The 71,907-nt window shown below is 44.1% G+C and overlaps 2 protein-coding genes across 3 annotated transcripts; both read left to right on the forward strand.

The window, feature by feature from the left end:
- Positions 1 to 4,841: 4,841 nt before the first annotated feature.
- IL20RA (interleukin 20 receptor subunit alpha) lies at positions 4,842 to 52,376 on the forward strand. 2 transcript variants are annotated; one of them, XM_051854298.2, is made up of 7 exons: positions 4,842 to 4,978; positions 32,957 to 33,092; positions 39,467 to 39,645; positions 40,919 to 41,094; positions 41,641 to 41,785; positions 46,785 to 46,924; positions 50,141 to 52,376. In XM_051854298.2, exons 2-7 carry the CDS (start codon positions 33,016 to 33,018, stop codon positions 50,918 to 50,920), a joined length of 1,497 nt encoding a protein of 498 aa, XP_051710258.2. In that variant the 5' UTR covers positions 4,842 to 4,978; positions 32,957 to 33,015; the 3' UTR covers positions 50,921 to 52,376. The 2 variants fall into 2 exon arrangements, with proteins under 2 accessions (XP_051710258.2, XP_008261791.3); XM_008263569.4 differs by having other exon boundaries at positions 4,926 to 5,245.
- On the forward strand, positions 26,379 to 28,132 carry LOC100349506 (non-selective voltage-gated ion channel VDAC1-like). The gene is given in 2 exon segments (XM_051854302.2): positions 26,379 to 27,195; positions 27,198 to 28,132. Coding segments are annotated over 2 exon segments (849 nt in total). The 5' UTR covers positions 26,379 to 26,471; the 3' UTR covers positions 27,323 to 28,132.
- Positions 52,377 to 71,907: the final 19,531 nt, after the last annotated feature.

Genomic DNA, 71,907 nt, shown 5'->3' on the forward strand with positions numbered 1-71,907 from the left:
CATATGTAGGAGATTCTTTTAAACAAATTATAAAATAAAAAGACAATCTAATTGAGGGGGAAAATCAAGAAATTTGAGTAGATTCATCACAAAAGAATATTTCCAATGCCTACTAAGTTTATGAAGAAATTCTTTCCATGTCCGTGATGGTCAGAAAAACTCAAATGAGAACCACAATGGATACTATTAGTTACCCTCTCAAACGGCTAAAAGCATGAAACCTGAAGCAGCAAGCATTGGCCAGAATGTGGAAGAACTTTCCTTCTTCACAGCTGACGGGCATGTAAACTGGTACAACGACTTGTGAAAACTTGCTGGCCATTATTGACTTAAGTTGAAATCACGTGTAGTCCATGCCCAGCAATTTGTTACTAGGCAAAATGCATTTGGCAGAACTGTATGTTCCTGGGCAAGAGACAGGTACAAGCACATTCAAAGCACCACAACTGGTAATAGCCCAATGTTGGTGTCATCAAAGACTGTCATACTAAGAGACCTTCACTGCAATCACTACAGCCATTGGCAATAACAGGCCTGACTGTAGAAGCACGATGCTGAGAGAAAGAAGCCAGAAACAGAATAATACACAAAGAATGATTTGGGGGACAGGATCAGGGGTGCCAAAGCGGCTTCTGTAGATCTAGCATCATTCTATATCTTGGACTTGGATGGTACTTATCAATGCATTCACTTTATAACAACTCATTGAGCCATAACATCTCCCTTTGTGCATTGTTCTGCATGTGTGTTACATTTCACAGCTGCATTTTTTTAAGTGCATGAACCCGGTGAGTGATTGGCCTAGCAGTTAAGGCATAAGGATGCTGGTGCTCCTGTCAGAGTGTCTGGGTTTCAGTCCCAGCTCTGACTCCTGACTCCAGCTTCCTGCTAATGTAGACCCTGGGAGGCAGCAGGGCTTCCTGTCACTCTTATGAGAAACCTGGATTGAGATCTCGACTCCTGGTTTTGTCCTCAAACCCTACCCAAGGCCACTGAAAGCATTTGAGGAACGAACCAGTGGATGGGAATTATCTCTATATGTCTGTCTCTCTGCCTCTCAAATAGGTCATTTTTCAAAAAGACAAACAAATCTTTTGCAAAAATTCATGAAGTGCTTCTCAAAAAATTTTTGAAAGAGCTACAGGAAGATTTGGTGAGATAGGATTCCTTAGGATTGTAAATATTACACAGCATTAGGATTTAAGAAGATGGCAATAATGTAAATGTTGCTAGTGACCCTCAAATATCCACACAGAATAGTAAAGTAAAAGCACTTTAGAAATCAGATAAGTTCTTTCCTTGATGTTTATTGTCTATCTGGGATTCTCTGCCTTTTTTTTTTTTTTTTCAGGCAGAGTTAGACAGTGAGAGAGAGAGAGACAGAAAGAAAGGTCTTCCTTCCATTGGTTCACCCCCAAATGGCAGCCACAGCCAGCACGCTGCGCCAATCCGAAGCAAGGAGCCAGGTGCTTCTTCCTGGTCTCCCATGCAGGTGCAGGTGCCCAAGCACTTGGGCCATCCTCCACTGCCCTCGCGGGCCACAGCAGAGAGCTGGATTGGAAGAGGAGCAACCGGGACTAGAAACTGGTGCCCACATGGGATGCTGGCACAGCAGGCGGAGGATTAACCAAGTGAGCCACAGCGCCAGCCTCTCTGCTTTTCTAACACACACTCCCCAATCTTTTTCAGAGAACTTTATCTTATCCATTCTCTCCTAACTGCTTCCAAGTCTTCAGGTTGCTTTAGGAGCAGTCACGTGAAAGCAATCCGAACCTGTCCCTGATGATAGCAAAACGGCGCAGTCTTATCTGTGGCACCATCTAAACCCCCGGTGCCATCTTGGGCTCTGGTCCTGTCGCCATCTTGCACAGTAAGCTTCTGTCCTAAGCCTTGCCTGGCTCACTAGATGTCAGGTGACCAAACGGCCCAATCACAAGGCTTTAGCTCCACCCCCCCCACACACTAATGGGATTCATTGCTCCCACTTCTCTACTCTCTGCAAGGGTATAACAGGACTTGGTTCCCATACATATGCTCTCTGTTGACTTTCTTCTCTTTCTCTTTCTCTCTCTCTCTCTCGTCCTTTCTTCTTCACCCTCTCACTCCGGCCTGTCAGATTTCCCCTGTCCATAAGTCCTTTCCCTTAACTCCAGTGTTTGGAGTGTTTTGTGTGGCCTTACATCTGATATACTTGTATGTCCAATGATGTGCATTTGAAAAGCTCCTTTTGCAATGCAGAAGTGACCCCTTTCCATAAATCGGTAAGTGCCTGTTTTCATGGGTGTGCTGTCTTACAGTTCCCACCTCAAATGCATTTGCTTCATTTTCTTAAGTGTAAGAGGCCTGGAAGGAAATCCAGGAAAAGCACAGCCTCTGGAATTCCACTCACTGGGAATCAGATTCCAGTCTGCTGCCCATTCAGTGAGTGGCCTGTCCAAGCCTGGATCCTCACTGGGAAACTTGGAGTACCACGACCAACTTATAGACCTGAAGCAAGACTGAAGGAGGAAGTCAAGATAAAATGCATAGCACATGGGGCTGGCGCTGTGGCACAGCAGGTTAATGCCCTGGCCTGAAACCCTGGCATCCTATATGGGTGTCAGTTCTAGTTCCGGCTGCTCCTCTTCCAATCCAGCTCTCTACTATGGCCTGGGAAAGCAGCAGAAGATGCCCAAGTCCTTGGACCCCTGCACCCGCGTGGGAGATCCAGAAGAAACTCCTGGCTCCTGGCGTCAGATCGGCGCAGCTCTGGCCATTGCAGCCATCTGGGGAGTGAACCAGCGGATGGAAGACCTCTGTCTCTGTGTCTACCTCTCTGTAACTCTCTTTCAAATAAAAATAAAATAAATCTTTAAAAAAAATGCATAGCACAGTGTCTGGCTCGGAGTATGAATTCAGTGGCTTCACATCACTATTTTGTATCACCCCTGGACACCATTTAGGAATTATCTAGAAATGGAAAATTTTGTAATTTTTTTGTACAGCATTAGTGCTCTGGAGTGACAGGTGGGAAGTATTGGTTTATGACCTTTTTGATCAGAAAGCCCAGAAGTAATTCATGCATTGGTCCATCAGGTCCCACAAATTAAAATCTCAATGTGATAAATCCAGGGTGTAACATTGATAAATAGAAGAAAACATCTGTTTGAATGGATTGAATCATTTCAGAAATATTAGAATGAGCTGCTGGAGTTTTTGAGGTGAAACCTCCAATGTTAACAGAGATGGGTAAGAGGTTAGAATTAAAGGTACCGAGGGGCAGGTGTGATGGCACAGCAATTAACCCGTGCTGCCTCCTGCAGTACTGGCCCATGGTTCAGGTTCCAGCTGTTCCACTTCCAATCCAGCCCCTGCCAATGCACCTGGGAAAGCAGCAGCAGATGACCTAAGTGCTTGGGCCCCTGCCACCCACATGGGAGACCTTGGATGGAGTTCCAGGTTCCTGGCCATTTGGGAAATGAACCAGTGGACAGAAAATCTCTCTTTCTCTCTCCATCTCTGTCACTCTGCCTTTTGAATGAATAAAGTAAATCTTTTTTTTTTTAAAAATTAAAGATACTGAGAAAACTCTGAAGTGAATAGCCAGAGAGCTCTCAGGCTGTGCCCAGCCTTCAGAACCACGGGCACCCAGAGGAGACAGGGGAGTGCCGGGAGCTTGGCCTGCCCTCTGGTAAGTACCATGGTACAGGGAGAGAATGAGAGAGGGGGCAGGAGAGGCAGGCACAAAGTGGTCCCTATACCAGAGGTAGCTCGCTCATGGGGGCAGAGAACAGCAAGTCCCAGCTAGGCCCCTGTCCCCACTTCCTAGGTGGAGGGGCAATTTGGTGAAATAACGCAATGTCACCGTTCATGTACAAAAGGATTAGGAGATAAAGGAGGCTCCTCTATGTGTCTGCTTCAGCCCCTAATTAAGGCCACGAATCATTCATACTTGAGCAGAAGTGCACGCAGCTCCGATAATTTAGATATTGAAGAATGACTGACCCCAAGAGTCTTGTAGCAACCATACTCCTACCCACATACTTGTAACCCACAAGACCTAAGATGACCACAGTGGCACTTAACTAACAGTTTCCAGTTTCAAAGTTAAAACAACAGCAGTTCCAGATCGCCCAGATGGGGCCGGGTAACACAGAGGCCTCCTGAAATGTGCCGGAATTCTGTTCTCTCCACACACAGAAGCTGCCCCAGTTGTTGTAACAGGAAAAATCTGCAAGGAGCCGGTTCCACACCTGTCGGCGAAATAAGAAAGTAAAGGGGGAGGGTACTGACCACAGAGAGCAGAACTAAGCGGGATATGACAACAGCGAGCGGAGCCACTGCAAACCACGCCCGCCCTGAGGGCAGAAGGAACTGGCGGCTCCCGCCAACCGGAACATCCGATCCACGCAGGAAGCCCATGGCTCCCTTTCCGGTTTTCGCTAGTCCTCTGACGCCCCCTGTTGGTGAGAACCAAAGGCGCCCACTGACGATTGACGATGGATTGATGGATCCTGTTGAGTCCCGGCCTCAGAGTGGCCCTGCCTGACGTCCCATTTGGAGGGGACTCTGAAAAATCACTTCACATCCCCCTCCTTCCGCACCAAAAGCTTTTTATTTTTCCCAACTACTGAGGACTTTTTCCCCCTAAGATCAAATTCTAGGGTCGTTTCTCTTACCTAGGCATTGACAACAGGCATTTTGGGGGGAAAGAGACGGAATGCATCTCAATTAAATGGCTTCTTCCTCTGTGTTTCAGCCTGGAGTCGGTCCCGGCCCGGAAGGCTGGAGGCCACGGCACACAGGTCCTCACCTGTTCGATGGGACGGCACCTGGCTGCAGGTTGGCAGGTTTGGATGCCATCCAGCACGGTGTGCCTGGCAGTCGGTCTTCTTCCGGCATTGAACTGTGACCATCAGATAAGCCCGGAGACCGCGATCGCTCTGCGAGGCCCCTTCGCAGGCTCCTGGGAGCTCACGGCGGTGCAACCGACCAGCAGGCAGGTGGACGCCCCTCCCCGGCTCGCAGCGCTGAACGCCCGAGCGCCGCGGCCACTGCAGCCGCGGGAAGCTGCGCTCAGGCCGGCGCGCGCGGGGCTCCCCCGGGGGCTCCTGGAGGGGCGCGGGCCCCAGGGCCGGCTTCTGTGGAAGTGACACAGCTGGGCCACCCATGCGCGCCCCCCGGTGCCCCGAGCGCGGCCGCCCGGCCCTGCAGCTGCTGCTGCTGCTGCTGTTGCTGTTCGCGGCGGCGCCGCCGGGAAGCGCAGGTAGGTGGGTCCCGCACCCGGGGCTGGGAGGATCGACGGTGCGGGGTAGGGAGTGTGCAGCGGCCACTCTGATCGATTTGCGGTGGCCGACGGCTGCCTGCGGGGCGCGCTCGCCCGCGCGCCTCGGCCCCGCCACCCGCGCAGATCCCGGAGCCCGCCAACAGTGCGGGGTGAGTCACGCAGGGAGAAGTCCCGGGAAGCGTCTGGAAGGAGGCCGCGCTTTTCCCCTCCAGTTAAGGCCGCGTACAGATCCGTGCCCTGGGAGTCTTCAGAAATCACAGAACTCTTCTCTGGTTTATGGCAAAGGCTGACTTTAAGTTTAAGCGCTACCAGTGAGAATCCACGGAACTACAGTGATTCAGTAAATGGTTTCCTTTTATTTTCTCCTGCATCTCAGGTGCAGGAGAAAAGATTTTTTAAAAAACCAAGAAACCTGGTTCTGCCTCTGCCTCTCCTCCACCCACCCCCCATCCCCCGTATTGGGGAAAGTTCCCGGGATGCTGTTCTTAGCTGATTTACATCAAGCTCTGATGATCCAGCAGTAGTGAGTGCAGCAGCAAAGTTGTCCGTGAAACTGCGGAGTGCTCGCTGTCCGAGAAAAGGCTAAGTTCCGCGGTAGCAGCAGAAGTGAGACACGTGTGCGTGCTGATCTTGGAGGGATTTTTGAACAAGTATTATACACACGAAAAAAGCTTCTCTTCCAAACCCAAAATACATCAGAAATTGTAGCTGCCTGTTCATGTAAGCTGAATGCGAAGAGCCCACAACTGGTGCAGCCAGATATTGAGCCTTCAAGGAACAAATATGGATTGGCTTTCTTATGCATCAAAAAGGAAAGAAAAAGAAAACTTACTCCTTAATTGAAGTAGGGAGTGACAGTAGAAGGTAGCAATATGAGGGTACTTTTTTAAAAAGTTCTAGAGAAAATGGAATAAAAAGACAGGTTAGGCTTTGGTGCCCAAACGGTTGAAAACGGTGCACTATGATGGGGGCTGCGAAAAGTTTGTGGAAAAAGTGCATTGTGGAAAGGGTGATGCATGGATTTTAACTTTTTTTTTTTTTTTTGCACCCAAAGGGACTTATTTTTTTTTTCGTTTCATTTTCCATGAACTTTTTTGAAGCACTATGTAAACTTAACCTCTAAACAAAATTGGCAAAAAAGCGAAAGAAGCTTTTTGAAGCCCTTGGGTCTTCTAAGGAATGCTGGGGAGGCAGGGGAGAAGGCGCCCGTGTCTCCCCTGCTCTGAATTGGCGGAGCATCTGCGGTGTTTGCCCTGCACAGAGTTTTAGGACGGTAGATGAAAGCTTTAGCAGTCACACCAGTGGGTGTTGAATCAGGCTGTGCAATGCCCAAAGATCCAAAGAGAAAGAAAGGAAAGACTCAAGGCTGGCGCCAACATTTTAAGAAAAATCTTGAGGTTTCAGGTGAAGTCTGAAAGGGAATTCAGGACACGCTGTGCACCCAAGGCAGGGCTGACACCGTGTCATTTGCCCTCCGAGCTCTCCAGGGCAGGGTTTTCACCCGGTCGCTTATCGAACTCTGAATTCTCCTGCAGGCCCCTGGGGCCCACCTCGGCCTGCCTGGCCAGCTTTACCTCCCACCCTGGAATTCTTCAGTGCTGGCCTTTTCCCAGTCCCTAGAGCAGGCGGAGCTATTTCCCACCTTGAAGTTCCTGCTGCTAGAATGCCTCCCCTCCCCCTCCATCCCCAGCTAACCCCTGCTCACACCTGCCGTGACCTTCCCCTGTGCCTCCCTCAAGGACTTCCCCAAATCCCCAATGAGGAAAAACTATGGAGCGTATTATGTCTGTGAAAAACTGGGCCTAGCTTGAGTTTTGGAACCTTCGAATGCAGGCTAAATGGTACTACAACCATGGGGTTTATGAGACTTAGTACACCATAATTAACACAGTGGCAGTGTTGGTTGAAATGTCTCTTCTTTGATATAAACACAAAAAGACTGCATATTTTATTTCACTGAGAAGTTATTCCAAGACATACTTTCCTCTCTCTCTCTCTCTCTCTCTCTCTCTCTCTCTCTCCTTTCCTCCCTCCCTCCCTCTTTCTGTCTCTCTCTCTCTGTCTCTCACACACACACACACATACGCACACACACACATGATTCCAGTGACCTAAACTTTCAGGTTTTTTTTTTTTTTTAACTAGAGTCTTGTGCCGCATGCGGATGTTTTGGTCAATGACCACCTGCATATACAAAGATAGTTCTGTAATATTTTAATGGAGCTGAACAATTCCTATCACCTCATATTTTTTGCTGTACCATTGCCACACAAATTCTGTTGTGTTCTGATTGTCGGCAGTCCTCCATACAGTAGTGTGCTGCACAGGTTTGTAGCCTAGGAGCAGTAGGCTAGACCATAGAGCCTAGGTGTGTAGCAGGCTATCCCATCTAGGTTTGTGTAAGTGCCCTCTGTGACATTTGCAAAATGATGAAGTTGCCTAACTTATATAATCAAGCAGATATGATTACATTAAAAATTAGATTCATGAGCTGGAAAACCACATCTCCTGCTCCCTTTCGTGTTCTCATGCCTCTACCTATATACGCTCACCTGTTGATTAGATTATGTAACTGCTCCCATTTTAGAAACAAATAAAAGGTGTGGAGCCATGCTGGGCCCCTGCCTTGTCCCACACCTCTCCCCTCGCCCCTGCTTTCCTGCCCACACCTGCTACACTACCTGTGGTCACTCCTAACTGCATGCTTTGCTCAGTGTGATTCTGGCCTGTGGATTTCTCACACGAGGCTCCCAACCTGGTCTTTGCCTGGTATGGACTCCTCAGCTCACACTTGTAAACTCCTTTCTCTCTTAAATAAAGCCCTCACTTTCCTGTGTACTTCTCTCACTAAATAAATGCTAAACCTTACCACGTCTCCTGTTTTACTTGAGCCGATATGCAGAATTCTTTATCTGAATAGGCGGCAAGGGCCTCAAGATATTAATATCAAAATAATTAATAAAGGTAACCCATATTGTAACAGTGCATTTCTCAGACTAAGTAACACACAACTGTAGTTTTAGACTTACAGGAAAGCTGCAGGAATAATGCGGAGTTTCCATAGCTCACCTTGCTTTCCCCAGTTTCAACATCTTAGATAACTCTCACAATGTTCAGAACTAGGAAATCAACACTGGTATAGTACTATTCCCTCAGCTATAGACCTTGCTGGAATCTCACCCATCTTTCCACGAACACCCTTTTTCTGGTCCGGTGTCCAGCCTGAGATCTCACACTGTGTTTTCCTTGTCCTGTCTTCTTAGTTTTCTTCCCATGGTGACAGTTTCTCAGCATTTCTTTGCTTTCTTGACCTGGACACTTTTGAGGATTCTGGTCATCTTGTCCCTAGAATATCCCTCAGTTGGGACTCACAATTAGAATAAGGTCCTTCATTCTGTGCAAGAACAACACATAATTGATATTGTTTTTCTCTGTACATCATGTCAAATCATGTGTGCTGTCAGCCTGTCTTCTTATTGCTCATGTTACCCCCCATCACTTGGTTTCTGAATATAAAGTTAATATTTTTCACCTTGTGATGAATAAATACCATCTGGAGAGAAACTTTGAGATTATGCAAATATCTTATTTCTCCCCAAGTTTATACCCAGTAATTTTAATATCCATCAGTGGATTTTTAAAAAAATATATTTATTTTATTTATTTTAAAGGCAGAATGACAGGGAGGGAGGGAGTGAGGGAAGGGGAGAGAGAGAGAGAGAGAGATCTTCCATTCACGGGTTCCCTCTACAGATGGTCACCATGGCCAGAGCTGGGCCAGACTGAAGCCAGGAGCCAGGGATTTCATCTATGTCTCCCAGATGGGTGGCAAGGGCCCAAGTACTTGGGCCATCATCTGCTGCTTTCCCAGGTGCACTGGCAGAGAGCTGGATCAGAAGTGGAACAGCCAGGTCTCAAACTGACTGCACAATAATGCTAGACCTCATCAATAGATTTTGACTGCTACAACTATTTTGCCTAAGAGTGATTTTTAAATCTCACTTCTATTTTCCATTCTTTTCTTCTACATTTATTAGTTGAAATTTTTTCCTTCATTTATTCAGTTATTGAAATATATCAATTTAGACTCATATTTATTCTTCAAGTTCTTATCCAATATTATCATTATTTGTTTTCGTACTCAGATTTTTTTCTGCCTTGGTCATTAAAAGTGTCTTCGTTTGGCTCTTGGATCCTTTTAAGAAGCCCTTTATGAAGCTCTTTTTGAGCACTTCACGTCTTTCTAGCACCACAAAATGTTGTAGACTTAGCTTGTATTTTCTGTGCCTTATGCCTGGAATTCACCACTTCCCCCAAGGAACTCTGGTTCCTTCCACTAGAGAACGGTGTTTAGAAACCAAGATCTGGATACGAAGCATGTTCATTGCTACTGGAAAATCATTTTTAGGCTCTCTCGGAAGACAGAACTGGGAAATACAAATGCAGATACTAAGCCAGTTATACACACACATCTATATCCTCTTTTATATCCTATATCTAGATAGATAGGATATAGCTATATCCTATATCTCTGTCTCTCTCTTCATAAATATGTATGTGTATATTTCTCTCTGTAACTGCATATATTCAAGAACATGACTTTATACTGATACCACTGATTTCAATCCGCAGCACAAGATTCACTGCAGCCTTCCTTTTTCTTTATTTGTAACTTCTTTCTTCAATAGTGAAAAACCCAGGTATCGTTATCTACAAATTGAATTATTTGTTTAATTCTAGTATAAAGTAGCACCAGAATTGCTAATCCATGATCCTACAAGAAACATAATTTCCTAATTGGATTACAGCATCCCTGTGTGGTTCTTTGATCTTTAGCTTTATAGCATCCAGTTAAGACATTATTGACCAAACTCACCTAAGTTGGTCCTCTCCTATTCTTGGCCCCTTCTACAGCTTCATTACCCACTGTCACAAGCTAGGGTCATGTGCTACTGTTTGTATTTCAATTTGGGTCATGCTAGCACTGAAGGCAGCCCTCACTTTCCTCTGTGTCTTCCCCGCCAGCCACCTCCCCTGTGATGTGATCCCAGTCCTGTGCCTCTCCTGGTGTTTAAAGTGTGTGTTCAGCATGTGTGTATAACCTCGGGCTGACTCCCCGTATGTAGATCATGCTGAGGTTGTTGGTCTACGGCACTCTCAACATGACATCTGGGAGGTTATCCTCACATGATTCAGCATCAGGTCCTTGCTTTAGAGAATTTGCATTTCCGATGTCTTCGAGGTGCCTCCTTCCTCATCTTTGTTGTCTTGAGGATACAGACCCTGACCTCTCATTCAAACTTAGAATTCCGTATCTCTGCAGTTTCACTGTACAAAGGCGATTTCCTTTCTGTTTGCTTCTCAGAGTATAGAGAATGAAAGCAGGGAGTAATATTTTATCTAGGACTTGTGACGTCTGTCCTGGTGGTCTTTAAGGCTCCTCTTTTCTAGACAGAAAATTGTGTTGATTATAAATATTATCTGTGCAAAATGCATTGGGTTTGGAGGGTAGTGATCACAGCATTGCACTTTGAACTACCAAAGTGGTACTTCAGCTACTTTCTCTTCTGCATGATCAAATGCCAGCTCCACCTGGAGCACAGAGAACAGGCATACCTGGTCCTGTGCGGACTTGCCGGCAAGCTTTCCTTCTACCTCTTGGTTTCAACACGTCTCCTTTTCCTCCAGCCGCCTCTCAGCTGGGTAATCCAGGGTCCCATTCCATGCAGCTGCCTTGGTATTTTGGTGACATGGGATCATTGGGCAACCGCAGGGTTCTAGTACAAGTGTTTGCTTACATTATTTCCTTGTGGAAATGTCCTCCTTCCCAAATTCACGGGCCTTTTTTCACCTACACCAATCCCCTAATCACTCTGGTGACTCGGTGGCCCTTAGAGCATTCATTTTTCTCTTCAGTAACATTGTGTTCATTTTTTAAAGAAATGATTTATTTATTTATTTATTTTATTTGAAAGGCAGAGCAGAGAGAGAGGTCTTCCATCCGTTGGTTCATTCCCCAGATGGCTGCAATGGCTGGAGTGGAGTCGATCCAAAGCCAGGAGCTAGGAGTTTCTTCCAGGTCTCACACGCAGATACAGGGACCCCAGGACTTAGACCATCTTCTACTCTTTTCGCAGGCTGTAGGAGGGAGCTGAGTGGGAAGAGGAGCAGCCGGGACTCAAACTGGCACCCATATGTGATGACAGTATTGCAGGAGGTGGCTTTACATGCTATGCCACAGCACCGGCCCTTCATTGTGTTCATTTTTTTTTTTTTTACTTATTTTTTGACAGGTAGAGTTATAGACAGTGAGAGAGACACAGAGTAAGGTCTTCCTTCCACTGGTTCACTCCCCAAATGGCTGCCACAGCCGGTGCTGCAACGATCCAAAGCCAGGAGCCAGGTGCTTCCTCCTGGTCTCCCATGTGGGTACAAGAGCCCAAGTACTTGGGCCATCCACCACTGCCTTCCCGGGCCACAGCAGAGAGCTGGACTGGAAGAGGAGCAACCAGGACTAGAACCGGCTCCCAAATGGGATGCCAGCGCTGCAGGTGGAGGATTAACCAAGTGAGCCACAGTGCCAACCCATTGTGTTCATTTTCAAGATGAGTTACAAGCAAGCAGTAGACACCTGTGGTATTAGTTTCTGAAGGCCATCACAACAAGATTCCAGAAACTGGGTGGCTTAAGTGACGTCACCTCATCATCTCACTGTGCTGGAGAGGAGATGTCTGAAGCCATGGCATCAGCAGGGTTGGTTTCCTGTGAGACAGCAAGGGAGAACCTGCCACATTCCTGCCTCCTTGCTTCTGGTGGCTGTCCACATGCCTTCATCTTTCCACGGTGTTCTTCCTGGGTCTCATCTCACTTTTTTCCAGAAGATTCTGTGCGTGTTGATCTCTGTCAAAGTTTCTCCCCACCCCCCACATACACACACACTTTTTATTAATAAAGACACCATCAGTGTTAGATTTCTGCCCATGCTAAAGACTTCTTATTAATTTGCTCATCTCTGTAAAAATCCTATTTCCAGTTGCAGTCCTATTCTGAGATACTGGAGATGAAGATTTTAACTCATTGCTTTGGGGTAGAGCAGTTCGACTCCTAACACCTGCCATGCCCTCAGAGATTTGTCGGGGAGTGAGCAGAATCCATCGAGTTGGCCTCCCATGTGGAGAAAAGCCGATTTTTTCAGCCCAGGCAGTTGTTCTTCATCTTCATCAGATCGATGGCCCGTGTCCGTGGAAATGTCAGGGCGGAAAGGCTCTTCTGAGAAAGTTGAAGGCAGAGACGAGATCTTCTCCTGCACTCTTCGTAAGATGAACATAAGGGAGAACTGTCCATGGGTGCTCAGTAAAGACTAATGAGGCTCGCATTTCTTCAGGAGAGGAACTTGCTCTACTTCATCCTCTGCCGCTCTGGGCGGGTGCTTTCATTGCAAACCCTCTGCTTGCTCCAACAAGGACCTGTCCTTGTGTAAGGCACAGCTGTCCATATTGTTTCAACCCAGTGTCCCTCTCCATTTGAAGTTAAAATGTGTGCTTTGTAAAATAACTACTAAATTATCTACTGAGTGCTCAACTTGTTATTTTTAAATGAGTACACAGATTTTAAGTGCAAAATGGTGTATCACACACAATCCATAACAGGAGAATGATATATTCGAGGTAATGAGATTTAACAATACTGGATTACCTTAAAACATGTCTCCACTTCGAGTTTTCAAAACTTTTACATAGGGACAGATGTTTGGCCTAGTGGTTAACACACCCATGTCCCACAAGGGTTCAATTTCTTGATGTAGTTCCTGAATTCCAATTTCTGTGGATGCAGACCCTGGGAAGCAATGGTGATGGCTCAACTAAGTGGATTCCTGACACCCATATAAGAGACCTGGATTGAGTCTGGGTCCTGGCTTCAACCACAGCCTTGCCCACTAGCCCAGGCCATTGTAGGTATTTTGGGAGTGAACCAGCAGCCTGGAGTTCCTTCTGTGTGTGTGTGTGTGTGTGTGTGTGTGTGTCTGCCTTTTCAATAAATAAATTTTTTAAAAGATTTTATTTAATTGAGAGGTAGAGTTACAGACAGTGAGAGAGACAGAGAGAAAGATCTTCCTTCCATTGGTTCACTCCCCAGATAGCCACAATGGCCGGAGCTGTGTCAATCCGAAGCCAGGAGCCAGGTGCTTTTCCTGGTCTCCCATGTGGGTGCAGGGGCCCAAGCACTTGGGCCATCCTCCACTGCTTTCTCAGGCCATGGCAGAGATCTGGATTGGAAGAGAGACAGCCAGGAATAGAACTCGTGCCTATATGGGATGCCCGCACTGCAGGCAGAGAATTAACCTATTGCGCCATGGCACCGGCCCCCAATAAATAAATTTTTAAGTTTAAATATATCCCAAGTTAATATGATTTTTAAGTTAGTATTCCTTAGAGTGCTTTTCCTTCATAGGTTGCCATCCTTTTTATGTAAAATATTTGTAATCCAGTATAAATTCGTCTTTTTACTTCAAATAATAGCAAGAAAATAAAGCTGAATATTTCACTAAGCATAGTCTATCTATAAATTACCAAGCAGTTAATATTCCTTTTCACACACCTTTCTTCTAAAACTAAAAATGAACAAACAAAAAACCAATAGCTACAAAATCCCATGAAAAGGATAATTTGTCCGAGAGTGAGAGTTTTCCAGTGAGTGGGAGTCAGGAGCTCTGGGCCTGTAGACTGACCTCAAGGTCACTGGCAGGCATGGTGGCCAACTTGTCTGTGGGTCTTTGCAATACTGAGCCAAAGTGCCAGCAGTTATTGGAAAGCACAAACACCGCAGCTGTGGTTTCTAATACAGCTTCTTCTACTTCCTTAGTCAATACTGTCATTTAAAGATCCTGTCAGCTTAATGAATGTGAGCAAAGGGCATATCTCAATTGCTCGTCTCCATGTTGTTTGTGCTGTTCTGATGTTGTCAACCCAACAGTGGATTAAATAGTGCCCCACAGAAAGTCATGTCCAGGGGCTGGCATTGTGGTGCAGTGGCTTAAGCTGCCTCTTGGGACATTTGCATTCCACATTGGAGTGCCCATACAAGCTCCAGTGACTGCTTTTCCCGTACAGCTCCCGGCTAATGTGCCTGGAAAGCAGCAAATGATGGTTGAAGTATCTGAGTCCTTGCCACTCCCATGGGAAACCCAGATGGAATTCCTGCCTTCTGGCTTCTGGCTGGCTCAGCTCCAGCTGTTGCTACCACATGAGGAATGAACCTATGGATGGAAGAGCTCTCTCTCGCTCTCTCACTCTGTGTGTGTGTGTGTGTGTGTGTGAGAGAGAGAGAGAGAGAGAGAGAGACTCCACCTTTCAAATAAATAAATAAAATCTTTTACTGAAAAGTCCACCACCCTCCCAACCTCAGCATGTGACCTTATTTGGAAATAGGATCTTCGTAGTGTAATTTGGTTAAGGATCTCAAGATGAAATCATCTTAGAATTAGGATGCTTGTAAGAAGAGGAGGGGACTCAGAAAGGCCGTGAGAAGACAGAGGTACGTAGAGACGGCAGCTCTTGTACCATGAGCCAAAGGCCAAGGAACACCTGAGACCACTAGCAGTTGGGGAAGGCGAGGAAGGATCCCTTTCCTCGACACTTCTGAGCAGTCGCAGCCCTCCTAACTCCCTGATGTCAGACATGCAGCCTGCAGAACTGGGAGAGAATATGTGTCCTGTTGCTTTAAGCTACACACTTAGTGATATTTTGTTATGGCAGCCACAAGAAAGTAATACAGGGGTCTTTAACTCTTCCCCACGGGTCCTATCTTCACAGTTGCTCTGCTTTTATGCAGGACCACTTACGCTTTTTCAAGGCATAATTCAACCCTAACAAGATCCGGCCCTCGTCGTCTTGGTCGCCCTCACAAACATCCCAACATCTCCCTGTCCCTGCAGGGAAGAGTGACTCCTGCGGGCCGTGTGTTCTGAAGGCTGCTGTGTTCTTCCGTCTCCATGGTGCTCAGCTGGGAGGTCTGAGAGCCCACAGTCAACCTCATTTGTCTCAGAATACCCACCAAAATGCCCAGAGGTTGTCTGATTGAAAGCTGATAGGAAATGCAACATTGAATTATTGCTCCAGCGTGCGTCTGCTGAAATGTAAAGAAAGTCCCCGTGGCCAGGACCTCGGAGCAGAAGAAGGGGAGGAATGGCAGCCGGAAGTCAGCAGAGAGGAGACCAGCCCCTTCTCTTCTGCTGCTGCTTTGTGGGCAAGTCCCATATCACACCCCACAGTAGACCCCTGCATGCACATTGCCAGGCCAGCACTTTCCCTCCACCTGCCTAGGAGAGCCTTCTCCAGTCATGCCTTGCCCTCGGGGCTGGCCAGTCCTAGGGACAGTTGCCACTGGATCTGATTCCCCTTATCCCTCTCTGGCTGCTGGGAACAGCCCTGGGTAGTACTTCTCAGATTTGCTTCCGGAGGCTCCCCTCAGAGAGTTTCCCACAGTATTACCTAAGCCTTGTCACAATGCCACAGTCTTTCTCTCCCACTGAACTCATTGCAATTCATACTGAGTGAGTGAGCCCTACACTGGAGTTCTAATGATTCTTTTCCATTGCTTTGATCACAGCCTGGATACAAGATTATATCAAGGACATACAAAATTTTGGGGGACAGGCATTTTGACACAGCAGGTTAAAGGTTAAGCTGTGTTTGAGACTCCTGGGCCCCATATTGGAGTGTGTGGGATCGAGTCTTGCCTCTGCTTCTAATCCAGCTTCCTGCTAATACCTCCTGGGAGGAAACAGACAATGGCATAAGTACTCAAGCTCCTGCCACTCAGATGGGAGACCTGGATGAAGTTCCAGGCTCCTGACTTTAGCCTGGCCCAGCCCTGGCTGTTGCACACATTTGGGGAGTGAACCAGTAGATGGGAGTGCTCTCTCGCTCACTCTCTCTGCCTCTCAAATTTAAAAGAAAGACTCAATACCATCCTTCTGCTTCTTTGCTTCTTTCTCTTCTCTTAAGGAAAATGATGTCATAAGTTGATGTGTAAATTAAATAGACAAACGTAAAAATTGAAGAAAGTTATCTTTCTTCAATTTCTTCCATTGGTTCACTCTCCAGATGGCCACAATGGCCAGAGTGAACCAATGTGATCTTTATGAATGAATGTGGCACCTTAGAAGAGGGTGTTTTTTCATCACATTGATCCTATTTATTTTTTGTTAAATAGCTTTGCTGTTTCTTCTCAACAGAGGCACTGACTGATGTAAGCATTGAAAATTCACACACTGATGACATTCTTCACAGTTCTTTGATGAAAATGGATGGGATAAAATCTTTGTTTTACTTTCTCTATCCCCTTGCTAATCTTTTGTCCACCATTTACATTTTATCTTTTCTATTAATTTTTACTTACAAATGTCCAATATATACTTGTTTTTAAAGCTCCCTTACTTTTTAAATTTATTTTTGCTCATATTTTCATCTTCTTTATTTTATTAAAGTGCTTTTATTTATTTATTTTGAGAAAGAGAGAGAGGATCCAATTATTTTTGCCATCTCCCAGAATCTGCATTAACAAGGAAGGAGCTGGAATTGGGAGCCCAAGGTGGGACTCAAATGCCAAGAAGTCTGGTGTGGTTTGGAGACACATTGTCCCATGCCTTAACCACTAGATCAAATGCCCACCCCTTACATTTTTATTTTATTGACTTTCTTTTTGAAAATTTCAACCCATGGAGATTTTCCTGGAAAATTTACATTGCCTCTGAAGGAAATATAAAGAAGTACTACCTGTAAAACTCATTTAAAGAATAAAATGGAAGATATATATTCATATTTAATAAATATCTGTTGTTTGAGCTTGGAATTTCCAACAGCTGCTCTTTCTAATACTGATCCCAAGTGGTTTGTCTTTGACGCTATTCTTTCTTTGATATTTTCCTTTCTGAAGCATAGCATCAAGTAGTAGAGATACTAACCCACATTCAAATCTACTTTTCCACAGTTATGATAATATTATTACCAACTGAAACACTTTGGAGATCACAAAATGTGAAGAAAATTAGGTCCCTATTCTCAGAGATAATATTTTCTAACAGGTAGGAGGAGGAAGACATTCAAATAAAAGATGACATAAGGCAGTAGAACTGACTTTTCTAACAAACAATGGGGCTGACATATACAAATTTATAATGGCATCTTCTAAGTAAGCATTTTGGGAAGCTATGCACCAAAGTCTCACAACAATGAATTTCTCAAACTCATTTTTCAGAGATGCAAGTAGACCTGGCTCAGAATATCCCACTAAGTGGCAACCCTTCATCTTTGGGGAGAGAATTTCATTTTCAAAATCCTTCAAAAATCACCTTCAACAAATTTACATAACCAAGCTGGAGAATACTATATAGAGCAAAACCAAGGTGTAACAATTTAAAAACAAAAGTGAATTTTTTTGCATTTTTAAAAGGCAATTGCATTTTTTTGCATACTTGAAGGCAATTGTAGCTGAAAAGAAGTATCTCCCAAATGCCATGAGCTGAACAGTATTCTGGAAATAGTCATAAACCCTTCCAAGTAAATTAACTTGAAGATATGTGTTCTTTGGTAGGTAAACTCCAATATATTTACTTTTACAAGAAGTCTTTGTTTTAAAGTCTTCCTACCAAGCACCACAGCATAATACTCAAAACCATGTTTAAGCACATGGATTTACGTATTCAGATGTGACTACCAAGAAATACATGGATTTTTCTGTATGACTTATGCACCACTCACCCACATAAATATCCACTTAGCTGGCAGGATAAGAATATACTGATGGGTTGTGTCCTGGGATCATAAGACATCTGCTCCATGAAAGCTGAGCCGTCTGTGTGTGTCTGTCCTCAACTGTACTCCAGTGTCTCTCATGGTTTCTATTTCTAGCTCTTAGTAGGCTATAGCCTACTAATGATGAGAATATGTACATTTCCACCAGGCAAAGCTTCAGAGAAGCAGAATCACTTGAGTTTGCCTCATTGACTTTCTTTTTATTTTTTTTAACTTTTATTTAATGAATATAAATTTCCAAAGTACAGCTTATGGACCACAATGGCTTCCCCCCCATAACGTCCCTCCCACCCGCAACCCTCCCCTCTCCCACTCCCTCTCCCCTTCCATTCACATCAAGATTCATTCTCGATTCTCTTTATATACAGAAGATCAGTTTAGCATACATTAAGTAAAGATTTCAACAGTTTGCTCCCACACAGAAACATAAAGTGAAAAATAATAGATGATTTTTTAAATGATGCTGAAATCAGATCAGACCTATTGTCATGTTTAATCCCAGTGAGAGTCAAGTTGGGAATTGATAATTTCTTCTTCTTTTTTTTTTTTTTTACAGAAGATCAGTTTAGTATACATTAAGTAAAGATTTCAACAGTTTGCACCCCCATAGAAACACAGAGTGAAATATACTGTTTGAGTACTCGTTATAGCATTAAGTCTCAATGTACAGCACGCTAAGGACAGAGATCCTACATGAGGAGTAAGTGCACCGTGACTCCTGTTGTTGACTTTACAAATTGACACTCTTGTTTATGGCCTCAGTAATCTCCCCATGCTCCAGTCATGAGTTTCCAAGGCTATGGAAGCCCCTTGAGTTCTCCGACTCTTATCTTGTTTAGACAAGGTCATAGTCAAAGTGGAGGTTCTCTCCTCCCTTCAGAGAAAGGTACCTCCTTCTTTGAAGACCTGTTCTTTCCACTGGGATCTCACTCGCAGAGATCTTTCATTTAGGGTTTGTTTGTTTGTTTGTTTGTTTTGCCTGAGTGTTTTGGCTTTCCATGCCTGAAATACTCTCAGCCTCATTGACTTTCTTCTATCCCTCCTTAGAAGCTTGAATCTATGACATGCACGATTTACACTAAGCACATAACCCTTTCTTCCCCAGTGCTATACTGAAGAGCATTTCCTAAAGGCAGTTGTTGGTGAGTAACTTAGAGCCTGTAGCAGTCAGCACCATGGGCTTGAGCATGCACCCGAGCGCTGAGGAACCACAGGCAACTCATTTGCCCTCTAGGCTTCTGCCTGTCCACTTTTAAGATGAGAACAGTAGCTATGGAAGACAAAACTGAGCTAATAATTACTGAGCTTTTTCTTTGTGACAGCACTCTTCTAGGAACTCTCAATAAAGAATCTTACTTAACCATCCCAGCCAGCCTAAGAGGTAAATAGTGTTGTTCTATTTCACAAGGGAGAAATTGAGACACAGGGATTAATTTATTTAGCAGCTCACAACTGGTAGGGCAGGAAGGAGGCTCCAGTGTGACTCAAGAATGGTTGTTCTAGAAGCTCTCCCTGACCTGCCCACATGAGGAATTATAAAGGTCAGATGATACAGTAGGTAGAAGTCCCCTGTGTACATAGACAGTAATATGGCAGAGAAAACTAGGGCAGTACACAAGTATAGCAATGAATAGTCAAGAAATAATGGTGCGGATGGTGGTTAGGGGAAGAAAATTGAGGTCAAAAGAACTAACATTAGCACCAACCCATGCTCTCTCCTTTATAGAAAATGGTTATATTTTACTAAGGGGATGTCAGACAGAAAATGGTTGTATTCTTTCTTTCTCAGGTAAGTAGTTGCTGAATTGTATTTTAAATGCTGTTTAAAAGACTTGCTTTTCAAGGCACTGTTATATAGTTAGGAGGGAGAAGAAGAGAGGGCAACTACTATCTTTCAAGAGAAATGGTTTGCAACCTGAGACAGAAGAAAATATAACTTTCCTTTCAACATGATACAGTTAGAAAAGTATTTGAGATAATCTGTTTGAAAGCACTCATACCTGTCTTGCCCTTCTTTGGTGGTTAGGATGTAGCTATTTACACCTTCTGCTTCTTGAAATTGGTTAATCATTCTCTGATGCTTTCTGTCCATCAAGTCTTTTTAACCACATTCCTACTGTAGGACACTGACTTGGGGTTGGAATTTATTTCTTGCAGCCTATGAAATTGCCTTCCTATTTAGAAATACACTTGTGTATGTAGCAATCACTTGTCATGCCTACTGTTCCTTCATGAAAAAGCAGCCCTAAGTATCTTCTGATCATAATCTCCGGGCTGCAATAGACGCTTACTAAGGGGATGTCAGGCAGTAACCCCTGGGTGGTTCAGGCCGTTCCATCCCGATTCAGTTGCTCTCGTGAAATGAGTTCAGCCCTATCTCCATGATTTAGATCAGCCCCAAGGGGCCCTGATCAGTTCAGCTCAAAAGCATGCATTTGACAGGTGCTGGGCATACAAAGACTTTTAAGACATGGTGCCCAGCCGGCACCGTGGCTCACTAGGCTAATCCTCTGCCTTGCGGCACCGGCACACTGGGTTCTAGTCCCGCTCGGGGCGCCAGATTCTCTCCCGGTTGCCCCTCTTCCAGGCCAGCTCTCTGCTGTGGCCAGGGAGTGCAGTAGAGGATGGCCCAAGTGCTTGGGCCCTGCACCCCGTGGGAGACCAGGAGAAGCACCTGGCTCCTGCCTTCAGATCAGCACGGTGCACCCACCGCAGCGGCCATTGGAGGGTGAACCAACGGCAAAGGAAGAGCTTTCTCTCTGTCTCTCTCTCTCACTGTCCACTCTGCCTGTCAAAAAAAAAAAAGGAAAAGAAAAAGAAAGAGAAAAAAAGAGACATGGTGCCAGTAACTAACAACTCAGAGTCTCACGATTTTTCCACTGTTCTACCTTCAGAAGGACAGAGCAGGCTTGGGCCTCTGGGAACTGTCTCTGGACAGGGGTTGGGCAGGGCTTATTCAATTTTTTTTTTTTTTTTTTGACAGGCAGAGTGGACAGTGAGAGAGAGAGACAGAGAGAGAAAGGTCTTCCTTTGCCGTTGGATCACCCTCCAATGGCCGCCGCTGCAGCCGGCGCACCGCGCTGATCCGATGGCAGGAGCCAGGATCCAGGTGCTTTTCCTGGTCTCCCATGGGGTGCAGGGCCCAAGCACCTGGGCCATCCTCCACTGCACTCCCTGGCCATAGCAGAGAGCTGGCCTGGAAGAGGGGCAACCGGGACAGAATCCGGCGCCCCAACCGGGACTAGAACCCGGTGTGCCGGCGCCGCAAGGTGGAGGATTAGCCTATTGAGCCACGGCGCCGGCTCAGGGCTTATTCAATTTTAAAGCTTCCCTAGGTAGTCATGAGCTTGAGAAATTTGAATAACCCCGAAGTAGAAGCCCCAAGACTTGAATGTAGTTGGTGGTTCAGTCTCCTGCAATCTGGTCGTTCCTCTCACTATCTGATGAATATACTGTGCAATGGGGAAGTCAGAGGCCTTGGCCACCAAAGAGAGAGAAGTAGGCACCCTGAGCAGATTGCAGAACTCCTAGTGAGTTCACCCTGAGACCCTCACCTCCTTTTACTGATGCTCATAGGTACTAATTAGTCATAGGCTTTTCCTGCATTATAACAAAATGGAAATACTTGTCGCTGTCAGGCATAAAGTTAGAACTGCCATACCCTTGAACGGTAGTCTTAGTATGAGCTTTGAAGCCTTTAGAAAAAACATCACATACCATCTTGCTGCCCATGGATTCAAGGTAACTCTTAGAACCAGTGTAGCAGCCACATTTACAAAACTCCACTAATGAAGGGATCTTAAATTTACCCACTTTAAATCTCATTTCTCCATTCTTTTCTATTGGAACAACAGAAGTGTAGACAGAAAATCTCCTTTTTGTACTCCAATATAGATGAGGCTATGTCAGAAGGCTTTCCCGAAGACCAAGTCTATTTGGGGGCTAATGTAATCTCATCCAACTCTTGCTTTATAAAAACTAAAAGGGGGGAATGTTAGTAAAATGGCACAGTCTTAATCCATGGCACAATCTAAACTCTCACACCATCCTAGGCTCTAGCCCCTGCTGCCATTGCTGGAAGCCAGGTGGCCACAGGACCCAACCACCAGTGTCAGCTCCACCCCCATCCTAATGAGATTCTGTGCTCCTACTTCCCTTCTTGCCCCTCCCCACCCCGCAAAGTTTTAAAAGAACCTTTTCCTGAACACGTGGCTCTTTTTCTCTCTGTCTCCTGATCTTTCCCTCCGTCTCTCTGTCTCTCTCTGTCTCTCTCTCTTTCTTTCACTCTCCCTCTTCCTCTCCCTCTCTCTTTTAGGCTCTCCTTCTCCCTCTTTTCCTTCTTTGCCCCTTCCCTCCAGTCTGTCAGGTTTCTCCCAATAAACTCTTTCCCTTAATGAACAAACAAACAAAGACCAGGTCTATTCAGGCTGCTTTAACAGAGTACTATGGACTCAGTGGTTTATAGACAATAAAAATTTCTTTCTTACAGTCCTGGAGGCTGCAAGTCCAAGGTCAGAGGCACCAGTAGATTCAGTGTGTGGCGAGAGCCCACCTCCTGGGTCACAGACAGAACCCTCTCACTGTGTCCTCGTGTGGTGGAGAGGGCTCCAGGGCCTCTTCTTGCACCAACCCCACACATGAGACCTCCTCCTCACAACCTGGTCACCTTCCAGCAGCCCTCACCTCCAAATGCCATCACGTTGGTGTTGGGATTGAACACACTCATTGGAGGTGGGGAATGCAGGGCTATGTGCATTCGTATTATAGCCCCAAGGTATACCAAAAGGAAAACAAACACTCAGAGGGGACACAAATCTAAATGATGTGGCTTACAAGATAGAAGTAACCTGTAGTCACTTTGCAGGTCATTCAGTGGACACCTCTTTGCCAACCCCTCACAGCTTGATTAAGACAGAAGCCATCATCAATTGCTACAACTCCAGGTGGCTCCCTCAAGTCTCCTTCCTCTGCCCAAAGCCCAGACCCTGGTCAGGGAAGCTCAAAGGGAGCCCAGAGTTCCTGCCCTTTCTCTTCTAGATCCTCTTGCAAAGCCAGTCTCCACGCTAAGTCTGCAGTCAGGAAAGCTCCCTTTACCGAAGACTGTACACACCCTCATGGCTTCACAGTCTATCAGGTCAATAAAATAGCCCAAGCCAATCCTCAGTAAATGATGTGCGATTGGAGGAACAAGGAATCTTTCCATTCTAAAAGACACTGTAGGCAAAGAGGACCAAACGGCATAAAATGGGAGATTGCGTTTGAGTACTGAAGGTAATCTGGTGTGGCTGGTGAACATGGTGTATTGGGCAGAACTGCAAAAGGAGGGAACAGGCCAGACAGTGAAGAACCCGTGTGCCAAACCAAGGCTTTGCTGACACAGCGCTTCCAGGCATGTGTGTGCAACAATCCGTTTAGGTTAGGATGTAAAATCTGTAGAGAATCAGTGCCGTGTTCCCAGGTCATAAATCTACTTTAACAAAAATATCTGTTACCTATAAATTGCCACATAACTTCTGAGATCGATGTGGGTGTGACCTATTTTCACTTTGGCACAGATCAGATTACCTTATCAGTACCAGCAGGGTGGAAAAACAGCCTATCTTAATGGAGTTTGCATTCAGCACTGTGTTTATGTTTTTTAGAGTTGAAACAGTATCCAAAAACTTGCAAAGACTTTTAAGAAAAAAAAAAGATGGATTAATTTGAAAGTCAAAGTTTGCAGAGAGAGAAGGAGAGACAGAAAAAAGATATCTTCCATCCACTGGTTCACTCCTAAGATGGCTGCAACAGCCTGGCTCAACCCTGGTGGAAACCAGAACCCAGGAGCTTTATCCTGGTCTCCCACGTGAGTGGCAGGGGCCCAAGGACTTGGGCCATCTTCTACTGCTTTCCCAGGCCATAGCAGAGAGCTCAATTAGAAGTGGAGCAACCTGGGCACAAACAGGCGCCCACACAGGATGCCAACTTTACCTACTATACCACAACACCAGCCCTTGCAAAGACTTTAAAAAAATTATTTATTTGAAAGTCAGAGCTATAGAGGGGCCAGAAAGAGAGAGAGAGAGAAAGCTTAGCACTTCCATCCACTGGTTCACTTCCCAAAGGGCTGCAATGGCCAGGGCTGGGCCAGGCCAAAGCCAGGAGCCAGGAGCTTCAACCAGGTCTTTCACGGGGTGCAAGGGCCCAAGCACTTGGACTGTCTTACACTGCTTTCCCAGGCACACTAGCAGGGAGCTAGATCAGAAGCAGAGCAGCCAGGACTCAAACCAGTGCCCATATGGGAAACTGGTGCTGCTGATGGTGGTTTAACTTGCTACGCCACAGCGCTGGCCCCAAAGACTTTTTTTTTTAAGATTTATTTATTTATTTGAAAGTTAGAAAGGGAGAGATAGAGATGGGGGTGGGGGAGAGAGAGAGAGAGAGAGAGAGAGAGAGAGAGAGAGAGAGAGAGAGAAGGTGCTTCTATTCACTAGTTCACTACCAAGATGATCACAACAGCCTGGCCTAGCCTTGACTGAAGCCAGGTGCCAGAAGCTTCATCCGAGTCTTCCACATGGGTGGCAGGGGCCCATGGATTTGCGCCATTTTCTGCTACATTTCCCAGGCCATTATCAGGGAGTTGAATCAGAAGTGGAACAGCCAGGACATGAACTAGTGCCCATATGAGATGCTGGTGTTGCCAGCCCTGCTATGCCACTATCCCGGACCTTAAAAAGACTTTTCAAACCACAAGAGAATACTAATCATCAGATTGCCTCTCTTTTTTAAATGTGCTATTTCTCTTCCTTTAAAAAGAGGTGTTAATTTGATTTTTTATCACTCCTTTGCATCCTCAAAACAGATACAGGGAAAATTCATTGATAAATCCTCACTTGCTAATTTAGCTTTCACAGTGCTGCTTCTCCTGGTGAGTCTAGGAGGTCCTGCTTCTACTGCGAATCAACAGCTCCAAGCTGCTGGCCCACCTCCACCTGCACAGCCTGCTCCTTGCCCACTTGGCCTCCTTCCCTGAGGCTCCTGCAGTTACTGTCTTCCTAAGATGGCCATTGCTACTCAGGCCGCCACCAACTTTTTCTCTCCCCGCCCACCAGTAGTGAAGGGATCCATTTGAAACATAACTAGACTCCTGGCCCCTGCTACTGGAAAGCCTTCAATATTTCCCACTGGATTTCAAATATAATTTAGACTCCTTCCCAGGGTTAACAGACCCTGGGGGGATCCAGCTCCATTGTCCTCCTCCACTCTCCTCTTCATGGTTTTCCAGCTACACTGATCTTTGAATAGTTCCAAGGACACTCTCTTCTTGAATGGGCCCTTTTCCATCTTGAAGTCTCTGCCCGAAGTACTGACCTCCACCCCCAGCTCACTGGTGCAGTGGGTTAAGCTGCTGCTTGCAATGCCAGCAGCCTGTATCAGAGTGCTGGTTGGAGTCCTGACTGTTCTGCTTCCAATCCAGCACCCTGCTAATGTACATGGGAAAGCAGCAGAAGGTAGCCTAAGTACTTGTCCCCTGCCACCCATGTGGGAGACCCAGATGGAGTTCCAGGCTCCTGGCCTTGGCCTGGTCCAGCCCCAGCTGTTGCAACCATTTGAGGAGTGAACCAGTGGATGGTAGATGAATGCTTGATATCTCTCTCTCTCTCTCTCTCTCTCTCTCTCTCTCTCTCTTTCTCTCTTTCTCTCTTTCTCTCTTTCTCTCTTTTTCTCTCTCTGCCTTTCAGTTATAATCTTTAAACAAACAAAAAGAAGAATTTCTACTTTCATTGCCTAGGATCAGGTATGGGAGGAAATTAAGGAGATATTCTAGCAGGAAGAGAAATGCATCTCCATCCACTAGTTCACTTCCCAAATGCTCGCAACAGCCAGAGCTAGGTCAGGCTGAAGTCAGGAGTCAGGCACTTCATCTAGGTCTGCCATGCAGTGGCAGGGACCCAAGTACTTCATCCATCAACAGCTGCCTCTCAGACATATTAGCAGGAAACTGGATCAAAAGTGGAGGTGAGAGGTTGGCACTGTGGTGCCAGGTTAAAGCCCTGGCCTGAAGCACCAGCATCCCATATGGGCACCGGTTCTTGTTCCGGCTGCTCCTGTTCTGATACAGCTCTCTGCTATGTCCTGGGAAGGCAGTGGAAAATAGCCCAGGTCCTTGGGCCCCTGCACCCACGTGGGAGACCCAGAAGAAGCTCCTGGCTCCTAGCTTCAGATCGGCACAGCTCCGGCCATTGCGGCCATCTGGGGAGTGAACCAGCAGATGGAAGACCTCTCTCTCTAGCTCTGTATTTCAAATAAATAAAATAAATCTTTAAAAAAAAAGAAGCCTCCCGCTCCTCAGCGCCGCAGCCTCCGCCGCAGCCGCCACCGCTCCCGCCGCCACCGCCGCTGAGTAGAAGATGGCTGTACCTCCCACGTATGCCGATCTTGGCAAATCTGCCAGGGATGTCTTCACCAAGGGCTACGGATTTGGCTTAATAAAGCTTGATTTGAAAACAAAGTCCGAGAATGGATTGGAATTTACAAGCTCAGGCTCAGCCAACACTGAGACCACCAAAGTGACGGGCAGTCTGGAAACCAAGTACAGGTGGACCGAGTATGGGCTGACGTTTACGGAGAAATGGAACACCGACAACACGCTGGGCACCGAGATCACCGTGGAAGACCAGCTTGCACGTGGACTGAAGCTGACCTTCGATTCCTCCTTCTCGCCTAACACTGGGGAAAAAAATGCTAAAATCAAGACAGGCTACAAGCGGGAGCACATCAACCTGGGCTGCGACGTGGATTTCGACATCGCTGGGCCCTCCATCCGGGGCGCTCTGGTGCTGGGTTACGAGGGCTGGCTGGCTGACTACCAGATGAACTTTGAGACTGCCAAGTCCCGAGTCACCCAGAGCAACTTTGCCGTCGGCTACAAGACCGACGAATTCCAGCTCCACACTAATGTGAACGATGGAACGGAGTTTGGCGGCTCCATTTACCAGAAGGTGAACAAGAAGCTGGAGACGGCCGTCAATCTTGCCTGGACAGCAGGAAACAGTAACACTCGCTTTGGAATAGCAGCCAAGTATCAGATCGACCCTGACGCCTGCTTCTCGGCAAAAGTGAACAACTCCAGCCTGAAGGATTAGGATACACTCAGACCCTAAAGCCAGGTATCAAACTGACGCTCTCAGCTCTGCTGGATGGCAAGAACGTCAACGCTGGCGGCCACAAGCTTGGTCTAGGACTGGAGTTTCAGGCATAAATGAATACTGTGCAAGCGTTTAATTTTAAACTATTTTGCAGCATAGCTACCTTCAGAATTTAGTGTACCTTTTGATGTTGTCTGTCTGGGATGCAAGTGTTGCTCAGTATCACGGTAGAGCTTCAGGTTACAGGTGTTACCCTGCGGAGGTACAGAAGAAACCCCAGTCCAAGGAGAGGTCCTTGCAGCTGCAGACTTGGGGGACTTAGTGACTCCCAGAGATGCCAGGTTTCTTTTTTATCTACAAATAGATGCAATGGAAGCTGATACTGTGTAGACACTTTGTAAATCCACATTGAGTGAATGGAACCGTGGCCTCCTAACCTGCGGATGAGAGGCTTGTAGCTTGATAGGGTGTACAGACTCATCCGAAAGGGACTTTTTAGACAGATCTTCATGACCTTGCCCCACCCCAGTCCATCATCTCCTCTTTTACACCAAAAAGTAGTTTGCTGGGTGTGGTAGCTGTGTCCTTCGTGCCATTCAGGGGTGGAGAGGGTGGATGTGACGAATCCAACGATTCAGACTCAGTTCCTTCTTGTGTTGCTCAGAGCATGAAATCACTTCTGCAGCTCAGGCGAAGCGTGGGGCAGAGCCGGTGTGATTGTGATCCTGGGGTGACAACACCCGGAATCTAAATTGGACTTCTGTTGTATTCTCACCACTCAGTTTATTTTTTAGCAGTTTAATGGGTACATTTTAGAGTCTTTCATTTTGTGTGGAATTAGATTCCTCCCCTTCAAATGCTGTAATTAACATCACTTAAAATAAAACTTGAATAAAATATTGAAACCTAAAAAAAAAAAAAAAGAAGCCTGAGTTTGTTGTGGAAAGTGCATAGAACCATGTTGGCTGCACAGTAAGACGTCAATAGATGTTAGCAACTACTTTTATTAAGTGCAGGCCAATTTGCCACACAACTACATATTACATCAACTAACACATAAAGATTTCATCAATATGTGTTTTTTCTTAAGTCCTGTGCAAACTGAGTTATATATATATATATATATATATATATATATATAGTTGTATTATACCTACTATTAAAACAGGGCTTTGTAGCCTGTGAAGAGTGGATCTCTTTCAACATTCACTGTAATCCTACCTAAAAAGATCTCTTATGTCCTTATGGAAATCAGAACTCATCCACAGGAGCAAGTGGTCCATGTGAGAGAATCCAAGGCAAATCATGACAATTCAATAATCAACAAAAATTATAAATTATACCAGTGAACAAATTATGACCAGCTCACAACAATTGCTAAGTACCCATTTCTGGAAATAACACTTTTATGAGCACAGAAACAAGATGTGCTTGATACCAATAAGGGTAACTAACATGGCTTAATTTGCTCTGATGAAAAAAAATGGTTCATAAAGCAGCAGACCATGTCATAGCAAAGAATATTTTGTGTCCTAGGGAGATTTAGAGATGGGCTGATACCAAGAGGCACCCTACTTTTCCCATGATAGGACTGCTGCTGGATAATACTTTCATTTATTGACAAGGAGATGGTCCAAAACAGTTATCTTTTCTGCCTATGCAATCAATAATATCAACCCAAAAGAAGAATCTGCAGAAAAGCTGTAGTATTCTTTTTCTGGAAATAGTCGACAAATCAGTCACAGCCATGGTAAAATGGTTTTCTATTCAAGGTGTTTAGTGCTCTGAGTTCTTGTTGGTACAACAAGCTTAACTAAGAATTTATCTTTTCTGAAAAATGTTTATTTTTTATTTGAAAAGTAGAATGACACAGAGAGAGAGAGAGAGAGAGAGAGAGAGAGAGAGAGATCTCCCATTCACTGGGTCACTCCCCAAATACCTGCAAGTGCCAGGCTGGGCCAGCCTGAAGCCAGGACCCAGGAACTCCATCCAGGTCTCCGATGTGGGTAGGAGGAGCCCAATTACTTGGGCCATAATCCACTGCTTTCCCAGACACATTAGCAGTAAACTGGATAGAAAGCAGAGGAGCCAGGACTCAATCAGCACTCCAATATAGAATGTGGGCATTGCAAGCCACAATACTCATCCCAGACATTTGTCTTTAAAAAACTCTAAAATGTGGTTGCTGTGAGCCTCATTTTCTATTTAAAGTGTAAGTTTGTGATCTTTGCATCGGCTTTTAATTTCTTCATAAAGAGAGAAGTTGACTATTAAAAAGAATGTTTTCCAAGATCATTAAAATAGCAGTTGCCTATAACATTATTGGGAATGGAGGGGATCAGGTTTTTTTCTTCCTCCAGTTTAATTTGCTTCTTTTTCTAGTGATTGGTCTCTCTTAGTTTCTTTTATGTTTAGGTTCATTCTTGTATTTGTTCACTACTGCTATGTAACCGGTTACCTCAAGCTTAGCAGCTTAGAACAACAAATACTATCTCACACAGTTTCTGAGAGTCAGGGTCCTATGATGCTTTGTGGTTGTGGTTCAAGGTTTCTTACAGAAGTGTAGCCAAAAGGTAGCCCAGAGCTGCAGTCTTCTGCAGGCTCAGCTGGGGCCAGAGGAACCCTGTTTACACTCACCAATGTGCCTCTTGCCAGGAGATTCCATTCAGTTCTTCCCCAACTGTTGCAAGCCCCCTACTTTTGAGATGGACCTCTCCATAGCACAGGGCTCCTCACAATAAGGCAACAGTTTTACCCAGAGAATGTGACCCAAGAGAGCAAAAACAAGATAGAAGCCACAAGTATATTTTATAACCTAACCTTGGAAGTATACATCAACACTTCTGTCATATCCTACTGGTCACATAGATGAACCCAGGTATAAAGAGGGACAGAACTGTACAGGCTATCATTGCTACAGAAAGGGATCTTCCAAGGAGGTCATCTTGAAAACTTTCTCTCACAATTGTGGTGAGAGATTTGACTTATTTAGATGTAGACCTGCAGAAGAGGTATCTAGATAGTTCGCAGCACTTATTATCAAATACATTTCCTTTTCAAAAAATAAGATGGGATGATAAAATTTTTAATGTTTTATTATCATGTTATTAATTCCTTTTGTTTAACCTATTATTAGAGTTTGTCAGTGTTTTGAATTGGCATAGCATCAGGGTAGAATCATTTTAAAAAGTACAAAGCATTAATCAGAGAATCTGTTGAATCAGTGAACATTAATGATTGAAAGCACATTCCAGATTATAGTTCATTTCAGAGAATCAAGAAGCAATAAATGAAAGTGATCAATGCATTCCTTTTATTCCAAGCTATTTCTAGAAACTTTTGGGAGTATGTTTTAGGCATCTTGAGGGATCTTTGATTTGTTTGCTTTTATTAAAAGACAAATAGAAACCAGTGTTGTAGGAGATAAAAGGTTTGTACAGCTTGAACACTGAGTAAGTATTCGAGGACTATAATATCTATGATAACCTGTGTTTTATTTATAACTCGAAATTCATGTTGCCACAAATCAGATTATCCTGTTTCCTTATCAGTTAGTTCTACAAAGCCATGTTCTGGCAATGTCTTTCATCCATAATATTATAATGCACAGTCTTTTAAATTTTTGTTTATTATATGATGCTAACTTCTTGTCACATGTTCTCCAGAACCACAGCATTTTAGATCTGGAAATATCCTTGGGATTTTTTGTGAAGGAGTAGGAGACACTGCATTCAGTGGTGCTGCTTCCCCACATTCTCTCTTTCATAAAAACCAATTAAACCTTAGAACCTAATAATATCACAAAGCAATTTTAATTTTTTTTTTTTATTTTTGACAGGCAGAGTGGACAGTGAGAGAGAGAGACAGAGAGAAAGGTCTTCCTTTGCCGTTGGTTCACCCTCCAATGGCCGCCGCTGCAGCCGGCGCACCGCGCTGATCCGATGGCAGGAGCCAGGATCCAGGTGCTTTTCCTGGTCTCCCATGGGGTGCAGGGCCCAAGCACCTGGGCCATCCTCCACTGCACTCCCTGGCCATAGCAGAGAGCTGGCCTGGAAGAGGGGCAACCGGGACAGAATCCGGCGCCCTGACCGGGACTAGAACCCGGTGTGCCGGCGCCGCAAGGTGGAGGATTAGCCTATTGAGCCACGGCGCCGGCCACACAAAGCAATTTTAAATCATTGACAATTATTCACTGTGCGTGGTATCCTGAAAATGTCGATACAGGCCGCAGTGGTTCCAAAGAGTTAGGAGAACTGAAAGCAAAGATAAACACAGAGCAAGCTAAGTCCTTCTGAGGTTCTCTCCACATCTATTTACATATACCTTCTCACTGAGCAGTTGACATGACTTCTCTTTAAGTATTTAACTTTCTTCTTAAAAGTAAAACTGAGATATTTTTAAAATAAACAAGCTTGAAAGTCAGAGTCACTACAAATATTGCACATGCACATATACCTGTGAATGCACATTCAACTACTTATATGTTAGAGAGCTTACTTTGTTTAGAATCCAGGTCAGCTTACAAAGCTTAATTCTAAAGTAAAGAATGCTTTTCTTCCTTCTCGTTTGCTGTGGAAATAATACATCACATAGAGCTAGTCTTAGCCAAAGATTACTCCACACATAAAGAAAATACCTTTCTCTGACATTAGTCCCAGCCAATTTACACAAGTATTATAGGACTTAACCAGGCTGAACCAGCCCCCAGTGACTGAGCCTTTCATGAATTTGATTTGTAATATCAAAATTTGATATTTTCCAAGGTTATTGATTAGAAATGCATATTCGTGATAAGAGAAGCTCTTTGTAAAACCTGATTGCTTTGTGGTTTTACCAATATCTTAAATTAGTATTTTGATTCCTATATATTACCTCTGAGTTTTCTTATTTATTTTAGTTTGAGGATCTTCCTTATTTTCATTTATAAGAAATTATTCCCCACTCTGTCTTATCCCTTTCTAATTTTAGGATAGTTTCTCAGTTCTTTACCATTTCTTTACAGAGGATTTCTATAAAATGATCCTTTAGGATGCCATTAGGTAAACATGTCAGTATTTAATTAAATAAAGTAAAGCTTTCCAATTTAATCTAATTATTTCTTTATTATATACTTTAGCAAAACAGACCCCAATTCTAATTTCCAAAACTCTGGCCTTTTAGGGGCATCTATCCTAAATGTATTTCCATATCTAATATAGGTTGGCTTCAGTTATCTGCTGGTGCATCACAAGCTACCCCAAAGCTTAGTACTTACAAACAGTACTTTTATCATTTCTCACAATTCTGGGGATTGACCTGGGCTCAGCTGGGTGGTTCTTCTGCTGGTCTCATTTAGAGTCTCTCAAGCAGCATACGGGGCTGGAATGATTTCTTTCTGGCCCCTTAGTTGGAAGGCTGGGCTCAGCTGAGATACAGGATCAACTGAGCCTCTCTTTCATGTCACTTCTCAGCATGATCTGTCCAACAGGCATGTTTTACATGGCATTCATGGCTTTCAAAAGAGCAAAAGTGGAATCTCCCAGGCCTCTTTATGGCTCAGTCCCATAGTCACTTCTGTCAGATATCTTTAGTTGAAGTGGGTCACAAGGTCAGCTCAGATTCCATTTGGGAGGAAATTCACAGGGCATGCGTACTGAAAGGCATGGTTCATTGACGGTATCTCTAGAGATGGTCTAGTGCTTATCCTACAGAGATTGTATTTTCCATGCCTTCCACCAAAACTTTCATTTACCCTACTCCTTTTTTAGTTCCCTGTGTCTCTGGTGATTTGCCTAAGCCTACAGATGTCACCTTCTTGTCCATAAACATGAAGAATGTTCTACAGTGGAACCCACCAGAGGGTCTACATGGAGTTGATGTTACCTACACTGTGCAGTATTTCATGTGAGTTGGACCCTTCCTTTTTGACTAATTTATAAACACACAATTCAGACTCCTGTTTACTGTGCAAGATAAGCCATCTATGTTAATTCCACTAGTGTTTGAAACAGAGAAAAGTTTTGGATTTTTCATGTTAAGTTTTCTTGGGATGTTTTGTTAGATTAAGTTAGAAAATGGTTTCTTCATGTACAGGAAAACACTGGGTATTCAGTTAGAAGGAGTTATTTAAAGAGGAAAGAAGCTTGTCATATCATTATTCTGTGGCTCAGAAAACAAGGCAATCTATCGCTGAAACTTCCAAGCTTACTAGAATTGGAGGTATTCTTAGACTTCATGAAACCAAGTGCCACATTCCATGAAAACAGCTGTTAATATTAAAGCCTGTAATGGATGGGCCTTTTTACTTTTCACCTCTCCCTCAAAAACATTAACAAGAAAAAGTACAAAACAGACAATGTCCATCTTCAGAGAACAAAGGAAATAGCCACAATCCCAGATCACAAACTATGAAGCATTCAAGCCCAACATTGTGGAATCTGAAGGTAAACAGCTGCAGAAGCTGAAATCAAACCCAAACCTTCTCAAATTCCAACAGCAGAAAATGATTGCACAAGAATGAGTGTGGCAGTCCTAAGAGGTCTACCTAACAATGTAACTCTGTGGGAATCTGAGGATTCCCACCTCTAGAAACTGATGAAATATTCCCCATCAAGTCCCAGGTAGGTGCCACAGCATGTCAGAGAAGGAAGATCTGAAACAGAAATAATGTTCAAGAAGCATTTGCCTGTGGAGGCCAGGTCTCATCCCAGGGAGAAGCCTGGAGTGAGACACGTTCAGGAGAGAAGGGAGGTGGTGATGGCTGGGAGGCAGCCCAGGAAGGCCATGACCCTGTGGACATTCCATGAGCCACATCAGCCTCCTGCCATCCAAATGTGAGGACATAGGTGAGGGGTTGTTTTACAGAAACGCGTTTAAAATTGTAGAGAACAAAATCTCATTATCTGACCCCTACTCCTGCACCCATCTTCATAATACTCAGCAAAGAGCTGACCCCATTCAAAGAGTGATAAACCCAAAAGAACCAGTACAGCACCCATCCAAAATTATGGGCAGGAAGGAAACAGAAAGAAGAACCCTGGAGAAAAGTTACAACAATCGCTTCCCATGGAAGTAAGAGAAGAATTCAGATAAACAATTGTCCATAGTTGTGTAGGGTTCATAAACAGCATGATCTCTAGAGTAAAGCTCAAAGAAGAGAAAACTGTGCAAGAAGAGACTATCAGATAATGAGGAGGGAACCTTTTTTCAAAAGTTGGAAAATCAAAATATTATATAGCCTGTTATAGCTAACTGATAGTAATGACTGAACAAGAAGTAAAGACTACTTGGGATTGTATATTATAAATACAAGCAATAGCTAGGAAAACTTAATAAAAACAGCAGCAAGGAATTTCCTGGTGAAGTTCTTGAACATTAAAAAAAATGCAATGATGTATGGCCATCTTTGCAAAAGCAGAGCTCAAGCTAGGGGAGGGGAAGGAATTTCTGTCTGGCAGTACTCAACGGAACACATCTCCTAAAAGGAAGAAAGGTGTGACCTAAGCCTCTTGGTAAGGTCAATGGAAAGATATTTTCAAGCAAGTGGAAACTCGGGGTATCACTCCCCCTGAGACTTTCTCCAGGTTGGGGCACTGGCCAAGGGAAAGCAATCACTACAGAAGATATCCCACTAACAGAGAGACCATGATGAACCCAAAATATCTTAGTAATGACCCAGTTATGGTAAGAAAGACAGGTGGCATGCATTGACTCCACCTGAATGTGGAACTGAAACCAACTAGTGATGGGAAATATGGTTAAAGAACGTTCTTGTAAATTTTTGAGCTTCATATAACAAATCAACAGATGTCAAAGAGCTAAGAGTACACTGATTTGCAAAGTAGGAAGTCATTAAATGGGATCTAAACTGAAAAATGCAGTCATCTCTAGGTATCCAATGGTGATTCTTCAGATCTCCCCTGGATAGTCAACTCCTTGGTGTTTAAGTTCCTTATGCAAAAGGGGATACTGCCTGCACAGAACCTACACACATCCTCCTGGATACACGGAATCATCTTTAGATTGCTTAGAATACCAATTGCAATGTCAATGCTATTAAAATAATTGCCATACCGTATTGTTTAGGGGATAATGACAAGAAAATAAGTCTGTGCATGCTTAGTACAGATGCAATTTTTCTTCCAAAATATTTTAAGTTGGTTGAATCCATAGGTGTGGAGAACTGACTGCTTTCTTTATTTTAGTAAGTAACTCTCAATAATTTTCTTAAACATTTTCTTACTTTAAAATCTTTTTTATGAACGTATGCCCTTTATGGTGACAAAGCATTTGAACTTCAGTAATTCCTCCACTTTTACTTTAGCTTCTTTTTACTCTTAAAGTTCAGATTAAACGTACTACTTTTATTAAAACTGTGTGTATGATCTGATCTGATTTTTGTATATAAAGCAAGCTGACCATCCCTCTGTCTACGTGTAAGCAGGACAAGATGTTCAGAGTTGTGGCCACCAGACATTTCAGGGTAATGGGTTTCAGCATGATTTATTTCTCTCTTGATGATATTTTTCTGAATTTAATTTAAAAACGTGGACCATAATGACAAAAGAGGATAAAGCCCCTTTGGCCTTTGAGAGAGAAATGTTTCATCCACAAAAACGGAACAGAGCTGTCAGCAGCTGCTCACAATGACCTCATTGATCTAGAACCCCATTCTTGCTTCCAAGGAGCTTCTCCGGAGCTGGTGTCTTAGGAAAGCAGACATCACTCTGCAGAGAAATGGCTCTGGAGCTTGCCCTTGCCACTGCTTCCATTAGGTGGAGCAAAGAGCTTTTCTGTGAATCAGAATGGGCCTTTAAAAAAAAAACACAGGCAGAGTCCTCACTGCTCGGAGAGAGGGGATAGTTTAGATTGTGCAACTTATGAAAGAGAGTATTTTGAAAGACCCTTGCCATGTCAGAGATCTTGCCACTCATGCTTGTGGAAGCTGGGCAGGACAGAGGGCGACTAGTTTCACGGCCAAAGGGCTCCGAGCTGCTCTAGACTCACGCCGAGCTCACAGCCAACTGTGGACCTAGTGCGTAACCTCGAGCAGGTTACATGTTTTACTTTTGTGCTTCTGAGTGGTTTGTTTCCAAGATGAAATTTTGACAAAACTGTAACATATCTACCAAAAGAATTTAATATAGGAATTAGAATGTAGCATTAAAAAACAGAAAATTTGACCTCAGAAAATAGTGGTTCAAATCTCAGAGTTGCCTTTTACTAGTCATGTGAACTTGAGTGGATCCCTTCGTTACATTGAGCATCAGTGTCCTCATCTGTAAAATGGGATGAAAATAAAGGCAACTACTTCCTAGGGTTATTGGGAAAATTCAGTGAATTAAAGCATGTAAATCCTAAACACCAGCACCTAACACGTGCTTGATAAACATTTTCCATTATAGAAAGCAGGCATAGACTCCTGAGGACCCCACAAGTGTAAGCATCATTACTGGACTGTTGAATGGTATCTGTCCTGTCATTCATTTTGCTCATGCCCAGCCCTGGACCATTTGTCATTCATTTTGCTCACATCTATTTTAAGGACCATGTTCTCTTTCATCAGCAGCTGTCATGGGAAGCTTCCCTGCAGAGTAAGGAAGTTTGAGGGGGGAAGGGTTAAACAGGCCATGACAATATTTTTCAAACCACAAGTCAAGACCTGTTGGTAGGTGATGAAGTCTGTTTTGTGAGATGTAACTAGCATTTAATAGTAAGGGATGGAATGGAGTAGTTTAGAATGGGAAAAGGGTTTAAGTAATATCTTGTAAAACTTTTGCTTTAAAATGTTAGATAAATGTATGTTTTGTGAGTTGGGGAAAAATGCAAAATGCACCATAGTCAGTAAAAGTTTGGTGTAGTGGTTAAGATGCTGCTTGGGATACCCACATCCAATATCAAAGCACCTGGATTCAAGTCCTGGCACTGCTCTCAATTACAGCTTCCCATTGATACACACCCTGGGAGGCAGCAGGTGATAGCTGAAGTATTTGGGTCCCTGCCACCCACATGGGACAAGGCTGGCCTGACCCAGCCTTGGCTCTGGTGGGCATTAGAGGAATAGGCCCGTGGATAAGAGAATCTCCCTCTCTCCCTCTCTCTCCCTCTCCCTCTCTCTCTCTCTCTCTCCCTCTTTCTCTCTCTTCCTCTCTCTTCCTCTCTCTTCCTCTCTCTCTCTCTCTCTCTCTCTCTCTCTATCTCTCGCTCTCACTCTCTCTAATAAACTTGAAATTTTTTAAAAGTCTGGGAGCCCCTCAGTAATAGTGATCACTTGGAAGACTGTCAACACATCTGACTATGTTCCCAAGGTCTTTCAGCAAATTTGGTACTGGAGAAATGGGAGACATTGCTGTCATAATCTGCTGCCACATTCTGGAAAGAGAAGACATCCATAAGCATTGGCATATCCTCCTCCTCAATACACATTCATCCCTTGACTTTTGTGAAGCCATCCTTCAGTTCATCCTCTTTAGCTGCTATTTCCAAGTCTACTTTGCATCCAGCCATTAAATCTTGACGTTCTTAAAGTCTTGTGCTAGATGTTTCTTTGTCTCTGTGGATAATTTCATTCATGTCTGTGCCTTCAATGAGCTGTTTTATGGCCCTGACTCCCAAATGTCTACCTCCCACTCACACCTCTCTTCTGGGTATCTGCATTTGGATAGCTCTTACACACCTCAAGTTCTGCAAGTCAAAACTGAACTCAGTATCTTTCCTTCCTCCAAGCCCTCCCACCCACATTTCCCAAATTTGCTCTTCTTCTGTGTTCCTAATCTTGGTGAAGGTAAATGTTACCACCATTCCACCCACCTGCCCCAGATAGAAAGAGACATGGTCACTGCCCTTATCTCTTACATACACTCAATCATCATGTCCTTTCCCCTAATATGTCTTGATTTTGTCATAAGCATTCGTTCTGCCAGCATCTTGTTCAAGCCATGCACATCTTCCACCTGGACCTAACAGTTTCCTCTCAGCTCTCCAGAATGCCACTCGTCACCTGGTACCCCCAGTACACTCCCACATTCTCAGAGCCGGCTTATTAAACCACCCTGCCTCCCAACACCTCTGTTTTCCTCCCTCCCATACAACTCTGTCCCTTTCATTGAGTCCTCACATTGCACTTGATATTGGATGTGGGTATCCCAAGCAGCATCTTAACCACTACACCAAACTTTTACTGACTATGGTGCATTTTGCATTTTTCCCCAACTCACAAAACATACATTTATCTCACATTGCTTAAACTCAGTCTCTCCCACCTCAAAAGTGCTAAAAATATTTCCTCATAGTTATTTTCCTTGGGTGTTGTATTTTTTAATAAAATAAAGATCATTGTGAACAACCTACTCAATACCATCATCATCATTACCATTATTGAAAAAGCAGATTTTGGCCGGTGCCGCGGCTCACTAGGCTAATCCTCCACCTGCGGCGCCAGCACTCTGGGTTCTAGTCCCGGTTGGGGTGCCGGATTCTGTCCTGGTTGCTCCTCTTCCAGTCCAGCTCTCTGCTGTGGCCCGGGAGGGCAGTGGAGGATGGCCTAAGTGCTTGGGCCCTGTACCTGCATGGGAGACCAGGAGGAAGCACCTGAATCCTGGCTTCGGATCGGCGCAGAGCACCAGCCATAACAACCATTTGGGGAGTGAACCAACGGAAGGAGGACCTTTCTCTCTCTCTCTCTCTCTCTCTCTCTCTCTCTCTCTCTCTCTGTCTAACTCTGCCTGTCAAAGAAAGAAAGAAAGAAAGAAAGAAAGAAAGAAAGAAAGAAAGATTTTGATATGTATTTCAACACAGTGAATTTTCCCCAGAACTCTTGATGACAACAGATTTTTAAATTTTATGAGAATGTCAAGGTAATTTTGCTTCCAAGGAGGGGGAAAAAAACTACCTTTTCCTAAAACAACTCATCATATTGCCCTCCTAAACATGGGAAACTAAAAACTTACACTGAACAATTACTAGAAGAATGTATCATGAAAAATATAAAAATTTTATTATAGCCAAAGAATAAAAATAAAAGACCCTTTCAAACTGTACTACCCACATTATAATCCACAGAAAAGAAAGGTGGTTACAGAAACTCTGACTCATGTCCCTGACAGCTAATGAAAAAATTGCCAGCAGCGAAAGTGCATTCTTTTTTATCTCAATGACAGGCACTTTTGTTTTTCTGAAGAGAAGGTCTTCCGTTCAATTTTAAATAATGACTTGTTTTTTTTCTAATTGGGAAGCATAGAGGGCACCACATTATTAATTCACAGTTTCCTTCTTAGCAGATATGGACAAAAGAAATGGCTGAATAAACCCGAATGCAGAAATATCAATAGAACCTTCTGTGATCTTTCTGCTGAAACCTCCGACTATGAACACCAGTATTATGCCAAAGTGAAGGCCATTTGGGAAACGAATTGCTCCAAATGGGCTGAAACTGGCCGATTTTATCCCTTTTTAGAAAGTAAGTAACCCAGTTGTCACAGATGTCAGTTCAACATTGTGTTGACATCAAGGTGATCTGACTTCCTGGTGTCACGGTCCCGGCTCCTGAGACCCCCCACCTTGCCCTGACCAAAGGGGCTCAGCTGGTCTCTGTTCTGTGCCGGCAGGTTGAGTGGGCAGGTCAGGGGGCTCCAACCCGAGAGGGGTCTCAGGGACTCAATCTACAGTAAAAGGTTTGACCAGGTGATCTCTAAGATCTTTCCCAGATCCAAAACTGATGCTAAATGTCAAGTGTACCAAATTTTGATTTGGTTCTCTGTCTAGTGAAGGTGATGTAACTTGAAGAAAATTAAGAAGTTGTCTGTAACATCATCAGTGTATAAACCATTGGTTTACGTCCATAGGATGCCCAGCTGAGGCTCTTTCTGTCATAATTTTGGTAGTGTGCCGATGTAATTCACAGGTGCAACTCAGATTTAAAGCAACAGCTTCCTAGTATTTACTTTGTAATTTTGCCGTCCGCTAGTATTACTCAGTCATGAAGGACCCACTCAGGGCCAGCATAATGAACTCTCAAAGTGCCCCATAGGCCCTGCAGTGGGCGCCTGTCCCCAGGGTGCTGCCAGATCGGAAGTCTGCCAAACTATAGCCCTCAGGCCAAGCGCAGCAAAGAGCGCTGTTTATAACTTGGGACAGTTTAGAAAAATCAAGAGAATATTTTGTGATGTGAAAATTACAAGACAATGGGAGTTCAGTGTCTATTCACAAACACAGTGTTACTGAAACTCGGGCCATGCTCAGTTCTGTACGTGTCCTCTTTGGCTGCTTTCTCCCTGCGCCCAGAGTGGAGCAGCAGCAACAGAGACCCAAGGCCTGCTCAGCCTAAGCTATTTACTAACCAGACCTTTAGGATGAAAGTTTGTTGACTTCTGCTCTAGAGCATTCTAATCACATCTCTGATTTTTCCACTTTTCAAATCATGTCAATGCCCTTTCACATGGACTTTTCAAGTCACAGGAATATGACACTTTTGATTGCATCATCATGAAGTATGGCTGATTTATGTGGTTAAGAACTCAGTACATATAACCCCTGAATTTGCTGTTTTAACAGTATCTGGGTGTATCAAGTGATTGCTTCAAGGTCAGGCATAACTTGGGGTCTACCTTGGTATACAAGGAGGCTTCTGTTAGAGGTCTTTGGCCTTTGAACGGAGAAGGATCGTACTGCGGTTTTCTCCAAGGCAATTCTTACACTGGAACGTGCAACCTCCCTCTCTCCTTCCCTTTAAGCACAAATTGGCCCCCCAGGCGTTGCTCTGACTCCTGATGAGAAGTCCATTTCTATTGTCCTGACGGCTCCAGAGAAGTGGAAGAAAAATCCAGAAGACCGTGCTGTGTCCATGCAACAGATATACTCCAACCTGAAGTACAACGTGTCCGTGTACAACACCAAATCCAAAAGAATGGTAAGCCGGAGGTGGACTGGGGCCCATTCACTCTGGACACCACTTTCTGTAGCTAAGGCTGGAGCCAGCGGCCCTCCCGCTGCTTTCCTTTCCCCCATGTGAATCCGGAAGATGTGCTATTCAAGAGATGCCATGGAAGACACAGCTGAAGCTGATGTGTAGAAAACTGAGATGTGACTGGAGCAGTGTGTGATGCTGCTGTTGGAGGGCAACCCTTCACTTTGATGGAGTGCTTTTACTTGCATAACCTATCAATCCCTCTCCCAGAAGGAAAAGGAAAAAAAAAAAAAAACGTTAGCAAGAACACAGAACAAAGCTGAATGAGAGAGACATCCAGGGTTACTCCAGAGATTGGTACAGATCCTAGCCATGCTTTGCTAGGCTGAAGGGAGGGGGTATTTTGAAACCATTGCTAAACTGGAAAGCTTGGTGGGGCAGCCAAGGATGGCATGGTGTCTCCCTCTTTTATTTCCTTCTGGAGTGAGTTGTCTGGGGTGGTTCCAGAAGTCTTTGGTGCTGACTGCTGTTTGCCATTCCCTGTCCTAGTGGTCCCAGTACGTGACCAACCACACGCTGGTGCTCACCTGGCTGGAGCCGGCCACTCTGTACTGTGTGCGTGTGGTGTCGTTCGTGCCGGGGCCGCCTCGCCCTGCTAAGCCTTCCGAGAAGCAGTGTATCAGTACATTGCAAGGTAAGCTCCAAAAAAAATAAAATAACTCTGCTCGTCTAAAGAAGGAAATCAGATAAAACTAGAAGGCAGGCAGTTTTGACAAGGTTTTGACAAATGCACATCAAAGAGAAACAGGTTAAGACAGAGGCAGAAATATCTATCGTTAGCAATACATTGAACATTCTAGGACAGAAGACGAACAGGTTGAGGCAAATGCAGAAAGAAATATCTGTCACCAGCAATGCATGGAACAGCCTGGACTCTGACGTTGAGCCCGGCCAACAGCACAGAGTGTTTTCACCCCAGGGGAACTCTAAGCACTGGGTTCTAAACCACTGCCAAAAATCCTCCCACAGTCTCATAGCTTCCTGTCTTATGCAACAACAGTTAAGAATTCTCACATGTGTCTTGTTTTCTTCTTTAAAGTCAAAATAATGCTGATCAATAGAAGCTCCCAGCTTTCAGAAGCATCAGACAATTTTTATTGCTAGAAAAAAAAGCATTACCTGAAAATACTTTTAGGGCTAGAGCTGTGGCACAGCAGGTTAAGCCACAGCCACCCATGTTGGAGTTCTGGTTGGAATCCCAGCAGCTTCACTTCTGATCCACCTCCCTGCAGAGGGTGGCCCAAGTACTTGGGCCCCTGCACCTACATGGGAGACCCAAAAGAAGCTCCTGGCTCCTGGCTTCTGACCAGTCCAACTCTGGCTGTTGCAACCATATGGGGAGCAAACCAGCAGATGGAAGATTGATATCTCTCTCTACCTTTCAAAAAATAAATATTTTTTTAAAAAAAAATATGATGGAGGGTTCTCAACCATGTGTTAAAGGAAATGAAAACATCACACAAGTAAAACAGCAAAACAAGGCAAATTAAGGAAATCATTATCATTTTTTGGGAAAAAAAATGCTCTGTTTACTAACAGCTTCACCAGTGCCAGTGGCAGGAGTGAATTGCCAGGGAGAATCGTTTTATTCAGTTGGCAGGGCTCAGGGAACTAAAGCACAGATTAAATTAAGTTCTTCCTAAGAAGCCGATGGAGCCCACTTTCTCACTAGTGTACGAGGAAGAACAAAATCACAGGGCCTTTTCTGATTCTTGAACTTTCCCATGGTATCCCAGCTGTTAGATGGCCAGAGACCCCTTTCCAGACACTGCTAGAAAGTTCAGCTTCCTAACACATCAGCAGGACCTCTTTCAGTTTCATTGAAAAAGATTTCTGCTCGCCAGTCTCTAGAATACAAACGTGCTTTGTTAGGTTGACTGAGTGTGTGCTGGTGCACACGAAATGCTCTCAGTCACTATGCTCAGGACTTCTTTTTTTTAAGATCTTATTTATTTTATTTGAGAGACAGAGTTATAGACAGAGAGTGGGAGAGGCAGAGAGAGAGAGGTCTTTCATCCTCTGGTTCATTCCCCAAATGGCTGCAACTGCCAGAGCTGAGCCCATATGAAACCAGGAGCCAGGAGCTTCTTCTGGGTCTCCCACTGGGTGCAGGGGGCCAAGCACTTTGAGCCACCCTCTACTGCTTTCTCAGACTGCAGCAGAGAGCTGGATCGGAAGAAGAGGAGCCAGGACACAATCCAGAGCCCATATGGGATGCCAGTGCCACAGGTAGAAAGTTAATCCACAATGCCACAGCACTGGCCCCTTGACTTCTTTTAATTAGGACAGGCTCAGCCCAGGGATGAGCACTGCATCAGAGGGATGGAACTGAGCTATAGCCTAGAGTAGGGTTAAGTGGTGTCTAGACACCTGTCACATGCACCTTGTAGCCTTGGCACAATGCTGTGCGGAGCCTATAACATCCAGGTTAGACAGATGAGCCTGGGACTTGTACTACTGGCTATTGTTGATCACCTCTGCCACTCCAGTCTTTTTTTTAAAAAAATATCTATTTATTTACTTGAAAGGCAGTATGACAGACATACAGAGAGACAGACATTTCATCCACTGGTTCACAGCCCAAATGGTTACAAAGGCCAGGCCTGGGCCAGGCCAAAGATAGGAGCCTAGAACTCCATCTGAGCTTCCCATGTGGCAGGGGCCCAAGTACTTGGGCTATCTTCTTATGTTTTCCCAAAGCATAAGCAGGGAGCTAAATTAAAAGTGGAGCAGCCAGGACTCGAACAAGCACTCTAATATGATATGCTGGCATCATAAGCAGTAGCTTAGCCTACTATTCCACTATACCAGCCCTGCCAGTCTTTTTTTAAATTTTTTTTAACTTTTATTTAATGAATATAAATTTCCAAAGTACAGCTTATGGATTACAATGGCTTCCCCCCCATAACGTCCCTCCCACCTGCAACCCTCCCCTTTCCCACTCCCTCTCCCCTTCCATTCACATCAAGATTCATTTTCGATTCTCTTTATATACAGAAGATCAGTTTAGCATACATTAAGTAAAGATTTCAACATTTTGCTCCCACACAGAATCATAAAGTGAAAAATACTGTTTGAGTACTAGTTATAGCATTAAATCTCAATGTACAGCACACTAAGGACAAAGATCCTACATGAGGAGTAAGTGCACAGTGACTCCTGTTGTTGACTTAACAAATTGACACTCTTGTTTATGGCATCAGTAATCACCCTAGGCTCTTGTCATGAGCTGCCAAGGCTATGGAAGCCCCCTGAGTTCACTGACTCTGATCATATTTAGACAAGGCCATGGTCAAAGTGGAAGTTCTCTCCTCCCTTCAGAGAAAGGTACCTCCTTCTTTGATGACCCGTTCTTTCCACTGGGATCTCACTAGCAGAGATCTTTCATGCTTGAAATACTCTCATGGGCATTTCAGTCAGATCCGCATGCCTTAAGGGCTGATTCTGAGGCCAAAGTGCTGGCCTGCTAAATTTTATTTTTATTACTTATTGAAGAGGCAGAGTGACAAGGAGAGAGCAAGCATGCACTCAAGCCCTCCCATTCAGTGGTTCATTCCCCAAATGCCCATAAAAGCCAGGGCTGGGCCATGGCCAAGCCAGGGATCAGAAACTCAGTTCAGGGCTCCCACATGGGTGACAGGAACCCAATTACTTGAGCCATCACCACTATCTCTCAGGGTCTGTGTTAGCAAGAAGCTGGAGTCTGGAATCAGAGCAGGATATTGAACCCAGGCACCCAGAGATGGGTTGTAAGTATCTTAACCTTCATTTTAACCACTAGGCCATGGCTTGTTTCCAGTCTTTAACTGAATCGTTAACCAGATACTGACTGTTGCTTTCTCTCAAGCCAAGGCATCAACACCAACCAATATCCATGTAAGTTAGAAGGCACCCACGGCAAGCCTACTGATTTTATTAGCATGTAAGGGATATGCTAGGACACGTGCCATTTGTGCTAAAGCTGCTCCTTTTTCTCCTGCTATGTAAGTCAGGATTCTCCAGAGAAACAGAATCAATAGGATAGAGAGAGAGAAATACCTTTAGGAGTTGGCTGTCAAGATCGTGGATGCTGGCAAGTCTAAGATCTGTTGGGCAGGCAGTGGAGACCCAGGGAAAACTGATGTTACAGTTCATGTCCAAAGGCAGTCTGCTGGCAGAATGCCCTCTGCTTTAGGGTCATCAGTCTTTGTGTTAGTAATTATGTATGTATTTGAAAAGCAGAGTGACACGGGGCGGGGGTGGGGGGAGGAAAGGGAAAAGGAGAGCGAGAGAGTGGTATCTTCCATTGCAGGTTCACTCCCCATATGCCTTCAACAGCCAGAGTTGAGCCAGAAACTCCATACCAGTCTCCTATGTGGGTGGAAGAGACTCAAGCATTTGAGTCAACATCTGCTGACTCCCAGGCACATTAGCATGAAGCTGGATCAGAAGGATTGATCTAGGACTTGAACCAGGCACTCAGATATAGGATAGGAGTGTCCGAGAGGTGGCTTAACCTACTGTACCACAATGCTCCCCCCCCCACCAACCCCCATCACTCTTTTTAAATCAAAGTCTTCAATTGATTGGATTAGGCCCACTTACATTGTAGAAGGTGATGTGCTTTACTGAAAACCTACTGATTAAAAATGTTACTCTTATCTAAAAATACCTAGAATATTATTTGGCCAAATTTCTGGGTACTGTGGCCTAACCGTGTTCATATATAAAATTAACCATTCCAATCTCTGTAGGAGTTTAGCATATATATAAGGGTACTCCAAATATTTGGTGTAAAATGGATAAAAAAAAAAGTTTACTTTATTGCAAAAAAATTTTTGAAAGGCATACACAGTGTTTATAATATGCAATTTTCTGAGCTTTTTGAAGACCGTTCATATGCATGGATTTCAATTGTTTTTGCACAAAAATAAACATCTTTCAATTTCATTTTCCATGAACTCTTTTTCTTTTTTTTTTTTTTTTTTTTTTTTTGTACGTTAGTCATGGTGAGCCTCAACTCAATATTCTGGTCAATGATAGGCCAAGGCTGCTTTTCTTAAAACTCTCCACCAGGCTTTTTCGTTGCTCTGTGGTCTTTCACTCATCATGGACCTGCAGCGCAGCTGGACATAGAAGGACTTTGCTACCATTCTCAGTACTTAGCTGCTCAGCCAGCTCCCCACACACATCCCTAAGCTCTGGTCCTACCCAGAAAATCTGGCCAACCAATACCAGAAAAGATTGAGCCAAATGAGTGGCATGGGCAAGTGGAACAGCTTAAAAGGATCAGAGAGTTTTTTGTTTGGTTTGAAACACTGAGTTACCCAGATATCAGATGCACTTACCATCAAATACATGAGCCAGCATGAACTTTTTAGCAAGACATACAATGTTGAAATATCTGCTGACTTGGATTATCAATGTATCCTTACTGTAAAGGTTGGAGGTGAGTCCAGATAATATCTTAATTCCCATTGTCAGAGTGAGAATTCTGAGGCCCCTTGCAACCTTGAGCGCAGATGTCTCAAGGTATTGATGAGACAACTGGGTTCTTGAATGTAAATGATCTGTTCAAAGTCTCTTAACATTGCCAGAGCCTTCCCTCCCCATATAATCACAACTCTCCAACCCTTTCCTCCTTTTTTCCACAGATCAAACATCAGCGCTAAAGGTTAAAATCATCTTCTGGTATGTTTTGCCAATATCTGTGGCCGTGTTTCTCTTTTCTGTGATGGGATATTCCATCTACCGATATATCCACGTTGGCAAAGAGAAACACCCAGCAAATTTGGTGAGTGCCAGAGGATAGAGAAGACTCTATAACATAGAAGATAGAGAAGACTCTAGAAAAAGATATAACTCCATTTAAGGGTAGAGTGCATTGAAAACTAAATGGCTGATAAGTTTAAATTACTTCCAGAGATGCATTAGCTCATAAACAGAACCAAAGATAAAAGATTCCTAAGCACTGAAAACATTTTATGCTTTGTTACTGGATTAGACAACATCCTGGTGTACACAAGGTATTTAAGTCATAGTCACTGCTCTTCTGGGGGGTGAGGACTAGTCAGGGACTGGACTTCCAGAATAGTACATGAAGGGTGAGATGAAAGGAGGCCCTGGGGTGCTGGGGGTACAGGGAGGCCATGAAATGCTTCATGGGAGATCAGTTGCCATGCCAGAGCCTGGTGGTGAAGGGTGAGTGAGTCAGGGCATTTAATGCCGGCAGAAGAAACAGCAGAGGCGAAGGGAGTGGATGTGTGGGAAACCACATTGCATTGCTAAACTGGAAGTTTCCTGAGGAGGGGCAAGGACAGATGAGACTGGAGAGTGGGTAGGAGGGCCAGGTCATAGAAGGATTGGCACTATGGCAAGGGCTTGGCTTTATTATGTCAGCACAAAGAAATCCCCAGAGGGTGTTAAGTTGGGAGTGTTGTAGTCAATATTGCGGTTTTGATGCAACTGGATATCTGTTCTAGAACAGTGTTAGGGGGAGGAAGACTAGAAACCAGAAAAACAGCTGGGGGCCATGCCTGTGGCCCAAGGGAGAGAAGATGGGGGTCTTAAAGAGGAGAATGGGATTTGGGCCCGAGTTGGACAGGGAATGTCAGAGCCCTTGGGAGGAACAGGGCTGGACCTGAACCTTCACGGCAAGAAAAGGCAAGAAAGAAGATGAAGGAGTAAACCCCACGTTACAGGACCATCTGCCCAAGGCCCCTGAAAGGCCAAGCATGAGTGCAACAATAATAATTATTTCTTTGGGAATTATTAAAAGATATGTTCATGTGTATATATGTGTACATGATAGCATACTATTATTCTTGTTGTTTCGGTGTTCAATTTTTTTCTATTATTCACTTGCATTTGTCAGAGTAGGCTTTGTTTTATATATTAGATTGATTTACTTATTCAGGCAGGGTTACAGAGAGGGAAACAAAGACAGTGAACCATCCACTGGTTCACTCCCCAAATGGTCGCAACGGTGGGGGTTGGATTAGGCAGAAGCTAGTAGCTTAGAACTCCATCTGGGTCTCCTGTGTGGGTAAAGGGGCCAAGCACTTGGGCCATCTTCTGCTTCTTTCCTAGGCACATTAGCAGGGAGCTGGATCAGAAGTGGAGCAGCCAGGACTCAAATCTCATATAGGATGCAGGCAACAGCTTAACCTGCTGTGACACTAGGCCAGACTCCAGAATAAGCTTCTTATGGCACAGGGAGACCTTTCCTGGGAGTAAAATTCACAGAATTCATGATGTGACTTTTCTTTGAAATAAAAATTGTGTTTAAAAATGAGGCTAAAGATTGTTTTTTGGGGGGTGAGTGTTATGGCACAGAGGGTTAATCCACCTCCTTCAGCACCAACACCTCATATAAGCGAGGGTTTGAGTCCCAGTCGCTCCCCTTCCAATTCAGCTCCCTGCTAATGTACCTGGGAAATCAGTGGAAGATGCTGTACATGAGCCCCTACCATCCATACAAGAGACCAGGGGCATTCCTGGCTCCTGGCTTTAGCCTGGTCCAAAGCTGGCTGTTGTGGCCATTTGGGGAGTGAATCAGAGGATGGAAGATACCTCTCTCTCTCTCTCTCTCTCTTTCTCTCCCCTCCCCACCCACCCCCATAACTCTGCTTTTCAAATAGATACATAACTCTTTTTTTAAAGTGTTCTATTTTATAATGTTAAGTGAAATTCCATCTTAAGATGACAATGAGAATTATAAAATAAGTCCTTATTGACAGTTTCTTAAAACACAGTCCATGTATACCCACTAATACTTTATTTATCGTTACTTTTAAAAATAAATATATATTTCAATTTTTATTTAGTTATTTTCATTTTATTTGAGAGACAGAGAGAGATTTTACATCTGCTGTTTCAGTCCCCAAATGCCTGCAACAGCCAGTGCTGGGCCAGGCCAAAGCCAGGAGCTTAGAACATAAACTAGGTCTCCCACTTGGGTGGCAGGAACCCAAACTTGAGCCATCACCTGCTGCCTCCCAGGAAACACATTAGCAGGAAGCTGAATGGGAAGTGGACGAGCTGGAACCAGAAGCAGACACTCTGATATGGGATGGAGGTATCCCAGTCTGCAACTTAACCACTGCACCAAATGTCTGCCTCTTCCCTCCCTGGCAAGGAATATTTCACTCTCAAATGAACGCCTCTAACATGATTTAGAGTTTCTCTATCTGTCATAAGCCAACAGGTGTTTTGCCCTTTCTGGCTTTATTAAGTATAATTAAGATGGTACACAGGGGAAGTAAGAAGAACCACCACTCTTGTTCCTACTCCCTCTCGACATGCAGTTTTCATGCTCATCAACCACATTTCATGTCTATAGTACAGGGACTTCAATAGTTCATGGAAAATGAAGTTAAAAATAGGTTTACTTGGGTGCAAAAAATTTTGAAATCCATGTACACAGGGGAATCTTCAAAAAGTTCAGAAAAACTGCACATTATGAAAAATGATGCATAGATTTCAAAATTTTTGCACCAAAATCAGCTTATATTTTAATTGCACATTTCCACAAACTTTTATCAAATAGCCTCACATTCCAACAAAAGGCTGGTAGCCCACATAACCCCAGCTGATTAACAAGGGCACAGTACATTCGCTATAAATCACAAGGCAATTTTGCAAACTCTGTCTTAGCCTTTGCTTTCCTTCCTGTGACACATTCTGATTTTTACAGAATTAAAAAGTTTCAAGAAATTAAGCAAATCACTTGTAATTCTTCAGCCAATTCAGAGGAGCCGGCAGCCACACACAGAGCCTGGGACTGGGTAAAGGCGCCCCAGTGATCCACGCTGTAATCCATTAGCATATTGGTGTCTCTTGTCTCCCAATGAGTAGGGGTTTCTGTCTTCCAAACATTACTCTCATTTTCATGAACTTGGAAGAGCAAGTCTGTAAAGCTATCTGGTGACACTAGAAATTCCACTTAACATCCATTTTTAATGTCTATCTAAAGCGAAAAAGCAAAAATCATTGCCTTTTCTCTTTATAGATTTTGATCTATGGAAATGAAGTTGACAAAATATTCTTTGTGCCTCCTGAAAAAATCATGATTAATTTTATCACCCTCAACATTCTGGATGATTCTAAAACTCCCCAGAAGAATATGAGTTTCCTGGAAGAAGGTAGGGATGGATTCAGCCTTAAGGATTCAGATCCCAGCTGGGAGCTGGAGTCCCAGCAGGAGGACATGGAGGTGAAACCCTTCGGGTATGCATCACATGTGGTGGAAATTTTCTGTGACTCTCGGAAAAGCCCCAGAAGCTCTTCCCTAATCCAGCAAGAGTCACTGAGCAGAACGATACCCAGAGATCAAACTGTCATGGAAGATGAATATGATATAAAAAACGACATTTGGTGGGAACACAGAGATCAGAAGGAGGCAGCCATACATGGAATGCCACTCATGCAACAGGTAGCTCTGGCAAACTTGGATCTACAAATGTTACTGCATTCATATACCCCTCAGCTTAGAGACTTGGAGCACCTGGCACAGGGGCAAAGAGACTCAGAAGAGGAGCCGGAGGAGGAGCCATCGATGACAGTGGTGGATTGGGACCCTCAGACTGGCCGGCTGTGTATACCTTCCTTACCTAGCTTTGACCAGGAGCCCAAGGGCTGTGAGCATTCCGACTGTGATGGACCCATGGAGGAGAGCCTGCTATCCAGGCTCTTTGAGAAGCAGGCAGCTGACAAGACACCCGAAGAAGAGGAAGCCTATCTCATGCAGTTTATGGAGGAATGGGGATTATATGTACAAATGGAAAACTAACCCAAGAGCTCCCTTTCCCCCATCCTCTACTGGGCCAAGGCATGGGAGTGCAAGCAAATGCATGGCCCAGCAATAAAGTGCCTGGGATAAGAGAAGTTTGTTCAGATTTGTCACTACCATGAGGACTTGTTTCTGCTCTCTGTTCTCCAGCCCTTGTTTTTTTCTTGCCTCTTGTGAGCGATTGGCTCATGCATGCAAGTCTCATGCTGAAGGCCCACGGAGTGCCGCTGCTTCGGACATCATCAGCACTCAACAAATGCTTTCCAGACTGGCTGCAGAATTTATCCAAGTGGATGTACTGTGGTCCCTTTGTTTATTAGTTTCTAACAAGCACACTTCTGCAATTAAGTATTTATCATATGTATAAGAATTTCATAAAGATCAATCATTTTATAAATACCACTTTTTGAGAATTAGGTACATTGTGAGAATGATGAGACCCTTAAAACTTGCAAATATCACTAAGTCGAGGGTAAGGACCACTGACTGCTATGCAATCATAGATAATCCATGTTTAGGGTGAATAAGCCAGGCACACACCTTCACGAGATAGCATGCTATGGGCTACCGTAGGAGGCTATATTTAATACTTTATGAGTAGTTCTGGCATATAAACATAAAATATTGTTCTTTTGTAGTAAGAAAAAGAACCATAATTTAGTGGAGGATTTTTGTTGTCCTTAATAAGAGAAGAATTCTGTGATGCTCTAAATTTAATCATAGCCCAGAGGGTGGAAGAGAGGCAAGACAGAGGAGGTTAGTACATTGACAGGTGCTAACGTGGCAGCAACATGAGCATTGGTTCGAGTCCCGGCTGCTCCACTTCTGACCAGCACCCCACTAATATGCCTGGGAAAGCAGCAGAAGGTGGCCCTCAAGTGCCTGGGTCTCTACCTGGGGAGACCCGGATGGAGTTCCAGGTTCCTAGCTTTGGCCTGGCCCAGCCCCAGCTGTTGCGCCCATTTGGGTATTGAACCAGCAGGTGGAAAATCTCTCTCAGGGTTTCTCCCTCTTTCTTTGTAATTCTGTCTTTCAAATGAGTAAGTAAATATTAAAAAAAAAAAACTAAAAGCAACAAAAGACTGTTTTGCATTATTAATGTAGGTTAAAACTTTAGCTCAAATCCTATCAGGAGCCCCTAGTGCCGCTGCATGCTGCTTACATCCCACACAACCCAGGAGCAACAAGTTCTTGTGGACGGTCCTCCTACCCCCAGACATTCCCTGCTTTCTGCAATCCTGCCCTCTTACCTGTAGCAATGCAGGTTCAATGTAAATAGCTCATGGCTTCCTGCCCAAATTTTTTGTTCTAGAAATGTTCTTAGCTCTAGGTCCAATGGGCATTTTTGTAACTGCTGGTTAGCCTTGCCTCTGGTAGTTGTGGGAGCTTGTCGAAGGACCTGTTCCTCTTCTGGCTAGCATCTGTTAAGTTACAATAAATTCTTTTATTTCAGATATCCCTTTGGTTGAAGAGTTTTGGTTTAACATGTGTCCAAACTAACCTGAAAGAAAATGTCACATTTTATGATCAATATTACATTTATTTCTGGAAATGTGTTGTTAGAAAGACATTCACATGGTCTATAAACAAGAAAGTGTTGAGCAGTGGAAGCACTGCGTTACTATTATAATATTAAATATTCCATTTAATGCCTCAGAGAGTCTAGAATATGTATATTATCTGTCCACATAATATGGTTTTCTTTTAATTAAAAGATAAAACTGTACATTGTATGGGATATCATGTGATGTTTGTATAATGTTCACTCAGAGCAAACAGATCTATCTCCTCAAACATTTAACATTTCTTTTTGGTGAAAACATTCAAAATCCTTTCTTCTAGGTGTTTTTTTTTTTTTTTGAGAAATATATAGTATCAGTGTCTGTATAATTCTACTTTGCTATAGAACACCAGAACGTCTTATTCTTTTTTTATTATTATTATTTGACAGGCAGAGTTAGACAGTGAGAGAGAGAGACAGAGAGAAAGGTCTTCCCTCTGTTGGTTCACCCCCCAAATGACTGCTAAGGCCAGAGCTACGCCAGTCCGAAGCCAAGAGCCAGGTGCTTCTTCCTGGTCTCTGATGCGGGTGCATGAGCCCAAGCATCTGGGCCATCCTCCACTGCCCTCCCAGGCCACAGCAGAGAGCTGGACTGGAAGAGGAGCGACCGGGACTAGAACCTGGCACCCATATGGGATGCCAGCACCGCAGGTGGAGGATCAACCAAGTGAGCCATGGCGCCAGCCCCAAGAACATCTTGTTCTTATCTAACTGTAATTTAGTACCCTTTAACCTTTCTCCATCCTATCCTAACCCCTTTTAGCCCTAGCCTCTGATAAACACCATCATGCTCTCAACTTCTATAAGATCTTTTTTTTTTTTTTTTTTTGTATTCCACATATGAGGGAGATCATGCAGCGCTTGTCTTCCTGTGCCTGACTTATTTCGGTTAACATAATGACCTCCAGTTCTACTCTTGTTGTTGACAATGACAAGATTTCATCTTTTCCTATGGCTGAGCTGTATTCCATTGTGTATATGTACCACATGTTCTTTCTCCAGTCATCAGAGGATGAACACTTAGGTTGTCTATTGTGAACAGTGCTGCAATAAATATCGGAGGGCAGATGTCTCTTCAATAGACTGATTCATTTCCCTTGGGTATATACCCAGTAATGGGATTACTGGCTCATTTGGTAATTCTCTTTGTGGTTTTTTTGAGAAACCTCCATACTAGTTTCCACAATGGCTGTGTTATTTTACATTCCCACCAACAGTGTATAGAGATTCCTTTTTTTTCCACACCCTCACCAGCACTTGTAACCTTTGCCCATTTGATAAGAGCCAATCTAACTAAAGTGAAGTGATATCTCACTGTGGTTTTGATTTGCAGTTCCCTGATGACTAGTGATATTGAGAAGTTTTTCATGTACCTCATTTTCAGATCTCCTTTTGGGAAATGTCTTTTCAAATCTACTGCCCATTTTCTAATTGGATTATAGAATTTTTTGCTACTAAGTTGTTTGAATTCCTTATATTTTCTGGTTATAAACTTTTTGCCAGATTATAACTTGCAAATGTTTTCTCCCATTCTGTGGTTATCTCTCCATTTCACATTAACTTGCTATAACCAAAGAATGGATGTGGTAACCACAAAGCAAAAATCTATAATAGACTTACCAAAAATAATAAGCAAGGAATCAAAACATACTACTATAGAAAAATCATTTAACTACAAAGGAAGATTGTAAGAGAGGGAGAAAGGAACTATAGTAAGAATAGAAAAGAAGTATTAAAATGACTAAGTACTAAGAGTTAAGTCCTTACCTATCAATAATTAACCTTAAATGTAAGTGGATTAAATTCTCCACCAAAACCAAAGACACAACAACAACAAAATAAAGCTACCAACCAACATCTGTGACTAACACAGATGCAAAAGTCTTCAACAAAAGCACATCAGAGGATCATACACATGATCAAGTGGATTCATCCCAGGGATAGGAGGATGGTTAAGCATATGCAAATTACCACATATCAAAATTAATAAACAAACATGGGTCATACAATAGAAATAAGCTAAATCAATATGTAAGAATGAATACTAAAATTTGACATGGTCTATTGTGATAACTGTAAAGCAATACCTTTCTAGTGAAATTCCAGTAACTATTCTCATGTTCACCTTTACTATTTGCTTAAAAAATAAATTCTATTAAATATGACAGAATATGTTAAGGTGAAACATACAAAGGCAAGCATTTGGCCTAGTGGTTAAGACACAGGCCAAGATTCCCATGTCCTGTATCAGAGTAATGGGTTTGATGCCCAACTCCAGCTCCTGACTCCAACTTTCTGCAAATGAGACCCTGGGAGGCAACAGTGACAGCTCAATTAATTGGGTTCCTGGATTACTTAATGGGAGACCTGGGTTGAATTTCCTGTTTCCAGCTTTAGCCTAACCCAGTCCCAGCTGTTGTGGCATTAGAGAAATGAACCAGTCAATGGGAGCCCCCCCACACACACCATCTCTTTACCTCTCAAATAAATAATTTTAAAAACATAAAAATGTTGATATTTGGCTATTTTTGATCTGTAGAAACAGCAAAGTCATGTAGTATATCTTAAAATGTATTTGTTTGATTCATGAACTGATCATCCGCTGGTGCTCTCTCAGAACAGCAGAGCCAAGCCCCATTTCCTGATGCAGATTTTTGGCACAGGCAAACAACGCTGGTAGAAGAGATGGATTCTGGAGGCATGGTCTTTTGCGAGGGCTGCAAATGCAAATAGTTTCTGATCTAATGGTTTAATTTAGAGCATAATTATATTAATCAGAGTGTCCTGTTCTCAAATTTTATAGAAAATGATTCAGCCAGTTTTGAAGAGCAAATGTGTAACATTGATTAACCAAGTCCAGACGTGGGAAAGAATGAGTCGTTATCAAGAGCAAGAGGAAAATAACGTGATGGATAACAGTGTGGCTTATTAATTTCACTTAGAAAATATTTATTGAGCACCTGTGAGGCCTTTCAGCGTCCTCATCGGGGAAACAGAAATAGCTTTCTCAGTGCCGGCCTGGGGATTCCAAGCCTAGGGGGCCTGCAGAAGACATTTAGCGCGCTGTGTGGCACAGCAGGAGTGTCGCGTGCACCTGTGCTGCCGTCACGGACTCCCGGGGCACTTGCCGTCGATTCAAAAGCAGACCTTGTAGGCCTCGGCTTGCTCAGTTGAGAGAACAGTCACCCGCTGCCCACTCTGTTCCTTCCGACTGAAATTCCTCGGCGCTTGAAGGACTTGTGAAAGGGACTCTGAGTTGCTTTCACATCACTTCTCACTCTCAGCTCGTCAGAAGATCTCGCATTTCTCTTTGCTGCTGCAGATCTTGGCAATAATCAGGCAGTGGAGGGAAGGTCGCATCATCCTGGAGGTGGTGTGTGGGAGGAGCCTGTGGCCTGTGGCCAGGGCCCCACCAGCTCCAGGAAGTTGTCCTCTGGGTCCCATCAGATTCCATCCCTAGGCCTGAGGTTCAAGTAGAGCTGGATTTTAAATTGATAGATAACTTTTCTCCATGAAAATATCTACTAGTGCCTCTGACTCCCCGCCCCCTAAGTCATGAGCAATAGGTGGACAAAAAGTCTACTGTGAAGTGAATGAAACCTAGTGCTACATCTTGCCGTGGGAATGCAAGGACCTTGTCCCTGTGGCCTGCACACACGTGGAAAAACTCTGGTGCCCCAGGGATGAGTTCCACTTGAGGAAGATCAGTGCAGAGAAAAACTCATACAACCCACAACACAAGTCTGCCCAGCCTGGTGAACTAATGAGAACATTAGACAGAGGATTGTATTATCCTGGATGGGTGCTCTCGGTTCATAAATCAAATCGGTTCTGGCCCACGCCTCACCACCTCCACATCTTACAGATGAATTTTCACTAAATTATCTTAAATGAGCTGTTTTTCTTTATTTCTTTTTTTGGGTCCCCATATTATATCTTCCATAAATCTTCTATCTACAATTTTCCCCTAAAGGCTTTGCTTAAAAACATGTGCCTATAATTTTTTTTAATGATGAATGCTATGGCTTTGGGTATTAGTTTTATTTTTATAGCAAAAGACATATATTAAAATGTGCATAATTATGCTAGAATAACTAGAAATAAATGATGGAAAGAAGACAAATTATTTCTAACACTCCCACTCAGATATAACCACTGAACATTCATTAAGGTAGAGAAATGACTCTCAGTGAGAGGCAACTTTGTCCTCCATGAGACTCTTGGCAATGTCTGCAGACATTTTTTGAATCTCACAGTGCAGGGGGAGAGGCCAGGAGTATCACTCACCTCCCTGTGGTGCACAGGGCGGCCCCCCATCACAAAGAGCTATCCAGCATCAGTGCCTGGGCTGAGAAACTCTGATGTAGAACTTTCCAGGCACATGCTGTGTGCATAAATGCATACAGCTGTAAATCTCTATCTGTGGGTTCTGCATCTCTGTGCATTCCACCACAAATTGAAAAAAAATTTTTTTTTTAATTACATCCCAGGGTCGGTGCTGTGGCACCTTCTGCAGTGCCAGCATTCCTTATGGGCGCCGGTTCGAGTCCCGGGTGCTCCACTTCTGATCCAACTCTCTGCTATGGCCTGGGAAAGCAGTAGAAGATGGCCCAAGTCCTTGGACCCTTTCACCCACTTGGGATACCTGGAAGAAGCTCCTGGCTCCTGGCTTTGGATCAGCGCAGCTCCTGCCATTGTGGCCATCTGGGGAGTGAACCAGCAGTTGAAGACCTCTCTCTCTCTCTCTCTCTCTCTCTCTCTCTGCCTCTGCCTCTCTGTAACTCTGCCTTTTGAATAAAATAAATAAATCTTAAAAAAACATTACATCCATACTGAATACGTACAACCTTCTTTGCTGGTCATTATTCCCTAAACAATATACTATAACAAGTATTTGCATGATACTTACATTGTGTGATGTGGCATAACTAATCTAGAGATGGTTTAAAGTGTACAAGTGCTGGAGAACATGTGGAGGAAGCATGCAAATTATCTACAAAGGACTTGAGCATTGCAGATTTGGGCATCAAGTGGATGTCCAGAATCAATTCCCCATGAATACCAAGGAATGAATGTATTTTTCCCAAAACGAGGGATCACAATGAACTCTTGTATAACTTTCTCTTTTCACTCAAAAACATGTAACTATCTCATTCTCTTTGTACTTAGATTAACTTTCTAATGCACCAATCTAATTCAAACTAGAACCTTCGAAATGGCAGATTTTAGGAATGACTTTTTTTCTAAGCATAATGCTTTTAAGATTTGTTTAGTCGACCAGCAGTTAGAGCGAGCAAGAACAAAATACTGTGAGTCCTTTAAAAGCTCTCAGAAAAGTTGTCTTCTGAATTCGCAGCCTCTCCCATGTGACCGTTTATTGTCACCGCGGACTCCCTGTGCTGAGCTCCGCTGTTCTTACAGATGCACCGCTCTCAGTGGCAGGTGCTTGAAGGCAACCTTGGCAGTGCAGGCCGTTCTGTTCGCCCTCTCAAAGCACTGGTGCTCCTCTGCCTGTGGTGGCTACAAGATTTTGTCCTAGTTTGCTAGGTTTGAACTTTAGCAAATTGCACAGGCGGTTCTCCTTTCTGATTTTCATGCCACTAAGACACCAGGTTGAGGGTCTTCCAGCACTGCCTGATCTCCTGCTCCCTTTAGCTCCCTTTAGCTCCCTTTAGGGAGGGGCTGGTGTTCTGCGTTGGGTGGCGGTGCCTTAGGCTGCTTCCATCCCAAGGAGCTGGATCTCTGGTTCTGCTGCATCTTGTATTTTCTCTCTTGTGCTCCTCAGCAATTTCTTTTCTTTTCTCAGTCTGCATTCTCTGCAGTTGGAGTCTTTCTGCCAACTGAGGAGAGGGGCCTGTGCACACACTTGTATTTTCATGCACAGGATACTTGATGCGAAGGGCTGGGACTATGCTGAGGATTTTAATCCTCACCCTCATGCCAAGGGTGGTAGAAGGTATCCGATCTCTATTCAATGTATTGACTTTTTTCCTTTTAAGAGAAATACGTCCTTTTGACAAAAGGAGCCTTTCACACGGCCCAGGTGAGCGTGACTAGCAGAAGAACCAACATAGCGTAGCAAGGGCAGACTGATGCTCACGTGCGTGATTCAAGGTCCAGCGCGCTAGCCTTTCAAGATTGTCATCTCAGGTAATGTACCAACTGCAACCGCTTTAGAGCAAATCTTCTCATCAGTGTAGAGGGGGTAATAATTGTTCCTACCTCACAGAGCTGTGAGAGTTTACAGGGAATCCACACATTTAATTAAAGTGCTTAAACCAGCACTTGACACTAAGTAAGTGTTAAGAAATGTCAGCAATTAAAAAAAAAAAAAAGACCAGAAGACTAACATAAGACTGTTCACAGAAGCATTGTTCACTTTATTCATTCGTTCATTCATTCATTCATTTATTTATTTCAAAGGCAGACTAATAGAGGGAGAGTCAGAGAGAGATCGTCCATTCCCTAGTTCACTCCCCAAATGGTTGCAATGGCTAGGGGTGGACCAGGCAGAAGGCAGGAGCCTGTAACTCCATCTTGGTCTCCCATGTGGATGGCAGGGGGATTCAACTACTTGGGCCATGTTCCACTGCTTTTCCAAGGAGCATTAGAAGGGAGCTAGATTGGAAGCGGAGCAGCCAGAACTCAGATCGGCATTCAAATGGGATGCCAGTGTCACAACCTGCTGTGCCACAGTGCTGCCCCCTCATTTATTTATTTTTTTAATTTAGAAAAGAATACAAGTGTTCATTAGTAGGAGGAAACCTTAAAAACAATTGAACTATGGCTGCACTTGAACAAGAATGAATCTCACACACACAGTATGGGGAAAAGAAAGAGATTTTCCTAGAAAAATATATAGAGGATAATCTGAAATATATAAAGTCCTAAAACACGCAAAACTGAATGCTAGATGGTTCGGGGATATGTGTGTGTGTGTGTGTGTGTGTGTGTGTGTGTGTGTTACAACTATGAGGAAAGGCAGAGAAAGAGCACAAAGTTTAGGTTCATGATTCCCCCTTGGGAACCAGAGACAGGCAAGATGGAACTCAAAGGCGCTTCAGTGGAATTGGTAACTGTCTCCTTACTCAAGGGTGTTCCTCTGATTATTCTATCAATGGAGAACTATGCTGTGCATGCCCTACAGGATGTAGATGTAATTCCAGTGATGGAAGCTCCTGATTTTTAGCTGATCATTCTCATAGGCCCCATGGTCAGTATCAGATTTGTGACATTGATCAAGGTCTTTGGAACTGTGAGGGTTGTTACACATGTTCCCTTAAAAGTCAGAAACAAGTATATTATGGTCATCTTTTGTTTACAAATCTTCTTAGTTTCCAAAGTTTTGACTAAGCCTGAAATCCTGAACAGAAAAGGGCTATTGACAAATCGGTGAACAGAGTTTCTATGTTGAAGACCATGAGCTGAAAAATCTGGCTTTGCTGAGAACTGTCATTCAAAAACTAAATACCTGAGCCCTGGAGGAAATGAAAGGACCCATGATGAGGACACACAAACTTCTACAAGGCAAACACCATCTCCTATTCCTGGAAATAGTGCATTAGTGACTGGTAAGTTGTCAGAGAGGCAGGCAGGCAGTTCCACTGACAGAAATTATACAGTGTAGACTAATCCCTTCTTTATGAAACAACTAACAATTGATCTGTGCTAACTGATTTTATTATGCAGGGAAGAAGGGCCAGGATTTCCAAATGCTCTCCCTCTGCACATCAGCTAACTGTTCCTGTTTGTAGTAGGTTTGCCTTGGTGATGAGTGCTTAGTGACCATTAGCAAATAGAACATGTTTGCTTTTCCTTAGTCCCTTATTTCCTGCCAGCTTGTAACCACCAGTGTCCAAAATGAAAGCTGGGTGAAAATACAGACTTAAACTAACTACCCTTTCAAGTGGAAACACCTTTAATCCAGGCATAATGAAGAACCTTAAATGACTGACCTTTGCAGAAACAAAAAGAGCATAAACATATAAAGAGAAATGTAATTAAGACTTTTTAAAAACAGAACTATAAAAAAACATTTCTTGTTAGCAAAGCACACCAACTAAACTCTAGTCTCAAATATCATGACTGTCATTCTGATCATCACATTTTTCTTAAAGATTTATTTTATTTATTTGAAAAGCAGAGTTACTGAGACAGAGAGAGAGGTCTTCCATCCCTTGGTTCGCTCTCCAAATGGCCACAAAGGTTGAGGCTGGATCAAGCCAGAGCTGGGACCCAGGAGCTTCCTCCAGCTTTCACATGCCCACATGGGAAACACTTGGGCCATCATCCACTGCTTTCCCAGTCATGTTAGCAGGAAGTTGCATGAGAAGTGTAGCAGCCAGGACTTGAACTGGAGCCTATATGAGATGCCGGTGTTGCAAGTGACACTTAACCTGCTACCAGCCCCTGATCATCACATTTTTTTAAAGATTTTTATTTATTTTTTTGACAGGCAGAATTACAGAGAGAGAGAGAGAGGTCTTTCTTCCACTGGTTCACTCCCCAAGTGGCCACAACGGCCAGAGCTGCACTGATCCGAAGCCAAGAGCCAGGAGCTTCCTCCCGGCCTCCCATGCGGTCTCCCAAGCACTTGAGCCATCCTCACTGTTTTCCCAGGCCACAGCAGAGAGATGGACTGGAAGAGGAGCAACCGGAACTAGAACCCAGTGCCCATATGGGATGCTGGCGCCACAGGAAGAGGATTAACCTAGTGCGCCACGGTGCCAGCCCCGATCATCACATTTTAACAAGGGCTTCAACCAACCACAAAATAATTTAAAGAAAACCTGAAAACCAAGGCAGAAGGAGAAATATGGAGAGAACTCAGGGTTTAACAGAGCCCTGATCGCTGACACATGCAAAGGACTTGCCTGCAAACAAGAATGTTTGATATGGGTCTGTTGCTAAGAGAATGGAATTAGGACCCATACTTGGGAGTCATTGGAAGGCAGAGTTTAGTTCTGAATAAGGAAGGGCTTTCCATAATTGAGTGGCAGCTCTTAATTCTCAATCATATGAGATGAGGTCATTAGAAGGGTTCAAGTATAGGCTGATTTCTACCAAAGCTTTGTGTAGAGAGGATTCCTATATGGTGTTGGGGTGTTGGAATAGATGAACTCTACATGCCCTTCCACTTCTGAATGTGTAATGTGAGATGAAAAAACAGTATTTGGAGTCCTCTTTCCTCTTTTTCTCCAGGCAATTCTCTAGCTTATAACTCATTCTCTATTTTCTGTCAATTGCCATAGACTTGCCCCTTCGGTACAGCTATGAGGTCTAGTAGTGAGTTTCTTTGAATGTGTCACATGGGGGATTAGAAGTTCTGAGAACTCAGCACTAGACCCGGACTGGCAGATCTGGATTCTCAACCTCACAAGAAATTAGTTTGAGACTAGAAGTATTATTGTCCACCCTCCTTTTTTAATTATTCTTATACTTGAGCAAGTCCTTTTTGTTTATTTATTGTTTCCTTAATACAGTTTTTGAGTTGTGAGAAAAGGGAACACTGTAGAAATAAAGCTTGAACAAGCCAGCTTGTTCCCATAAATCTCTTTCTGACTCCTATACTAGGACTCAATATTACAGTGATGCATCAGAGAAATGCAAATAAATGATAGTTTTACATGTGCAGTGGTCCGTTTCTCATTACCACAGGTATAATTCCCCAGAAAAGCTACTCAAGAAGGAAACTCAAGAAGAAAAGTTTGCTTCAGCTTGTAGTTTTGGAGGGTCACACTCCAAGGTCAGAAGGCCCTATTAGTTTGATGTCTGATAGTAACTGTGGGTTTGAAGCAGGCAAGGAGAGGGTTTCCCATAGCAAGACATGAAGCTAAGGAGACAAGGAGTAACTTGGCCTGACTCAGGCTTCTGTAACCAACGCTCTCATGAGAACTACCTTCTGAGGACACACTCCCTGGTGACCCAAAGGCCTCCCACTGGGCCCATCTCCTAAACACTGAAATAGGATCAAGTCTCCATGCTTAATCCATTAACAATTAACAAGACTTTGGGGACCAAGCTGTCAACACAACTTAGTATCTGCACTATCATAACATTTTGAACACATTGCCTATATCACCCTTCAATCTGAATGAATATTATCTGTTCCCAACCCAATTACCTAGAAACCTCCACAGGCAGGTAACATTAGAATGTAAATTTCTTTGCTAGGGGCTGGTATTTTGGTGCAGTGAGTTAAGCTGCCACCTGTGACTCCAATCTCCCTTACCATCATGCTGGGTTGAGACCTAGCTGCTTCACTTCTAAATCAGCTCCCTGCTTATGAGCCCAGGAAGGCAGCAGAAGATGGTCCAAGTGCTTGGTGCGCTGCCTCTCATGTAGAAAGAAGTTTCTGGCTCTTGCCTTTGGCCTAGTCCAACCCCAGCCATTGTGACAATTTGGGGAGTGAACCAGTGGATGGAAGATCCTTCCTCCTCTGTCTCTCCCTCTCTCTGTAACTCTGAGTTTCAAATAAATAAAATAAATATATTTTTTTAAAAGTTTCTTTGCTGGAAGTATCAGAGGATGTTATTAAATATAACTTAGCCAATATTTCTTTTCAGATTGTACTCAAGGTCTCAGGCATGCCTAAAGCTAAATATCATATTATTTTGCTTTCTCAACAGGTAGAAAAAGTAAAAGTGAGATGAAAAGAAAGGGGAGGAAATAGGGATATCTTCATAGCTCCAGCATATTGCTGAGTGTGCCACATGAGCTCAAATTTAAAATGAGCACACAAAGGCATGGGAGAAGTGCAAGGTATTTTCTCACATGTCGTATGTTACCTGACTTCTAGAATGTAAATCCCATGAAGGCTAGGATTTTTCTTTTATTGTTGATGATTGATATGTTCCCAGCACCTAAAACAGTACCAATCTGATGGCAGTTGCTCAAGTAGATATTTGCCGATGTAATGTATAAATCTTAAAAATTATAGGAATTGGGGCCTACATTGTCTTGCAGCAGGTTAAGCTGCCCTTGATATGTGAGATCCCTTATGGAAGCACTGGATCTTGTCCCAGCAGCTTTGCTTCCAATCCGGCTCTCTAATGTGCCTGGGAAACTGTGGGAGATATCCTGTGTACTTGGGACCCTACCACCAACATGGGAGACCTGGAAGGAGTTCTGGGCTCCTGACTTCAGCCTTTAACCCAGCCATTGTGGTCATTTGCAGGGTGAACCAAAGGACAGAAGATGGGTATCTATCTATCTATCTATCTATTTATCTATCATCTATCTATCTATCTCTATCTCTCTATCACTCTGCCTTCAAATAAATAAATATTTTTAAAATACATTAAATAATTACAGGAATTCATGCCCAAAATTACACCCACACAAACATTATTAACTGGCATTTGATAAACTCACAACAGCAATTCAATGGAGAAAGGAGAGTGTATCCAACAAATAATTTTGGACCAGTTTTACATCCATTGGATACCCGTTGCCACAATAAAAATGAATTTAGACTAAAACCTTCCACCTTTCACAAAAGTGAGTCCAAAATGGATCATATATCTAAATGTAAAATGCACAGCTAAAGCTTCCAAAAGAAAACATACAACAGAAAATCTGACTGATCTTGAGGTTGATGATGAGTTTGTAGTTACACCACAAGAAGACAATCTAGAAAGGGGTTCTTGGCCAAGGGAGGGGCAAGTGCTCAGACTCTGACACACATAAGCACTCATCATTTGCAGGGAGGGTCAGAAAGAAGGCAGTTGTCATAGTGAAGCAGGAGGAATCTGGGAGATGAGGGCAGAAGACAAGCAGAGACCAGATCTTGGGAGCCTTGTGACACCTGCAAGGGGTTTTTTGGGGTTGCATTTTAATGTCCATGTCCATGTTGAAGGAAATCACGATTTTAGTCTGGGAATACTAACTTTGAGATACTTGCACTGTCATCATATGGAGATGCCAAGGAACATGAAAGAATCGGTCAAAAGATTGGAGGGAAGGATTCAGCTCAGGAAAGAATCATTGTTGTAAGTTAGAACCAAGAAAAAACTAGCTAAGGGAGAGTATAGACTACAAAGAAGAGAAGCCGCAAAGAGTTGTGGGAAATGTAGGCATTTTAAGAGAGGGCAGAGAAGAGATGTTGAGAGACAAAAGGAAATGGGGAAATTGTAACATTGGCCAACTCCCATATGACCTCCAACAAAGGAGTAAAAAACTCAAAGTATGAAATTTCCAAAGGATTAGAGGAACTAATAGGAAGAATCTGTTATAGGGAATACTATCTTCTGCACCAGAAAAATCAGCTCAGGGACAGGCATTCAGCCTAGCAGATGAGATGCCCAAGGTCCACAGCAAAGTTTAATTCCCAGCTTCAGCTCCCTGCAAATGCAGAGACTGGAAGGCAGGGGCGATGGCCCAAGTGATTGCATTCCAACCACCCACATGGGAGGCCTGGATTGGGGAATGAGCCAGCACATGGGAGTTTCTCTCTCTCTCTCTCTCCTCCTCTCTCCCTCTCCCTCTCCCTCTCCCGCTACCTCACCCTCTCTCTCTCTCTGTCTCCCTCTCCCTTTCTCTCTCCCACTTTCTCTGGCTCTCAAATAAATTTTACAATAAGCAAAAGAAAAATCAGTTCCCACTGAAGGAGAATAGTTTGAGGCCATGAGCAGAGCTACAGTCAAAGAGAAACTGGACCCCAGAAAAGTGAATCTAACAGAAATTCTTAGGTAAATGCACAAGAATATGAGATGCTCATTACTGCTTTATAAAGGCAGAGATTTTGAAATAATTTGCATTTCCAACAATAAAAGATGAATTCAACTAATTTGATTACATTTGTACAAGGCAAAATTAGGTAACAATTAGAATAAAGGAACATTTTCACACTGTATTAAGGAGAATAAGAATAATAAAAGCCACGTATTATATCCCATTTTTATAAATTGGATGTACATTTTTATAAATACAGATGTATAAATAAGTACACATAAGTGAAGGCTTCTTCTTTCCACTTACCTGTAGTTTTCAAAGGCTTCTCTTCTAGTTGTAACTTTTTTTAAAGATTTGTTTATTTGATTTGAAAGGCAGAGTTACCGCCAGAGAGAGGAAGGGACAGGGAGAGATCTTCCATCCACTGATTCACTCCCCAAATGGCTGCAATGGCTAGAGCTGAGCCAATCCAAAGCTAGAAGACAAGAGCTCCTTTTTTAAGATTTATTTATTTATTTGAAAGTCAGATTTACACGGAGAGAGAAGGAGAGGCAGAGAGAGAGAGAAAGAGAGAGAGAGAGAAAGAGGGAGGTCTTCCATCTGCTGGTTCACTCCCCAATTGGCCACAGCAGCCGGAGCTGGATTGATCTGAAACCAGGAGCCTGGTGCTTCTTCCAAGTCTCCCACGTGGGTGCAGGGACTCAAGGACTTGGGCCATCCTCTACTGCTTTCCCAGGCCATAGCAGAGAGCTGGATTGTAATGGAGCAACAGGGACTCAAACTGGAGCCCATAAGGGTTGCCAGCACCACAGGTGGCAGCTTTACCCGCCAGGCCACAGTGCTGGCCAGACAGAAGCTTCTTCCGGGTCTCCCAAGAGGGTGCAGGGGCCCAAGGATTTGGGTCATCCTCTACTGCTTTCCCAGGCCATAGCAGGGAACTGGATCAAAAGTGGAGCAGCCAGATCTCAAACCAGAGCCCACAGACGGGATGCTGGCACCACAGGCTGGAGGTTTAGCCTACTATGCCATACCCTCAGCCCACTCCACTTACCTGTTTGCATTCGCTATCATTAGTATATGAATACTTGTGACATTTCAAAGGGTTTGTATTTTAAGTGTGGAAATCCTGTTATGAGCACCTTTACTTTGTTCTTAATACTACCCTCAGGAACAGAGAGGCCCATAGCCTCATAGAAGAAGTGATTAGGAGGGCGTGGTGAGAATTAAATGAGGGGCAGCTTCCCAGCCAAGCTATAAAGGACGGGTGTCACAGTGAAACTCAGATGGGAACATTCAAAACACATGTGCAATAAGGGAGTCAAAGCAAAGGACTTATCCCCTAAACATCCATCCAGTGACAGGAGCAAACACAAGTCTAGGGTCTAGGAGAATAATGACAGCTCTTTGGCTCAGCCATAGAAAAGGGAGCTCATACTGCCGTGTGACCTGGACACTCTCAGAACCCAAGTGAATTGCGTCAAAGTGAATGGAGTGATTTTTTAATACTCCTGGATATAGTTCAGTTACTCATGTATGAAAGCTTATGTGGGTTTCTTTTCAAAACTGAAACATAGAGCCAGTGCTGTGGCACAGTGAGTTAAGCCACCACCTGCAATGCCAGCATCCCATATGGGCACCAGTTCAAGTCCGGATTGCTCTAATTCCAATCTAGCTCCCTGTTAATGTGCCTGGGAAAGCAGCAGAGGATGGCCCAAGTGTCGGTCCCCTGCCACCCACATGGGAGATCTGGAGGAAGCTGGTGGCCCCTGGCTTCTGCCTGGCGCAGTCCTGGCCTTTGCAGCCATTTGGGAAGTAAACCAACAGACGAAAGATCTCTCTCTCTCTTTCCTTCTCTCACTCTGTAACTCTGCATTTCAAATAGATAAATCTTTAAAAATAAAAAAACCTGAAATACAAGTATACAATTGCATATGCAATGTAAATAACCTTCAGTTAGTCTGCCTTTATGTATCATTTGAGGCCAGGTAGTTGATATAATGGAAAAGTGTACAAGTCTTTGATAAAACCCCAACATATTTGATGGGGAGAGTTAGTAACCATAAACATCTCTGTGTTGTATCTGCATTTCCAGGGAAAAGACAGGAGGCAGTGCCTCAGAATTAAATTTTGGGGCCCCCAGCAAAGTTATGGAAAACCCCAGGATTTATCTCAGAATGCACAGACTCGGCTCCCAGGTTTCTGTCTGCTTTTTCCCTCAATTCCGGAGCTGTTCAGGCAGTCCTTGCATGGTGGCAAACCAGTTTCCTCCTGCCTGCTAAGATCCTTTCTCTGCAATTCAGAATCCCCAGAAAGACAGGCATCAGAGCCACCCGCCTGTTGAGAGTGGGGACAATGATGCCCGCGGAGCAGCTTCTAGGGAGGTGGGAAGGCAAACGCAGGGCAAAGGAAGGGAGGGAGGCAGCACCCAATTATGTCTTTCCTGCCACAGGCAAAGCCACAGACTTTCACATCCAAAAATGGCTCGATCTGATCCCGCAGTCTTCCCAGAAAAGTCCGTCATGTCTTCCCCCCTCCCTCCACTGCGGATGAGGATCCATTCTTAACAGAGAGATTACATCATCAGTGGCCCCACCCCGCCCCCAGAATTCATCGATGGGTGCTCCACCCAGTGCTGCCCATCTGCTGTGCCCCACATCTCCTTGCTTGCCTGTCTTCAGGCCATGCCTGTGCCCAGGGCCAGCTTTGGGCTGACCAATTCCTTTCCCAGTTGCCATGGCTCCTGCCCTGCTACTTGCTTCACTCCCAGCCCAGTGCTTCCAGAGGGATCTCCACAAAGAGAGGACTGGAGTAGGGACAACTCACCCCGCAGTCAGCTTTGCGGTAAATCACAACTCTCTCCAGAATATTCAAGTGGGGAAAAAAATCACAAATGAAACATAGCTTCTGCAGCCAAGGAACCTAAAGAATGACCACTGCCCGGCTGAGTTTTAGCTCAAGCACCCATAGCTCCGCAGCAGTGTTCATCCATTCAGATTTTCTAGTGACGAAATTGGCAATTTTCTTCTTCAAAAGTTATTTAGGGGCCAGCTTTATGGCATAGGGGGTTAAGTTACCACTTGCAGTGCCAGCATACCATAGAGGTGCTGGTTTGAGTCCCGGTTGCTCCACTTCCAATCCTGCTCCCTGCTAATGCACCTGGGAAAACAGCTTAAGATGGCCCAAGTGCTTGGGCCCCTGCACCCACTTGGGAGACCCAGAAGAAACTCCTGGCTCCTGGTACCTGCATTCAGCCCGGCCTAACTCTGGCCATTGTGGCCATGTGGGTAGAGAACCCACATGGATTTGTTTTTATTTGATTCTTGTTTTATTGTGTCTCTGTGCCTTCTTTACAGCCAACTGCGATTTTAGAGCTGATTTTGATTCAGATGTATCAACCATGACTCCTAGCTATTTGATAAAGGATAAAATGCTTCTATTTCTCAGGCTTACATTTGGGAAAATTAAACATTCAAATGAAAAAAAAAATAACATTGCCCCAGTAGATATCAGTAATTAAAATCACAAAAATCGTTCTTTTCTAAGAAGCTCCAAAATGCATCCAGACTGTTGTAGCTTTTTTCCAACCCTGACCTAATTCTGAGCTTTTCTTTTAAGTGCTCTGGACTTCATTGTTTACATGTAGTTATGAGCTGTTTCTCCCGCAAAAGCTCCTGGGGTCAGGAGAGTTTCAGGGAAGGCATTGCCCCGAGGTCTCCCAGATGCGGCTTCCACTCTCTGGACAAGGACAGCTTGGCCTGGGCCCATCAGCATGCAGAGTTCCTGTGCAGCTCGGGGCTGCTCCCTGGGCCCAGAGCCGCAGGTGCTTGCTTCCTCCCATGGGCCACAGCCACTCAGGAAGCTACCCGGCGTCTCAACTGTGGGAGCCGCTGGAACCGTGCAGCAGAGGAAAGCCTGCTTTATCCAGAGGAGGATCTGACCCAAGGAGACAAGGTGGACTTCTCAGTTCTCTTAAGAAAACCTCTGTTGAGGCTGGTGCCATGGCTCACTAGGCTAATCCTCCACCTTGCGGCGCCAGCACACCGGGTTCTAGTCCCGGTCAGGGCGCCAAATTCTGTCCCGGTTGCCCCTCTTCCAAGCCAGCTCTCTGCTGTGGCCAGGGAGTGCAGTGGAGGATGGCCCAGGTCCTTGGGTCCTGCACCCCATGGAAGCCCAGGAGAAGCACCTGGCTCCTGCCATCGGATCAGCGCGGTGCGCCGGCCGCGGCGGCCATTGGAGGGTGAACCAACGGCAAAGGAAGACCTTTCTCTCTGTCTCTCTCACTGTCCACTCTGCCTGTCAAAAAAAGAAAAGAAAAGAAAAGAAAAGAAAAGGAAAGGAAAGGAAAGGAAAGGAAAGGAAAGGAAAGGAAAGGAAAGGAAAGGAAAGGAAAGGAAAGGAAACCTCTGTTGGAAAGAGAAGTAGCTGAGCATCAGCCACAGCTGCTCAAGGACCAGCAATGTCTGGAAATGGCCTCAGTCTTCTCTTTCACCCTGAGGGACGTGGCTAGAAAGGTCACCGTGGTATTAGTTGGTTTCTAGAAATCAAATACATTGATACCCACCATCCCTGGAGACAGGAGGATTAATTACAGATGGCCCACCCTCAAGTAATCACCCCGGCCTCCTCCGCACACCAGTCATCTGGAAGGGGGTGTTTTCTTCCCCTGGCGGAGAAAATCACTACTAAATGGATTTCGCACTTCTTTGACCTTCTGTTGGTGACACCCGTGTCTTCAGTGGAAATGGCACCTGAGGGCAGGTGACAGCCTACTGCTAGAGGGTTGGGAACCCCCATCTCTCCTCACACCAGCTCTGAAATCAGAGCAACACCCCCACCATCCAATCGCGCATCTTTCCCTGGGAATTCTACATCCCTGATCTTTCAACTCTTGTACACGTCTCCATTGGCACTAACTGTCCTGACGTAGGGTTTCAAATGTCTCACTCAGAATCCTTGAAATGTGTTTTAGCTCATCACCCTGGCTTAAACCTTCTCTCACACTTAATCACTCTCCACACTAAATTGTAACTGTAATTTTTTAAAAAATATTTATTTATTTATTTTAAAGTCAGAGTTACACAGAGAGAGGAGAGGTGGAGAGAGAGAGAGAGAGAGAGAGAGAGAGATCCATCCAATGATTCATTCACTCCTCAGTTGGCTGCAACAGCCGGAGCTGCGCCCATCTGAAGCCAGGAACCAGGAGCTTCTTCCAGGTCTCCCACGCAAGTACAGGGGCCCAAGGACTTGGGCCATCTTCTACTGATCTCCCAGTCCATAGCAGAGAGCAGGATTGGAAGTGGAGCAGCCGGGTCTCAAGTTGGCGCCCCTATGGGATGCCGGCACTTCAGGCCAGGGCTTTAATCCGCTGCACCACAGTGCCGGCCCCGTAACTGTAATTTTTAAAAATCATTTATTTTTATTTATTGGGAAACAGAAAGACAGATATAGAGTTCCCATCTTCTGTTTTACTCCTCAGATGCCTACAACTGGCTGAAGCCAAAAGCTGGGAACTCAATTCACATCTCTCATGTGGGTGGCAGGGATCCAAGTACTTGAGCCATCACCTGCTGCCTCTCAGCGTGTGTGTTAGCAGGAATCTGGAATCACAAGCACAACTATGACTTGAACCTTGGCACTTTTATGTGGGACGTGGGCATCCCAAGCATTGGCTTAACTCTCAGACCAAATACCTACCCCATAATCGCCTTTTTAGTTGCCAACTTTTATGCTAGAGCATAGGCCCTTTGGAGCAGGCAGTGAATTTTTAATCTCTGTGTCCTAGGTACCTTTACACAGTGAGAGGCTAGTGGCAGGCACTAAGTCTATTATATTCTCAGTGTGCAAGAGGAGTGGGCATTTGAGAGAAGTTAAGACAGACCTGCTTGTGATTCTCACATCCTGTATTGGCGTGCTTGGGTCTGAGTCTCAGCTCTGCTTCTGATTCTAGCTTCCTGCTAATGCTCACCCTGGGAGTCAGCAGCACATGGCTCAAGTACATGGGTGCCTGCCATCATGATAGCTCAAGTACTCAGGTGAGTACCATCAACCTGAGATTGGGATTGAGGTTGGGTCTCCTGGCTTCAGCCTGACCCAGCCCTAGTTGTTGTCAACAGTTGGGGAGTGAACCAAGAGGGTCAAAGATTCTCTCTCTCTCTCTCTCTCTCTCTCTCTTTCTCTCTCTTTCTCTTTCTCTGATTTTCAAATAAATAAAAGCTAAAAGAGAACAGTATACAGGAGTAGTGAATGGGTGTGTGTGTGCATCAAGTGGCTCCCAACTGACTTTATCCTTGCTCCACTTCAGTTTCCTCCCTTGTGCCTGCAATCACTCTGAGCAGTTTAGCAGCACTCTGCTACCCTACCAAATTGTTGGACTTGACCTTCTATGAGCTTGCCAACCAGATCTTCAAAGCTGTGGAGACAGCATATAAAGTAAGGGTGTAGGCCCTGGCTGAATCCCTGGTCCACAATTGAAGCAAATGTTCAGTGCATTGATTTTGTGAAAATTGCTTCAGTGCCTTGGGGATCCTTGATGCATTGATGTGTTCTAGAGGGCAAAAGGTGTCATTCTAGGTTACTAAACTGTTGTGCTCTGAAAATTTTTGGTAAAGTCAGTGATTTTAATGTATACTTTTATTTCAATGGCAATCTTTGAAAGTTGCTGTGGAAATGTATATCAAGAACCTAAATTCTCTTGCATCTTTTTATGATAAATACAAATCTCATCAAAAATATGTTCTTAAAATTTGCACCATTG

This window comes from Oryctolagus cuniculus, chromosome 5 (genome assembly GCF_964237555.1).
Source record: "Oryctolagus cuniculus chromosome 5, mOryCun1.1, whole genome shotgun sequence".
NCBI classification, from domain to species: Eukaryota; Metazoa; Chordata; class Mammalia; order Lagomorpha; family Leporidae; genus Oryctolagus; species Oryctolagus cuniculus.

What these genes read in the sequence shown, in the direction of transcription:
- IL20RA (XM_008263569.4), top strand. Translation starts at nt 5,149, where the DNA reads ATGCGCGCCCCCCGGTGCCCCGAGCGCGGCCGCCCGGCCCTGCAGCTG. An exon ending in ATTTTATCCCTTTTTAGAAA is followed by an intron (nt 39,646 to 40,918) that starts GTAAGTAACCCA and finishes CTTCCCTTTAAG; the next exon opens with CACAAATTGGCCCCCCAGGC. An exon ending in AGAAACACCCAGCAAATTTG is followed by an intron (nt 46,925 to 50,140) that starts GTGAGTGCCAGA and finishes TTCTCTTTATAG; the next exon opens with ATTTTGATCTATGGAAATGA.